Source organism: Ylistrum balloti, unplaced genomic scaffold, assembly GCF_031769215.1.
Source record: "Ylistrum balloti isolate Yb309-2 unplaced genomic scaffold, AGI_CSIRO_Ybal_v1 Utg371000, whole genome shotgun sequence".
NCBI classification, from domain to species: Eukaryota; Metazoa; Mollusca; class Bivalvia; order Pectinida; family Pectinidae; genus Ylistrum; species Ylistrum balloti.
The window spans coordinates 934,068-1,006,156 of NW_026782558.1; the positions used below are offsets into that span (position 1 = coordinate 934,068).

At 35.0% G+C, this 72,089-nt stretch overlaps 3 protein-coding genes and 1 pseudogene across 3 annotated transcripts; 1 reads left to right on the forward strand and 3 right to left on the reverse strand.

Annotated features, from left to right (window-relative positions):
• Positions 1–11,423: 11,423 nt before the first annotated feature.
• Positions 11,424–19,156, reverse strand: LOC132559941 (uncharacterized). The gene is made up of 8 exons (XM_060224577.1): positions 19,054–19,156; positions 18,433–18,603; positions 17,717–17,800; positions 17,449–17,511; positions 16,120–16,182; positions 14,055–14,157; positions 12,629–12,692; positions 11,424–12,263 (listed from the first exon to the last, which is right to left on the reverse strand). The coding sequence occupies exons 1-8, from the start codon at positions 19,154–19,156 to the stop codon at positions 11,424–11,426; spliced, it is 1,491 nt and encodes a 496-aa protein (XP_060080560.1).
• Positions 19,157–21,793: 2,637 nt separating this feature from the next.
• LOC132559943 (uncharacterized) lies at positions 21,794–38,923 on the reverse strand (annotated as a pseudogene).
• Positions 38,924–54,554: 15,631 nt separating this feature from the next.
• On the forward strand, positions 54,555–58,847 carry LOC132559996 (deoxyribonuclease-1-like). The gene is made up of 8 exons (XM_060224649.1): positions 54,555–54,791; positions 55,590–55,678; positions 56,027–56,104; positions 56,885–56,991; positions 57,148–57,257; positions 57,642–57,796; positions 58,185–58,281; positions 58,797–58,847. Exons 1-8 carry the CDS (start codon positions 54,555–54,557, stop codon positions 58,845–58,847), a joined length of 924 nt encoding a protein of 307 aa, XP_060080632.1.
• A 420-nt stretch (positions 58,848–59,267) lies between these two features.
• LOC132559978 (uncharacterized) lies at positions 59,268–62,266 on the reverse strand. The gene is made up of 3 exons (XM_060224623.1): positions 62,107–62,266; positions 61,154–61,292; positions 59,268–60,044 (listed from the first exon to the last, which is right to left on the reverse strand). The coding sequence occupies exons 1-3, from the start codon at positions 62,174–62,176 to the stop codon at positions 59,879–59,881; spliced, it is 375 nt and encodes a 124-aa protein (XP_060080606.1). The 5' UTR covers positions 62,177–62,266; the 3' UTR covers positions 59,268–59,878.
• Positions 62,267–72,089: the final 9,823 nt, after the last annotated feature.

Below are 72,089 nucleotides of genomic sequence, written 5' to 3' on the forward strand. Positions count from 1 at the left end.
TTGAATTGCGAACACCGTTTGTAAAAATAAGATTACCTTTAAACGATCACTCTGATCTCCTCTCATGCTGTTAATATGCTTGGTCGCTTCACAGTCTATTTTGAGATTACTATCTTTATTTGGCCTTAGAACTGAAGTTTCATACAGATATTGCTTGTTTATTTATCTATAGATGGCTATGGTATGAAGGCGTTTTGGATAGGTATAGCAGTTATGATTGTCATAGTTCTGTTACTACTGGTGTACATTCTTCACCTTCGTAAGATGATAAAAGTACTTGAGGAATGGAAGACATCTGCTGTCGGAACAAAAGGCGTAGATAACCCAGCGTTCACAAGATTTTGAAATCGTGTCGATTTGTTCTCAGTATAACAAGCGCTTCAAGTTGACATCTTATTATAAAACTTACTAGTGTCATCTGTTCTAGGTACAGTAAAATACTTCATTGATAGAAAATTCTGATGGATTTTAAGGTTATTTTGTAAATTGGAGCATCTATTTTCATAAATTTTCATCCTGCTTGTAATATCGAGCACTAGTTAAGTAAAAAAATTTGGCTTAGGAGTAAAATTAGAGTTTTGTGTCATGAAATATATAATTACTTGTTGTAATTGTATCCAAGTTTGAAACATACATATGTATATATACATATATTTATCCTGTGATAACGATAAGGTTGATTCGTTCACGATTATGGAAATGCGATATGCTGTATGTGACATCTTAATTCATTTTTAAGGGGGAGACATATTTTTCAAGGATATATGAAAAATGATCGAGTTTTGCTTGTCTATATACCTTAAATGTCCTCCCCAAGCCACAGAGGGAGGTGTCCAAGGAGTCACCACTATACACCAAAGCTCCGTGAGTAAAGAACAGAGCGTAAAGGAATGGAAGCCAACAGTGACATTATCTTAGGGTCTTTGTCGCAAAGAGATTTGTGTATGTCAAACGGCTCTGTATGTCATTTCCCTTCATCTTAAACAATATTGAAAGTGTACTGTTTACAAAGCTTTATGCAAATGGATTGGGATATCGTTGATTCGTTTTGAGAAAATTGTTACGAAATAAAAATCAGGTCCACAATATTAATACGGTTTCACATGCTATCATTTGTGCGCACTGAAATTTACTTCGACCTTATGGATGGACCAAGAGGAACCATGAAATTGACATCAAACAGAATATTAGCGATAAGTTTACTTATGGTGTTTAAGTAATAATATGTACTAGGTAATTCATACCCTGTCACGAAATCAGTATTTCTGTTCAGCAGTTATCGCAGTAAAGAGATAACATTACAAAATACTCGTGAAAAACTGCTTTAACCAGATCCGTACGTTCGGTTATCATTATTGATTTCTAAAGTTCTATTATTCATGGTTCTATTAATAGCTTGAAAAAATAACGGCTCGGAATATAATTACTCTTGCTAGATATGTATAATTGCATACTGTTAAAAAGAGAAAAAAACCCAGTTTTTGGAGTATAACGAGTGGGATTTGCATCATATCTTCATAATGATTTTTATTAATCATGATATCACGAATAAATTAGATCAATCAATACTGTGTACTTTTCATTTCAAGATTATTCACGCATCTTCTGTTTGAAGATCTTACCACCAAATCGACGATGATGTTGTCAACCAGAAACTCAATCATTTCTATGATTTTGTTCTCCGTATATTCCTGCTTTGATTTGGACGTATCTTTATTTAGTATGAAATACGCTTGTATTTATACCACTTTTCACCTTTCTTGGAATAGAAGACTCTCTTAACAAGAGAGCGAAGGTGTTCTTTCGGTTTAGAATGGGGTATGGTGATGTACAGGGTGGAAAAAATTAAATATTCTAATAGAATAATTTGTTTCAGAAGAGGTGTTAAAGATTGGTTTAAAGCTCTGGAGTTCTTTAAAATTCACAGTCAGAACCGAATACCGAAGCATACTAGCCAGTATTTCGTCTTTGGGAAGGTTGGAAAATTTGTTCCGATAAAAAATTCAATCGGGAATAAATATTCACATGTCTTGTCTTGATACATTAATACAAAACGGAAAAGTAATTGAACTGATTAAAAGAAAATCTTTATACGATTGGTTATAAACAGTTCGTGTGGTGATACTTCAGGTGACTAGATAAATACTTATACATGTAGAACACAAACGAATTGATAACAAATTAATTTAATGAGAGTAACATTGATATTATACATGCTACATGGTATGATGGAATCATGATGACATTTTTTTCCCACAATTATAAAGTTATAGATAAAAACATTGAATACGTCCACATATTTGTCTCTTCAATTGCACATGGGGAGGCCATGATTGACCTGAATATCTAGAGGGTAATAACAGGTAATATTGGAACTCTTTTCCTATAAAATCTGCAAATATGGCATTGTATCGTAGATATGCTTATCGCTTATTGACCGTTAATTTCACTTTTCTATCATCGTAATATTTGGACAAAACGATAGGTATAATATATGGTATAATGTATGGAAAAACAGTACTTATGGAGATTATATCATAAAATTTGTGTTAATAATTAAGGACAAAAGATCTGTGTTAAGGTCATATTAAAGCTGTGGTGATAATTATGATCTGTTTTGAGATCACATTAAGGCTGTGGTGAATAACAATTTACATGTATGTGTTGAGATCACAAAGGCTGTGGTGATAACATGATCTGTGTTGAAAATCACATTGAAGGCTGTGGTGATAAATCTGTGTTAAATTATTTAAAATCTGTGTTAAAAAAAATCTGTGTTCAACTCAATAACCATTTTATCTGTGAATACATAACCAGTCTGTGTTAAACCTGTATTACTGTATAAATATTAACACTGTGTTATGTAAAATGAAAAATGTTTGAGATCACATTAAGGCTGTGGTGATAATTATGATCTGTTTTGAGCTCACATAAGGCTGAAATGGTGATTATTAGGATCTGTGTTAAGGTCATATTAAAGCTGTGGTGATAATTATGATCTGTTTTGAGATCACATTAAGGCTGTGGTGATAATTATGATCTGTGTTGTAATCACATTAAGGCTGTGGTGATAATTATGATCTGTGTTGAGATCACATTAAAGCTGTGGTGATAATTATGATCTGTGTTGAGATCACATTAAGGCTGTGGTGATAATTATGATCTGTTTTGAGATCACATTAAGGCTGTGGTGATAATTATGATCTGTGTTGAGATCACATAAGGCTGTGGTGATAATTATGATCTGTGTTGAGATCACATTAAGGCTGTGGTGATAATTATGATCTGTTTTGAGATCACATTAAGGCTGTGGTGATAATTATGATCTGTGTTGTAATCACATTAAGGCTGTGGTGATAATTATGATCTGTGTTGAGATCACATTAAGGCTGTGGTGATAACTATGATCTGTGTTGAGATCACATTAAGGCTGTGGTGATAATTATGATCTGTGTTAAGATCACATAAGGCTGTGGTGATAATTATGATCTGTGTTGAGATCACATAAGGCTGTGGTGATAATTATGATCTGTGTTGTAATCACATTAAGGCTGTGGTGATAATTATGATCTGTGTTGAGATCACATTTAGGCTGTGGTGATAATTATGATCTGTGTTGTGATCACATTAAGGCGGGGGTGATAATTATGATATTTATGAAATACGATTATCTATTGAACGACGTTTCGATTACGCGTCACTATCGTCTTTACATATCACAACTGATTCCATATTCACTAGATTGTGTCAAATAACAGGATTTCTAGGATAGAAAGTCAACAGCTGTCGTAAAGCGAGGTTCGGTATATTTCAAACTAAATACATACATTATCAGCTGGTTTTATATTCATAACTTTGATCTTTTCAGCATTACTCTATCACCAACACATTTAAACTAGTTTCTTCGTCCAGTTCTAAATGATATTCTTTTCGTGACATTTCTTTGATATCCTGATGCGCCAGCCTTCAACCCTCTTGTTCCTGAGTTCGTCCTCTTCTTATTGGTTGCTAGTTCATCATAATATGTCTAACAGTGCCGTACTACCGCCAATAATAATGAGAGGAATTGATTGGTAAGTACCCTGTCCTTGTTTTCGAATCCTTGTGTTGCTTAATGTATTAACACGATCATAAATTAGTTGTCGGCCTTGTATGGAAGAAGTTAAGCAGGGATGTCCTTTTTTCAGCTCTACTATTCCCTGACTATTTAGGGATGTGTGCCCGAAAACCGGTGTCATTTGGTCAGTTTATGTCGAAGAGGTATCGTTCTAAATGAACAAGGCAAGTGATTTGCAAAATGGACATAATCAGTGAAAAAGCAATTATTCAGTATTGGCATACGAAAGGTCTAGTAGGAATGATGCCCCTTCATATTCTACAGTGAAAAGGTTGGTGGTGGACTTTAAACGTGACAGACAGAGACTTGGGGATAACGCCCGTCCTGGAAAGCCTATCACTGTTGCAACCCCAGAAATGATCAATAAAGTCAATGATATTGTTATGACTGACGAGTTACAGAGACATATAAAGCAAGTACAGTTGAACTATTACAGGAAAGATAACATTCCATTCTTACGGAAGATCTTGCAATGAGAAAGCTCTCAGCCTGTTTGGTACTAAGACTTCTGACAGTTGATCAGAAGCACACCAGACCATGGCTGCCATGGCTGTCATTAACGATTGTGGCTTTGAATTGATCTCCCTCCATCAGACTTTCATCTATTTCCAAAATTGAAAAAGGCCATGTCTGGTATCCAATTTCGGTCAGATGATGGCATCATACATACACTGGATGACCTTTTGAACGGTTAAGAAAAGGACGTCTTTAAAAGCGGCACTGATGCCCTTACACATCGCCAGAAAAGTTATATAAATGCTGAAGGGAATTATGTTGAAAAAAAAAATGCAATATGTCCGCGCAAAGTCAAACTCTTAAATAAGAAGCTCACAACTAATCAATTAATCCGTTTATACAAGTTTATTCAATATTGTCTTGCTCAGGCCTGAAACTCGAAACAGGATTGAATTCGCATGGAGGATTGCCATCTTAGTGACATCTAGTTATCTGACAACATGGGTTATTTCAGTCAGTTTGCAACTGAAAAATATATTAAGATATATTATTTTTGAATAACATTTTGCAATAAGAGCTATTTTAGAACAAATCAGTATTCGATATACTTTTAAAAACCTGACTGGATGTCTTTCTAGTATCGAAGATTTATTTTCCGTCCTCATGTATCATCAGTATCATCGTCCATTATACTATTGATTTTTGATAGACTTGGCAATGAAAAAAGTAAATGTCACTAAGACATATAACTCAATAAACTGTTGCAGAATTTCGTATAAATAATAAAAGGAAGCGATCTTTGAAATAGACGAAATATCGATACCATTATCTGCATTGCTATTGAGATAGATCTACACCAGTGAAATTGACACTGATGGAACATCATGTATGTAATAAGATATTGTTAATGCTGGTTCGGTTTCATTTTCACAGATCGTATGGAACAATAAAAGCAACTGAATCATTGGTTTAACATAATACCATTTGTGACATTTATTCTCAAACGATGTTGAAATCAATTTATGAGTTCAATGTCAGCACTGTCGTTATCTCTGTTACCATGTATGTCCACATCTGATTTCTAAGTCGAAATTGTATCGATGAGCTATTATCCTTGTTAATGTTACAACCAAATTGTTCATCCCACACGTCAAAGGTTTCAGCATTCCTAAAGTATCACAATGTCAGCACGTTTAACTCAATATTTGTTTGATGTAATTTCAGAATGACACATACAAATCAATACGGGCTACACAATGATGACAAAATTTACATATTAAGCTATCATACGAAACTAAAACTACAGTAGAAATGTTCAATGGAATAACTGAATAAAATTCAGCATTACTCAGATCAGACGAAACAGACAAAGACAGTCTTGGCTATAATGTATAGAACCAATACATTATCCCTGGTCACGTCTTATGGTAAAATGAGAAAAGGAATCACAAAAAAGCAACAATTTATTTCTTAAAATTTTATTTATAAATAATTAAGATATAATGTTTATTTCCTTTAAGAATAAGCATTTATTTTCAGACATGTTTTCGATCAGCTGAAAAAAAGAGCTTTAGCATATGTATCTATTTTAAAATGTCTGAATGATGTGTTAAATTATCACTAGCTACTGCATATATGTTCCTCTTCTGATGATTGTCAAAGCGCACCAATTAGAGGCATACCACACCGGAGGCGTGGAGTTAAATATCACTCTCCAGGTGAAGCCCTCTGATTGGTGACATTTTTTATTCTCGACTGCTTTCCATCTTTGGCGCGGAGTAATACATAACTGTCAGATCGAAACCCTTGGAGCCATTCTTTTATCTCAGGAACTTTCCTTCGTACGCGCGGAGTGATATACAATTGTCAAGTGAGAAGCCCACGAACCCTTGGCAATCGTGATGATTGGTGACTAACCACTGAATGATGAACGGGGTAATATAGAACTCAAAACATAAAGTGATACATGCTATAAAAACCTTCTATGATAATACTAAGAAATAACCACATTCTTATGATGTCTTTGCCTCAAATGCAAACATAGGTTATCCTTAACATATTTCAACAAACAAAAGAGCAGCAACTTTGTACATATCAGGTTTCTGATGATGGTTTTCAAAGCACACGGGTTAAGGGGCAAAGCCCCCCGGATGCATGGCATGCTTTCCAGGTGAAGCCATTTATTGGTTTTCTTAAAGTGATAATGATATTCTTGGAAGCAGTTAATGCTTTGTTGTTTTTGTATCTAATGTAATTCTAAAAAATCGATCAGAATATTTAGGTACTTGTCTCTTTAAGGTAGCTTTGTTATATGGAAGCTAACGCGAAAATGACTGTAAGTGCTTTTTTGCTGACGTCATACATTTCAATGAGAGCAAGTCAATCTGACAACAAAGCTTATAAATATATCAACTGAAAATTAAAAAAAAATCAAACGATTGATAAACTGTTGGCGAAACAAGAATGTACATAAGATACACAAGTAACTAGAACTTTTTTATATAAATTCAGAACTACCAAACCAACAAATGAATCAGAGTGCTCTTATATTTAAATCAGGATTGACAGAAAGTCTGCAAGTTGATTAATATGACTTGATAATTGATAATATCGATGATTGATATATAAGAGTTTAATCATAACATAATGATATCTGATTTTCATTACATACAACTAGTACACAAAGTCACGTGTAGGTTACTTACCTTTAAGTTATATTTCGTCCTGATCGAAGAAAGATCTTGACCAGACATCTTCGTCTGCTACTGTCAAATATATTTGAGAGTTGTTATCCGTGCACGTGCTCAAGGGACGAAAGTAATCTATTTCAATATAAAGGAAAAAATGTCTTTCTTTTTTAATACAAATATATTGTTTATCTAATAATAATATATATTGATATCTAATTTTGATAATCATTGACGCTGCTTGGTGCCCATAATAATTTAGATGGAGACAGACATGGTTCCTGTAGTGACATTCATTGCGTCGTCTGTACTGCACGCCATTTACATTCCAAATGGAAATCCCAGACATAAGGGCATGCCTTTATATATCATACACAATTGTATAACATGATTCTATGGTCAAACCACTTAATAATACATCCCAAAAGGGATTCAGTGATTAGTACACTGAGACTGTTGAACATGAACACATGAATAACACAGGGATCCGAATACTAGTCTCAACGATTATGGATTTTTTTTAAATATCAAAAAATTATACAGCGTATACAAAAAGGGTTTATTTGTTTGTCATGCAATACGTTGTGTCTGATTTCCTATTACCATTAATATCCCTCACTAATTAATTCGGTGTAGTGTTATGCTTTCTACTCGCATTGCTGCTCCGTATGTTAGCCTCTTTGTCAGAATTATCCCACGACAGGTATCAAGCTGACAGGCATCTATATTGGTAATTTTAAGTAATTGGTGTAGTATGTGTGGTGGAGACTTGTGAATATTTTCCCTGAAGGCCATAAAAGACAAAAGACAAATATGATGAGGGAGAAACATTATTATGTATAGTGTGGTAACTGATACAGTACTAATTCTGGTTAATATTTTTTTTCTTCACTAGGCCATAAAAGGCAAAGGCAAATATCATGATGAGGGAGAAACATTATTATGTATAGTGTGGTAACTGATACAGAACTAATTCTGGTTAATATTTTTTTCTTCACTAGGCCATAAAAGGCAAAGGCAGATATCATGATGAGGGAGAAACATAGTTATGCAGTGTTTGGTAATTGGCGTAGTATTAATGATGGTGGATATCTTCTCTTTAGGTTATAAAAAGTGAGGTAAACATCACGAAGAGAGACATATATCTATGTAGAGTATGGTAATTAGTGTAGTGTTCATCCTGGTGGTGACTCTTTAGTAATGTATTTTTGTGAGGTTTACCGAAAGCTTGTAGCAAAAAGGATGAATTATCGCGGAAGACACGCCAACGAAATACTAGGATACTGTAAACAGTGAAACAGTGCTGCGGTTTAATTTTATCTGCTGCAAAAAGGAAACTAAAACTGAATGAAAATTCTGAAACTAACAATTTAATGTAATTTCAAAGGAATTCAACTCAATGCGATGATTATTAGTCTAAAGACGAAAGAGCCCGAATGTTTCTTCATATTCAGTAATAGGAGCTGTTTGTTAATATGCTGATCACTCACAATATTTTCCTTAACAGCATAAACTTAATTTCCTTTCCGTAAAGGTAAACATTCTCTTCCAAGTCACAACAAGTGTAACCCATATGTTCCAACATATTGTTTTAAAAATGCGTTCCTAACATGTGATATCTGGTATAGTCATGTTTTATGTCATTTTCAACACAAAACATTTTCGTTTGTTCACGCTAACCTCATTATCTAAAGTTTCCTGCGCGAGGGCAATTTACGATTTTGACATACAAGGGGATCACCTTACCGAACATTATGTTCCAGTGGGCAAACAGAAATGTAACCTTCAGAGAAAGAAAGGCTTCAGTTTATAGACATCTGTTTGACCAAATCTCAATAAATGTTATCAGTACAAAATTACGTGTTTCGATGATTTTAATGACCTACCACTCATTTAAACGGAAATCGATCACATGAAAACACTAGCACTAGGTGTGCGTTCATCCGAGAGTTTGACTACAGTACGAGAGTTTGACTACAGTACGGAGATACTTTAAAACGAAAGTTTTTATTTTGTAAACTGGCCTCAACACTTCAATTTCTTCCTTTTGTAGCCATTTAGTATGTTCGAGGGATAATCACTTTCAGTCACGTGATTTTCTACTGTAACGGTGTACTGAGGTTCGGCCAACAAAGTTATAGTTGGATCGAGCTAAATAATAATGTATGGGTTGTAGGATTTCCGGATCCTGCACTCGGTAAAATCTTAAATTAACTTTCACACATTGATTCGCTTTTATGAAATACATGGCAAAATAATTTTGTATGTAAGTTTCATAAATTGCCTGTGATAAAGTGAATTTTATTAGTCTAGTATTGTTAAGAGGTAGATAACAACTTCAAACATAGTCAGACAGGTGATTGCCATTATTTTCTTCCTATATAAAAAAACAAAAGTTTGATTTCAGGTTCATCATGAGATGGTTTGCTTATCAAATGGTCCTATGTCCTCAATCGTTGGCTGTCCGTCCGTTAACGAATCTTGTTATAGCTATTTCCCCAGTTATCAGAAATACACAATAGCTGACAGGCGGTCATCTTGGATTTTGAAAATGAAAGTTTGTAATCGATCTTCCTTGAGAAGTACTGGATGGATCTCCCAAGATTCATTTTGATGTTCCCTCGGTCTGTGCGCGACTGATTTTTGGACAGAAAAAGGCCGAATTTAGCATTATTATTTGCTGATAATAAAATCAGGTGTTCCAGAAAGGTATAAATCTCGACAAGTGCCGTGTAAATCTTTGGTTAATTTAAATAATTAATGTCATGTTAAATTGAATAACAACTGAACTATTATGCATACCAGGCATACTGAGTTTAAAAGTAAATTCACACTTAATTCTAATAAATGAACACAACATATCACAAGGTTAATAACTGCTTTATTTAGGGTGTTTAAAACATAAGGAGAGCTAGATTTTTGTTTCCATGTCCCATAGAATGATTCTTGCTTCTTAAGGTAATGACGTATGTGAGCCATACGCAAGTTTAACAGCGAGTCTATTAGATACAACCTTATTAGCAATTATTCCCGCCTTTTATCAATTTTGTATATAATATATATAGAGGCATGTAAAAATCTTAATATCAAAGTCAATGAATATGTAACCCTGTATAGATATTACGTTTGCCCAGTCTGTGTAAGCAGCGCTTGGATGTTTTACGAAACATAAACACGCAATTCATACAATCAGTGTCCTTCAATATTAAATAATAATGACATTGCCACTGAAAAGTCACGTATTTACTACAGTTCTATGCCGCTAATTAAAACCTCCACTTAGCGTTCTACAGGAATATCTATCTATATTGCCCTTAAGTTGATACATCAGTTGGCTGATGAGACTTCTGTGTCTAGGATTTTCCTGTAACATTGCACTTCGAAAATACACATATACTTGACGCTGTTCTAAAATTATATCTGATGTATGAAAATTACGATTTTTTTTTTAAAATTATGGCGCTGCTGAACCTCTCCGTCTATATTTTGATTGTCTTTTGATCATTTTGGATTTTCCTAGGTCGCCTTTTTGGCTGAAGAGTCCTAGAAGGACGAAACAGCTGTATGACGTACTTTGATTTTTCTTTGACTCAACTGTATCTTACTCTAAATTATAAAAAACGTGCTATCCACTTGTGTGTCTTTTGTACAATCTCCGAAAATAAAATTTTGATAAAAAAGTGCAATGTGGATAATTCCATTAATCAGTTCTTTAGAAGGTTGCCAAGAGAGTTTCATAATCATGAGAGTGAGCATCAAGGGACCACCGATGTTTAATACAGAACACGTGTCTTTAATAGCCATAGAAGCTAAAGCTAATACTAGTAACTGAAATGTATCAATTGCAGGTATTCAAATGTATGCAGAAATATACGAAAAAGAGACATAATGCGATTGGCAAGCATCCATATATACGACAAGCCATTTTAAAACACACAATAAGTGCTGATTTAACAAGTCTCGACAATAACGTTTGATCGCAAAAGCAATGTATGATATAAAATTTGCAATGTAGCTAATAATAATCGCGATATGTGTAGAGTAACGGCAAGTAGATTTTATGATCTTTTCAAAAGTATTCTCTAATGACTGTCTAAACCAGCTCAAAGGTCTTCTGTGGTGACCTATTTTGTATCAGAAGATATTCGTGCCCAGACATATGTTCAGCAATGGTCATAATCATTATCGTCGTTCTCAGACTCGTAACGGTGATTTTGCTTCCTCAACTCATCATAAGCACCGTCGTCCATTGCATTGGTTTGAGCATGCCCCACTCTCATGTGATCATAAGGATCTAAATCTTCACCAGACTTGTCTGCAAATTTTCGTTCATATTTCCCGTCATGTTGTGATGTTGATTGCGCAAATGTTGAATACCCACCATTTGCCATGTCAGTGGTTTTTGTGTGGTTCGGCTCTTCCAGGAGAAAATAATTGTCCGTTTGAATTCCAGGTATCTCCTTATTTCCGGTTCCGGTAATTGCTGTGGTCTCTTTTGTCACACTTCTTTGGTTGTGTAATGATTTAGAGCTTCCTTCCAGGAGGAAATAGTTGTGTTCCTCCGGCGAAATAGGTTCTTTTTTTCCCTGCATCGCTTCAACATGCTCATTGACATCATTGTCCTTAGCTTCAAGTGAATTTTGTCCTGTTTTCTCAAGTTTGAAATAGTCATCACTATTAGTCACCAATTTGGCGAGATCATAATCATCATTATGGCACGGAACTTTCGGTTCATTCCTGATGTATGACTGCCCATTATCTGTTTGGAATGCAGTCTTCGTTTCCTGATGATGGCTGTCCTTTGTGAAATCAACACATTTTTCCTGATCTGGTGTTGATTTCGGACCCTGAAGCTGAGGTCGTCTCCCAAAATTAGCATAACTATATTCTTCTTCGGTAGGTGTCTTAAATTTTGGGTCGTCGACTATGTCATAGTCATGCACGTCATTTCTTTCAAGCTCTTCATATCCGGCATTGTCCTGTCCTGAGTCTTCCTTCACATCCTAAATATTGAATGATTAAAAATTGACAACTATTGGTGTAATTCGTTGCGATTTATCTAAATCATAATATATTTCATTGTCAGTGTTATAGAGATAAATATAATTCTACTTTATAAAGAAAGATGCTTATTTAGATTAAAGTATATTTAACGTCGGCAAACCTAACAAAATAGTTCATATTATCAACATTTATAAGGAAAAATATTTTTGACAGAAGATATACTTTCAGAATATCATTAGAATAATCACTCAGCTTTTAGTTGGTAGTGATATTTGCAAACTGCTGAGGCACAGTTGGTGAGAGTAGAATGAATTTTTAGATTACAAATCGTGTTACATGTCAGTTTCTATTTTGAAACACTCACCTGTGTGTCTCTATATGATTGATTTGTGATGCAGGACTCGGAGTATTCTAATGGTCTCTTATTTCTTGAAACAAAATAAAATTTTGTTTTAGCCTTAGTATACTTATATATACATTTTTTCTATTTTTAATTTGAATCTGTTATCTTAAGTTTGGTCCGCCTGTCAATTTTTACGGACTCGACTCAGGATTGTGGGTATATGGACTGTTTGAACCTGCAGCCTGTGCCGTGATCAATTGACAAACTTTGACTCCATCTTGTTATATAATTATATTACCTATCTAATCTTACTATTCTTTAACACTATAATTTAAATGATGGTAATGCTTGCCTAACATTTCTGTTAGATAATTATTCATCTGAATCTATATTCTAAACTCTTATACCTGGAAAGCTATCATTATTATTTAATATCTTAAATTTTGATTGATGTGTCTGTGTACTTGTTTAAGTTGTATGGAGAGGGCTTTCATAGGCTCTGCCTGTTGCCCAATTCCATTTGTCATCAACATCAAGACAATAAAATATTCTGAAATGAAATTTGATGGAGAAGGCTGATTAGATATTTAGAAAAAAAAAAAAAAAAAAAAAAACAAACAAATGCCATCCAAGTAAATATTTCTTGAAAAGTTTATGTTTATGATATATTAGACACATTGTTCTTGCTAGTAGAAATATTTCATTTCCTAACAGAAGTAAGTCACTTAAAGAATTTTGTTTAAAAACAAAGTAAAGAAACTTCTGTTTAGTATTGATCTCTTAACAGGCAAATACAAAAAAAAAGATACCTAAAAACCTGGGCTAATAAGGAAGATGACACGAAAGTAGAACCGAAGGAGGTAATTGGGTTACAATACCACAACATGGAATATAACATTACAAGAGGCCCAATGGCCCTGCATCACTCACCTGGTATTCAATGTTAGTAAATAAATGAACACCATTGGCAAATAAAGTAAGCAAATATCTATTTTAACTGCTTTCCACAACAAATATTCGCTTCTAACACTCGTTTCTTATCTGTGGCAGTTAAGACATTGATTAAAGATGGTATGTTTTTTTCTATTTTTCAACATGTTTCAGGCTATGACCTAGAAACACATTTCGCCAGGTAATCTGATTCTCCGACTTTTTGTTAAGAAGGTAAGCTAATAAATGTGATGTGAGCAAACAAGGGCACATTTATGAAATCTTTTTCGTTATAACGCTATATAAACAAGCTGAGGATACATAAAAACAGGAAATTACGAGTACTTAATTTTGAATGTTTAATATGTCTCATAATAATGATGTTCTAATTTACTTTGTGGATATAAGGTTAACTAATCCACATGGAATTTATGCATATGTTACTCATTGCTATTAATAGTAAAAAAACTGACAATTTTATCAAATTTATATATATAGTGTAATATGGCTCATTAACGATATGTACCGTTTTCTTCGGAGACATACAAGCACGGTAGTACCACTGATTATTAGCGCCAGAGCGATGAGACCACCGATGATCGCCATTGTTGGAACGCCATCTTGTTCACAAACAAAACAAAACTGCAATTATAACTCAAAGATACACTACTGACTCATTTATAATTATCTATTTTTAACATAGAGATTCAGAAACACTGCTTACTGTGGTGTGCTGATAAACTACTGACTGTGGTGTGTTGATACAACACTGACTGTGGTGTACTGATACACTGCTGACTGTGGTGTAGTGATACACTGCTGTGTGGTGCTGATACACTACTGACTGTGGTGTACTGATACAATGCTGACTGTGGTGTACTGATACACTACTGATTGTGGTGTACTGATACAACACTGACTGTGGTGTACTGATTCAACACTGACTGTGGTGTACTGATACACTGCTGACTGATGTACTGATACACTACTGACTGTGATGTACTATACAACACTGCCTGTGATGTGTTGATACACTACTGACTATGGTGTAATGATACACTACTGAGTGTGGTGTGTTGATACACTACTGAGTGTTATGTACTGATATACTGCTGACTGTGATGTACTGATACAACAATGACTGATATGTACTGTTACACTAGTGACTGTGGTGTACTGATACACTACTGATTGTGGTGTGCTGATACACTACTGACTGATGTGTACTGATACACTACTGACTGTGGTGTACTGATACACTACTGACTGTGATGTACTGATACACTGCTGACTGTGATGTACTGATACACTACTGACTGTGATGTACTCATACACTGCTGACTGTGATGTACTTATACACTACTGACTGTAATGTACTGATACACTACTGACTGTGATGTACTGATACACTGCTGACTGTGATGTACTGATACACTGCTGACTGTGGTGTACTGATACACTACTGACTGTGATGTACTGATACACTACTGACTGTGATGTACTGATACATTACTGACTGTGATGTACTGATACACTACTGACTGTGGTATACTGATACACTACTGACTGTGATGTACTGATACACTACTGACTGTGATGCACTGATACACTACTGACTGTGATGTACTGATACACTACTGACTGTGGTGTACTGATACACAACTGACTGTGGTGTACTGATACACTACTGACTGTGATGTATTGATATACTACTGACTGGTGTACTAATACAATAATGACTGTGATGTACTTATACACTACTGACTGTAATGTACTGATACACTACTGACTGTGATGTACTGATACACTGCTGACTGTGGTGTACTGATACACTACTGACTGTGATGTACTGATACACTACTGACTGTGATGTACTGATACATTACTGACTGTGATGTACTGATACACTACTGACTGTGGTATACTGATACACTACTGACTGTGATGTACTGATACACTACTGACTGTGATGCACTGATACACTACTGACTGTGATGTACTGATACACTACTGACTGTGGTGTACTGATACACAACTGACTGTGGTGTACTGATACACTACTGACTGTGATGTACTGATATACTACTGACTGGTGTACTAATACAACAATGACTGTGGTGTACTGATACAACACTGACTGTGGTGTATTGATACACTACTGACTGTGGTGTACTGATACACTACTGAGTGTGGTGTGCTAATACAACACTGACTGTGATGTACTGATACACTACTGACTGTGGTGTACTGATACACTACTGACTGTGGTGTACTGATATACTACTGAGTGTGATGTACTGATACACTACTGAATGTCATTTACTAATACATTACTGAGTGTGGATGAACTGTTCAAATCAATGAATTAATCAATCAATCAATCAATGGCTAGCTAATATTGCGTTTAATGCTATTTTACGGTAAATGTGCATTATTTCACCGTTTCTTTATTGCGAGACGTAATAAAATTATGATTATTTAAAATGAAAAGCATCTAAATGATACAGTAATAAATGAGCTTTATTGACCAAAATGTGTCTGACATGTTCTGACATAGTACAAAACATTACACATTATCATACCTGTTGCCTCTGGAACTGTGGTAGGCGTCGTATTTAATTCGTCGACAAGGGAACTGGATCCATCTATGTGTAAATGGAACATTTTTGTCACATTTGAACAAAGATTCATTTGGATAATATTACTTTTATACTCAATTTATATCCCTGGAGGAGACTGATACACTACTGACTGTGGTGTAATGATACACTACTGACTGTGGTGTGTTGATACACTACTGAGTGTTATGTACTGATATACTGCTGACTGTGATGTACTGATACAACAATGACTGATGTGTACTAATACATTACTGACTGTGGGTAATGATACACTACTGATTGTGATGTGTTGATACGCTGCAGACTGTGATGTACTGATACAACACTGACTGATGTGTACTGATACACTATTGATTGTGGTGTACTGATACAACGCTGACTGTGGTGTGTTGATACACTGCTGACTGTGATGTGTACTGATACACTACTGAGTGTGGTGTACTGATACAACACTGACTGATGTGTACTGATACACTACTGACTGTGGTGTACTGATACACTGCTGACTGTGATGTACTGATACACTACTGGCTGTGATGTACTATACAACACTGCCTGTGATGTGTTGATACACTACTGACTGTGGTGTAATGATACACTACTGACTGTGGTGTGTGGATACACTACTGAGTGTTATGTAGTGATATACTGCTGACTGTGATGTATTGATACACTGCTGACTGTCGTGTACTGATACACTACTGACTGTGGTGTAAAGATACACTACTGACTGTGATGTACTGATACACTACTGACTGTGATGCACTGATACACTACTGACTGTGGTGTACTGATACACAACTGACTGTGGTGTACTGATACACTACTGACTGTGATGTACTGATATACTACTGACTGGTGTACTAATACAACAATGACTGTGGTGTACTGATACAACACTGACTGTGGTGTATTGATACAACACTGACTGTGATGTACTGATAAACTACTGACTGTGGTGTACTGATACACTACTGACTGTGGTGTACTGATATACTACTGAGTGTGATGTACTGATACACTACTGAATGTCATTTACTAATACATTACTGAGTGTGGATGAACTGTTCAAATCAATGAATTAATCAATCAATGGCTAGCTAATATTGCGTTTAATGCTATTTTACGGTAAATGTGCATTATTTCACCGTTTCTTTATTGCGAGACGTAATAAAATTATGATTATTTAAAATGAAAAGCATCTAAATGATACAGTAATAAATGAGCTATATTGACCAAAATGTGTCTGACATGTTCTGACATAGTACAAAACATTACACATTATCATACCTGTTGCCTCTGGAACTGTGGTAGGAGTCGTATTTAATTCGTCGACAAGGGAACTGGTTCCATCTATGTGTAAATGGGACATTTTTGTCACATTTTAACAAAGATTCATTTGGATAATATTGCATTAATACTCAATTTATATTCCTGGAGGAAACTTAGGTATCTAAATCGGTTAAATATTAGTTTGTCCTCCGCATATCTGCTTATCATATTTGAATGAAGAGTGTTAAGATACAATTTCTCCAGCTGTACGGACGTAAGGACCTACAACTAGCAAGAGCATCACATCGATGGAACCTTCTGCCTCCTCCCCAATTTGCAATTTTGAGTTTAATCAACCATCGCCTTTTTCCTATTCAGATACATGTAAATCATCAATCAATTTAAACACAGCGTCCAATTATCTTTTAGAATCCAATTAAGAAATTTGACATAATTGTTTCTGTAATTCTAGGTTAAACAAACTCTAAAAACGCTTGTTGTAATTAGCAGTTTTAAAGGAAATGTCAATGACGATTTTTTTTTTCAGGTTGGGCGCAAAATTGTCAATTCCTCTGACAGGATTTGAGAATAGGCAAATGTATATAATTTTGATTTACAAGTATATCACAGGAAAATTGATAATTCTTTATTCCCAATCCTGAATTTTAAAAACAGAGAAGAAAACGTTATACTATTATATAAAACAATTGGTAGTTACTCATAAATTTAAAAGAGTGATATATTTTAATAAATGCATATTTATTTCTTGGAAGAAAATGACTTACTACACTTCCATTGCCAACATACGTCTGGTAATCAAAAATTCTAAATTTACAAAATATTCCCAGAAACTCAAGATTAACTTCAAAAATAAGTCTATCCTTTAAATGAACATGCATTTGTTTACGATTGAAGGAAATAGGCCGCGTTTTAACATTTACTTACATACGCAATTGCAGAAAAATCCCAAGCATGCGTCGGCATCTGTGTCATTGCATTTACTGCACATATTGTTTTCACATTTACATAAAAAGCACGTACAATTCTGTGTGGTATTGTGGTTTTGAAATTCTGGAAACACCATAGAAAATCCACCATCTCCTATTTTTTGTCCAAAACGAAGCTTTCCCCTTCTCGAACATGTTGTATTCAAGTCACAATAAAGACTATGAACTGCAATGAAAAAAACATTAAATTACGTTATTGGTCATGAACCATTATGCCCTACGTAGTTTATTTGTGAAAAAATTAATGATATTTTGATAAATACTTGTTTCAGACTCTCTAAGTGCCACTACATTGCAAGAACCTGTATAAGGAGTGTATTAATATTATTTTAAGTACCTTTCAAACTAATAATTTTAGAATTCTCAATGCGTTTACTTCGTGGTACCCTCTTACATTTTCCATTTCATTCGGGTATGAAGAAATGTATGACGAAGCTTTGTTTCAATTAAAACTATTGACAAGTGAAACATCAACAGGTGATTACGTTACTGTTACTCAACTATGACGTCATTAACTTATAGTAACTCGTGCTTGTTCGATTTCTTTCGATAGGAATATAGTTTTCAACATATGCATAGAAAGAATGGATATCACATAACATCACACATAACTCACTTTGCGTGTAATTTTCTAAACTTTGGAAGTCGTAACGTAATGAAATGAATTCGTTGTTTTCTGCCAAATGATAACAATTTCCTCTTGAACATGAGAGTTTCATATTTGATCTCTGGCACGTTCCTTCCGATCCACACGCAGTTTCTATGCTGTGGTTTCTCAAGTGTCTCCAGTTCACGCGATTCTCTGAAATCATTAAAATAGGTATAGAGAGAGCAGTGAATTGTCGTACATTTTATCAAAAGATTAAATTCAGAATCTCTCTGTACTGTGAAACCTAAGTGTAATGACCTTATTGATTTTATCATACACGTCAAGGCAGATCCAACATGACGTTAACCCCTTGAATGACACGAAAAGGCTGTGAATGAGAAATGACAAGTGATTTTCTTCTTGTTCAGGCCAGTGAGGATTTACCATGGATAGAATGAGATAGCAGAGCGATATTATATTTAGAGGGTCATTTTGTCGTGTTTTCTATTACCTGGAAATTATCGTCCTTTGTCAGGTGTTTGTTTCTAATTTATTGTCGGATATAGCATAAAACTGACTAATTGATCTCACATATATACCTGTATTAATTATGCATGTATCATAAGTTCATCTGAACATTTAAGTCTCCATTATTATGCTCACTATAAATGTATATATCTGTTGTGGTTAAAACAATTAAACATCATTACCAGATGCTGAATCTTTTAACTTACCAATTTTTTATTTAAACATATTTTATTGCACATAGCAATAAAGCCCTTTCCAAACATATTAATACACAACACATTGTATTTACAAGGTGGCAGTAGGTATAGTAACAAAGAATTATAAACAAGTTGTGTGTGTGTGTGTGTGTGTGTGTGTGTGTGTGTGAGAGAGAGAGAGAGAGAGAGAGAGAGAGAGAGAGAGAGAGAGAGAGAGAGAGAGAGAGGTGTATAACACGAGCTTTGTATGTTAAGAATACTTTGTATATATGTAGATCATGTATCTGCTCCTTCTCCATGCTAGCGAAACAGGTGATACACTGTCCACATGTCTAAACTCACAACTTGTCAATGTTTATCACTTCCCGTGCTTTGTTTACTTCCCCCTTGTCACTCGTTGCTTTCTTGAATATCCGTTTCCACTTGATCGCTTTCACAGAACAGGTACATGCTACACACATACAAATGTTTTTTCCAATATAATGATTTATTAGCATATGTTCATAGACCAATGGTAAACGTTTGTAAGACAGACATCGTTTGAAGTTCATCAGAAATACACAGTAAAACAAGATATCTTACACTATATCTTGTTTTATGCTACATTACAAACAGTTGAAAGTAAAGTACCATCCAATCATAAACACTTGGTTTTTAATTACCTACTTTTTAGAAAACGTTTGAAGTGGAGTACCTACAAAACGACACCCTACTCTGAACCACCAAACTCTTTAAGCACCTGGTAGTGCAATATTTCATAGTTCCCGAATAATGGCAATATATTTTACTGATTTCATAACTAATTTTCAATTTTAGAAGTTTAATTACAAAAAAGCTATTAAACAGTGTTGGATAAAAAAATAAAAAATGAAAGTATAGAATATAGAGTATATAAGAAACCATATTATAAAGTGTACATGGTGAATGAAGGTGAAAGATATATTGGGTACATCATGTTTGTTATGGCTTTTATAATGCATATCTTAGCCTGTCTTGTTTTGTCTTGTCAACCTTGCTGTGAGTCCTGACCCATCAAGGGTATAGGTAACACGTCATTTATGTAAAAAAAAAAAAAAAATAATAAAAAAAAAAACGTGTGTATGAATCACTAAAAGAATGGAACGACAATTAACAATTTAAATGAGATCAATTTTAAAATACATTTTAGAGATATTTTTCTTGTCGAATTGATGTTTTTTTTTAAAATTCGATTTGACCATCGTTTAATCAAGACAGACATATTAACTTATTTATAAAAAATAATCCACCATTGCTTCAAAATTGCTAAAAAATTGTACTGATTTAAGATTGTGCAACACATGAATACCATGTCCCGAAATTGTGCAGTTCATCGCCGTTGACGTCTTCATCATACACCCGGACATCAGAGCCAGGAAAATGCAGATAAATGGTCTCCAAGATACCATATTGTCACCTATTGTGAACCTGGAATTAAAAAATCTCAATCAGTGGCAAGGTCTTCCATAATGTATATTAATCAAAGATCCTCATTTAATCTCCATATATATCTATCATTGTAACTTAGATCCTCATTTAACCTCCATATATCTCAATTATTCTAACCAAGATCCTCATTCAACCTCCATATATCTCTATCATTCTAACTCAGATCCTCATTCAACCTCCATATATCTCTATCATTCTAACTCAGATCCCCATTTAATCTCCATATATCTCTATCATTCTAACTTAGATCCTCATTCAACCTCCATATATCTCTTATCATTCTAACTCAGATCCTCATTTAACCTCCATATATCTCTATCATTCTAACTTAGATCCCCATTTAATCTCCATATATCTCTATCATTCTAACTTAGATCTTCATTTAATCTCCATATATCTCTATCATTCTAACTTAGATCCTCATTCAACCTCCATATATCTCTATCATTCTAACTTAGATCCTCATTCAACCTCCATATATCTCTATCATTCTAACTCAGATCCTCATTCAACCTCCATATATCTCTATCATTCTAACTCAGATCCCCATTTAATCTCCATATATCTCTATCAATCTAACTCAGATCCCCATTTAATCTCCATATATCTCTATCATTCTAACTTAGATCTTCATTTAATCTCCATATATCTCTATCATTCTAACTTAGATCCTCATTCAACCTCCATATATCTCTATCATTCTAACTTAGATCTTCATTCCATAATCTCATTCAACTAACTTAGATCCTCATTCAACCTCCATATATCTAACCTCCATATATCTCATATATATCATCTCTATCAACCTCCATATATCTCTATCATTCTAACTCAGATCCTCATTCAACCTCCATATATCTCTATCATTCTAACTCAGATCCCCATTTAATCTCCATATATCTCTATCATTCTAACTCAGATCCCCATTTAACCTCCATATATCTCTATCATTCTAACTTAGATCTTCATTCAACCTCCATATATCTCTATCATTCTAACTTAGATCTTCATTTAACCTCCATATATCTCCATCATTCTAACTTAGATCTTCATTCAACCTCCATATATCTCTATCATTCTAACTCAGATCCTCATTTAACCTCCATATATCTCTATCATTCTAACTTAGATCTTTATTTAACCTCCATATATCTCCATCATTCTAACTTAGATCTTCATTCAACCTCCATATATCTCTATCATTCTAACTTAGATCCTCATTCAACCTCCATATATCTCTATCATTCTAACCTAGATCTTTATTTAACCTGTATTTCATATTCCACTTAAATACAAAATACTAAGATTAAGTCTTGTTACTATAAGTGTTATCCACTTATACTCATTCAATGTCCAAATTTACAAAAAAGGTACTTACTGTTTGTCATTTTAACGTTACACCCTTCGTGTTTAATTCACTCTCTTCCATGTGTACGTATATATAAACAAACAGAACAGCAGCCGTGTATAGAACGGCCAGACGGTTCTATCCCCAACCAGGAAGTATTAGGTCGTCAGATCAGGCTTAACTTCAAATATGTAAACCACTCCTTCCTTTTTCAATAGTTTTCTTATTTTTAACTACGATATTGAAAAAAAAGTCACGCAGTGACAATTTAGTCTCATGGATTTACATACGAGGACACAGATTCTCGGTTTTGTCAGGGCGGTGTTAGGTTTATTTTCGTTAAATGCATCTTCGTCCGGTAAAGAAACTATATATCCGGGAAGTTTAATAATGATATAAAAAAATAATAAAAGTATGGTTATCTTGATATCAGCAAATTAGAATCTTTATATTGTATGTTTGTTACATGTGTGTTTAATATAAGCACGAGTGTTACAGGCTTACAGGAAATGTTAACTATCTGTGAATCCTACAACCGTAATAGGAGATTCTTGTGTTCTGCTGTCTTATTTAAATGTAAAAACCATTAGCATAAGCTGTAATATCCGTCTCTATAATAAAATATCATTTATTGTTGGAGAATGTGTTCATTAAAGTATTCTTTTGAACTATAAACAGAATTATATGAAAAGAACAAAATTAGCTTGTAACAACGTAAAAAGTGGTACTAGGACCCGTTTGCACTCCGGTGTACACCAATGTGCTTTAAAACCTATTAACAGTTTCAAAGATTATAAAAATTAAAGTCTACCCTTCTGCACTGCATGGATGCGTACTTTGAATACTTTCGAAAACTGAATTTTCAATACTAGAGTGGATCCAACATTTTATTGTTAAGTTTGTCCAGAGTCTTGATAAGAGAATAAAAGTAAGAGGCTTATACAGATATCAAATAAAATTTACTTATGTTTTTATTCAGTTTTTCAAAGCACATACATGACAATATCATAATATATTTCACAACACACTAATTAATAGATCGAAATAAAAGTATGTGTATACAAGACATCTGTGTACAACCACTCGTATCACAATATTTCACACATACCATACATTGCTACTTCATGCTTTCAAATAACTTAGTATCATTCATGAGATTTCAATCGATCCAAGATGTCAGTTTAGAACCTTAAATAAACTTGTTTTAATAGTCATGTGTTGTGGATTTTGAGAGAAAGGAAATGGAGATAGACAGGTAATTACAAAGAGAGACAAAAAGAACCAAATAGCAGACACGTGCACAGGGGCAGGAAACGTCAGATTGAGCAAGACGCACCGACAGACGAACACAAAGACATATAAGCACAATGTTTACAATTGACACAGAGACAAGTGTTGACAGATTAGAGAGAGACAGGCCTTCCAAAACTCAGAAAAGTATAAAATTAAATAGACAATTGCTTTATTGAAAACATTCACTCTACATCAACTATCAGAGTTCAAGAGACCATTGATAGAAATGAAAGAAAATGACAAAAATCTATTCAATTTAAGGACATAAAAAAATATGTTGATTGAAAAGAAATTATCTAACCTATAAAGGATTTATTTCAAGATGTTCTTTGTTTAGAGTAAATTAATGTATCAAATACGTTATCTACCGGATATCATCGCGACACTGACAAAAACTATTGGAAGTCATTAGTCTATAAATCCATAACTGATGACGTAACGACTGCTTGGAAACAAAGAATATCTAACGACGCTGACTTCAAATTGTGTTTTAATACGATCGTTTGAACCCGCACTATTTATGGAAACTAACTCTATGTCATCAAAGTTATCTGGACAATGTCTGATATATAATCAAAATGGTGGAATCTGTACGGGTTTTTTTTTGTGTCACTTTTGAGCTTGTATCTATACATATAAAGTCTTGTTATTCTACATTGTACTGAAACAGTAGAAATCCGTGATGGTCAATGGTGTGTAATCGCCTAAAATTCAAATGTTGGTTTTGGGTTGTATTTAATTTTTTTTGTCAGAATTTACATTTATACATATTTTATTGGGAGGTTTCCTGACCTATCGATTAGACGAAATCGATTAAGAACAATTTCGGTTTAAATCAATATATGCTACAAACAGTTATTATATAAAACGTTGTGCTTATATTGGTTATGATAATAAATATTTACACACAAATACATTGGTCTTCTGTTCAAACATATTCACGTTAAAAACGTGATATATATGTACCACACATTGATATTATAATTCATTGCTGCATTTAACTTTCAAGATTAATATGCAATCTATATGTAACCATGTAAATATGTAGTGAATGTTTCGTTAACATGTTTCATGAATGGTCCTTTGTACTCTTAGCATGCTTGTTAAAACAGCACTACTAAAAATTGGTGATATGTTAGCATTACCATGCAACATTCGTCATATCTTATCTGAGCAGGGCTTTAACCTTGTTCTTCAACAGAGCCTAGAACACGTTTTCTCCTTTTGTACCTCCTAATGTCTAAAGATTGTCTTGTTTAAAACGTGAGTTTTGCGAAATTAGCCGAAAGGCAATTTACAAATATATGAAGTACAATCTTATCAAAACAACAGATTATTGTTTAAATGAAAACATGATCTGAAGGGGAAAAACAACGCTTACTTTCAAGACAATATATCTTATTCAAAAGAAAATAATCATTAATTCATATTTCATAGTTACGAATGAAATATATCAAAAATCGTACTGCTGTTTATCATGCGAATGTTTGAAAAATATTTTATGGTTTTATGAAAATTAAAATCAATGAATAAATGTGTTAGTTTACTCACTATCACCAAACAATAAATATTGAAAAAAGAACTTAAACTGTTTCCGGTTTGGAGATAAATATATGAACTTTAAATCGATTTTCTAACAATTGTGTTTTGGTTGGGAGATAAATATGAGATCTTAAAGTCGATTAATCTCACTTAGATCTAACATGAATTTGTCTGAGCAAAGCATTGGTGCGTAATGTCGATTTTTCAAAGTCATAGAAGAAGGTTTCGGAACTGAGAGCAACTATTAAGTCACTGACTTCAATGCTTATAATGACAGACAATGTTACTATATACGTGCTATGGAGCTGTATCATAACGCTTATCCTTCCGGAACACCTGGTCTGATTCTTTCCTATTTTCATATTTTGTCTTTATTTCATCAGATTTGACCTTGATTGCTGACTCGATTGACATGTTGATTTTATTAGTGTGTTTGGATCTGCATACAATGTGGATCTGCGTGCAATGTCTTATACTACAGTCTATATAGAAACTTTAGGAATTAAACGTATACTGATGTGATATACTTTATCATGTAGAGAATGTTGTATACAGGATCGTTTGGAGATGATAAGTGATCTTATGACTTTCGTGGTAGGAACTCCTACTCCTTGTTCCGGAAATTCAGTTTGTGATTCATGGCAAATCTGTGTTTCGGAAACGTTACAGACATTCAGTGACTGGCTAACTTAAATAATATAAGTGTGGAAAAATTATATCTGCATTTTATCATTTTGCTCTGGAAAATTTACCTCCACCCTAGAACACATAAAATAAACCTTTAAGTCAATGAATTTAAAGTCATAAAAAAGAAATTGAGGAAGTTGAAGGAATTGAAGTGATTTTGCTGTAGTGAAATCAAGAATGCCTTAAACTTAAATTATTTCATGCATTACTTAGACAGGAAAAGCGTCAGTATAATATTGGTAGAGACGATGTTGTCAAATAATTTGAATTCCATAATCAGCTTGGAAAGCCCAAGATGGAACTTTCTGTAGAACGGTCGGTTAAAGTAAAAAAAGAGAGAAAAATTCACAAATTTGTTAGTTTATATATATATTTCATATGGATATTTTCTCAACGATTTTAGATTAGATTTTTTTACCAAAATATTCATTTCAAATTCATTTGATTTGTTTCAAAACAGGATATGGTATTTGTATTTTTGTGCGTGGTCTTTTCCATGAATACTTTCTATTTTTTTCTTCATTTTAATGAAATTGATAAAAGAAAAAGAAATAGAGAAAACGTAGGATTGTACCAGTGACGTAGTTACTTTTTAATGTATTGCTAACCGTAACTATACGATCGATTTAAAATGACATCAAATGTATGAAAAAGTGTGTTCTTTTAGAGATACATGTAGCTCCATTTGGTGAAGCGTAAGGTTGGTAATACAAATACAAATTTATTCATAAAAACATTGATAAACAAAATTTCAAATTTACATAAAATTACAAATCTCACTATGAAATACAAACTGAACACACAGAATATGACTTAAATTACTTAAGACGGAAATAAAGGTGTATCCTTCATGGTGTACGATAGAATATTAAGTTTGTCTCCCACGGTTGAAATTTTTTTTATCTTCCTGGTATGATACCGGGTTAACCTTCCAGGTATCGTTTTTTCTGAGCCGATGACGAACAGAATATGACACTTAACCTCATATTAACCTATTTTTCTTTTTTAATATTTTTTTCTCCTTGAGTATGTATGAAAATCACAGTTTGACTAATTGAACCCCGTCAAAATTATTTGTACAAGCTACACACAAATTTTGTTTTTAATAACCTTTTTTGTGAAGAGATATCAAATAGCAAATAAGATGTGATGGTAAATATTGTAATAACCTACAGCCATGATTAAATACATTAGGGATTTTTCTACCGACCCGTGTTCAAACGGACAAGCAATTTCAAACAAACATGTATAAGGTAAATTAAATGGATGTGACTACCCTTACACAAATTAACAAAACGATATTACATTTTGTCAGTGTGCCTAAGGTTAATAGTTAGTTTGAACGACAAGAACAGTGGATCAGTATTTATAATGGTGATTGTCACCCGAGTCGGGTTAGACAACATTACTTATTGTTCTTAGTAAGAGTTATAGGTATATGTTGTTTTTGTAACTCTCTCCCTTTCTCTGTTTATGATTGTATATATATGTATATATAACAATAGGCCATCATCAACATTTATATTAAATACTAATTACTTGGAACGGGCTTAGTATAAGTTGGAAAACTTGTGCCCAATCCTTTATGTATATTTATATGCAATGAAATATGTTTAAATCAAGGTTAATTTCCTTCTGTTCAAATGAAACCTAAACTAAAATCGATAAAAAAAATTGCAAAGGATCTGATTTTAATATCATTTTGAACATATTCAAATTGAGCTTGATAGTACTTCACGACTAGTATTTAAGAAATATACCCTAATCGGAATAATATTCTACTTAGCTTCAAAGATATTTGGAATCTTTTCTGTGTAATAAATAATTCCGACAAAATTGATGACTGACATGATATTACCATTCAGGCTAAACAGCGACTTGGAAATATAATGCTGGCATGAAGCCAGGTGTTGAAAATTTAACATATCAGAGTTGTCTCCCTTTTGTGACTCTCGCTAAATTTCAAAGCAAACTCTTGTTTCCTTTAAATGATTTACAATCACAACAATATATGGTTAAAATGATGACTACAAAAGGCACAAAGTGCCGGAAACATTAAATATAGATCATAATGACTTTCTCAGTTATTATAATAATCGACGAGAAATATTTACATAATTGATGATGTCTGTATCAGTATCGGTATTCTAGATGATGGAGATTAGGAAACAACCCTGCTGATGCTTCCTAACGAATTTTTGTTTGTATACCTTAACGTATCGAACCTGGGAGAGTCTATTTCTTGTATTCTGAGTTCGTTCCACCACGTTTATTCAATTCAGAATGCTATCATTATCAGCTTAATTCTTCATATCAGGTCGTTCCAAATAGACCGGTCGGGTCCAATCGAGCGAGTAGTTCTGGACAGAGACGTATATATCACGTGATATATGCGTCTCTGTTCTGGATCAGGATACTTAAAAAAAAAAACCCAAAACAAAACAAAACAAAACATTTCCACAAGTTAGGCGTAACAAATAAAAAAGAATTCACTTAAATATTTCACCGCAATTTGAAAAGAATAAAAAATATATATCAAATGTTAGATATAATTTTCCAGAATCCCAGAGCTTATGCAGACGGTATCATCTTATTAATTACTCTTATTTATTGACTGAAATTTTAAAAGTCTTCTTCTCAACACCCAGTTATGTTAGAAGAATCAAATGCTCAGTATCTATGGAAGCATCTTAAGTTGCTTCAGTTACATATTGCAATCACCTTCATCCGGCGTCGTGCGTTCGTAAAAAACAATTTAACATTTTCGACTTCTTCTCAAAATCCACTGATCCGATTTCAATAAAATTTCGCATAAACCTTCCCTGGCTTAAGATAAACCAAAATTATGAAATATTACAGTCCCCAACCCACAGTGGCCTGATGATCGTGGCCAAAAGCGGTCAAATTGACTCGGATTTCAAAAATCTTCCTCTCAACACCCAGATATGGTAAAATCAAATGTTGTGTATGAATGAAAGAGTGTTTTAATTACCAAAATGAGTCTCGCATTTCTTCCCGGGGAGGAAGTTAATTTTATTGTATTTCTTAAAGAAAAAATGTATTGTTGAGAATAACAGTGTTCATTTCCTACTGGGAATAACTTGATAGTATGAATTATTAGTATAGAATGACAGTTTTGATGGTATGCATGTATTGACACTGGCTTACTATATTCAGTGTCACAATTCTGTTTCATGACACTTGATAACTATCCTTTAACCTTTATATTCCATATTGCTAATTTCAGGTGACCATCAACATTTCCTACGTTATGATAATTCTGTGATCATCTGTAAATATTCACTGTTTTGAATTGATATCTAAATGTGCCTTTAAAGAAGATGTTTTGAAAAACATGACTATAGTGGACTCCGTTACATGGTATATGCTGATGTGTATCAGGAACGTTAAATGTAGATTTCATATTTTTTTCATAATAAATCTAAATTTCGGTTTATGGAATATAGTTACAAAACTCAATTGATTCAACAATATTGGTATATATATCAAAATGACAATAGGAAGTAAAAGAATACGACACACTTGAAAAGATATGTATTTCATCATTATATCATATAATTTTATACAAAGGACAATTATAAAGATAGATACACAACTATAGAGACGGAGTAGATACACGTATCACAACTATAGAGACGGAGTAGATACACGTATCACAACTATAGGGACGGAGTAGATACACGTATCACAACTATAGGGATGGAACAGATACACGTATCACAACTATAGGGACGGAGTAGATACACGTATCACAACTATAGGGATGGAACAGATACACGTATCACAACTATAGGGACGGAGTAGATACACGTATCACAACTATAGAGACGGAGTAGATACACGTATCACAACTATAGGGACGGAGTAGATACACGTATCACAACTATAGAGACGGAGTAGATACACGTATCACAACTATAGGGACGGAGTTGATACACGTATCACAACTATAGGGATGGAATAGAAACACGTATCACTATGTCAGACAAGACATAGATACATGCATCACTATATCAGACAAGACATAGATACACGTATCACTATATCAGACAAGACATAGATGCATGTATCACTATACCAGACAAGACATAGATACACGTATCACTATATCCGATAAGACATAGATACACGTATCACTATATCATCCAAGACATAGATACACGTATCACTATATCAGACAAAACATAGATACACGTATCACTATATCCGACAAGACATAGATACACGTATCACTATACCAGACAAGACATAGATACACGTATCACTACACCAGACAAAACATAGATACATGTATCACTATATCAGACAAAACATAGATACATGTATCACTATATCAGACAAGACATAGATACACGTATCACTATACCAGACAAGACATAGATACACGTATCACTATATCAGCGAAGACATAGATACACGTATCACTATATCAGACAAGACATAGATACACGTATCACTATATCAGCCAAGACATAGATGCACGTATCACTATATCAGACAAGACATAGATACACGTATCACTATACCAGACAAGACATAGATACACGTATCACTATATCCGACAAGACATAGATACACGTATCACTATACCAGACAAGACAAAGATACACGTATCACTACACCAGACAAAACATAGATACATGTATCACTATATCAGACAAAACATAGATACATGTTTCACTATACCAGACAAGACATAGATACACGTATCACTATATCAGCAAAGACACAGATACACGTATCACTATATCAGACAAAACATAGATACAAGTATCACTAAATCAGACAAGACATAGATACATGTATCACTATATCCGACAGGACATAGATACACTTATCACTATATCTGACAAGACATAGATACACGTATCACTATATCAGACAAGACATAGATACACGTATCACTATATCAGACAAGACATAGATACAAGTATCACTAAATCAGACAAGACATAGACACATGTATCACTATATCCGACAAGACATAGATACACGTATCACTATATTAGACAAGACATAGATACACGTATAATATTTATAGGGATAAATGTCAGAAGATATTCTGTTTATCTACTTTTTGTGAATGGGACTGAACTTCTTCATGTAAATGAATATTAAATGAGTGATTTCTTTCTGAAAGCTGCCTTTACCGGAAAAAATCAATAATTTGTACAAATGGCATATCGTTTTTGTCAAAACAGAAGTGAAAAGGTTCAATCGGTATTGAACGTCATTGTTAATTTTGTAAAGTCTTAACAGGTTTGGGCGTAAGAATTATAGTGTGATTCCACTGGATGTATGTTCAGACGCGCAAGTGTGGATGTACAGTTTTGACGCGTGACGTGAATATTCCTTTGTCTCAATTGTTCAGACACGCACGTGTGGATGTACAGTTTTGGCACGTGACGTGAATATTCCTTTGTCTCAATTGTTCAGACACGCACGTGTGGATGTACAGTTTTGGCACGTGACGTGAATATGCCTTTGTCTCCATTATTTAGACACGCACGTGTGCATGTGCCTTGCTTTAGACGTACATTTCACAGTTATCGAGGTACTACGCTTTGTTACCGTTGTTGGCAAGCCTGTTAAATTGCTATGATCATACAAAGAGTACACGAAAGTAAACGAACAAAAATATAAGGAATGATTTTTAGGGTAATATTAACCTTGAATTTCTAGTATCTTTATCAGGAATCATGTATCTGGTCATATTGATCAGGAATTCTGATGATCTGGACACATTGGTCAGGAATCGTGGTTTTTCAGTCAAATTTTCTGCATTTGTTTATCGGGAATAGTTGGATTACGCGGTAGTTATACCCTGATCGATATGTGACAGCCATTAAATGGAATACTGCATGGAAGCCGTCATATATAAGAGCTCAATATGTTAATGAAACAAAGGGGAATGTTATATAAATCCAAAAATCTACACCGGAAGTAGTAAGAACAAAAATCGGACGAAATCGGACATTGTTAAATCTTACCACATTTTGTCTAATTAGGCAACGAAATTGTTCCCTGTGTCACATACCAAATTTGTAAACATCAAATCTTAAAACCGACGAATTGAATGTTTTTACGCAAGGATAATTACTACCAACTTAATGATTTATCACTGATGTACAGAATGCCACTTGCCCATGTTTCAATAAATTTCAAGTTTTTGATAATTTTGTAAAGAAGTAACTTTCATTAAAATTAAGCATTTGCTCTATTCTAGTTCAGAAACTTACAGATGTGAAGGTACTGAAACAGGGGATATATGTATGTAGATTGTTTACCAAATATCAATAATAGTCGTTTTATGAATGTTGATGTCGATAGGATATTACTGGATCGGAGCAATCAATTAAATTTTTATTTGACTGCACTTTTTTAATGATATCTAGAACTTGCGAATGAAATTGAACAGTTATAGAGCAGGTATTCGAAAAAAGTGGATTATTCGACCTGCAACTGAAATGATTACTTATCAATATTAACAGCAATGATTGCGTGACTACATGCCTAATAATACTAAATTTTAATGAAGGAACTGGCGGTCGATCTGATAATTATCTGGTGTCACAACAAATGCTGTTTGATATTAAGTGGATGTAGGCTATGATTTATGTACTGGAACAGCACGGAGGGTAGAGTTTCAGTGTTATTTATTTTCATTTCGTTTGATATATGGGTACCGATTGTCGTTTTTCAAAAGTACATGCATGTTTTTTTAATTGTTTTTATAGAATTTATCAGTCCTATGAAGATTGAAAATTTGATAAAGTTTTAATTAAGTATTTCCTATGTTTGTATTTTGAGGTAGAGTATTTTTATCAAAATAAGTTTTTAGAAAAGACTGGGCTAGGAGTTGATATATGATTAATGGTTTTGTATAAACATTGTGATACCTATGTCTCGTTTAAGTAAACTATATGCTTTACCATTTTATAGTTCCGCTGATAAACCTCACAGACAATATTTTACATATTCCGGGTTTCCGTTTCCCTTCCTGTCCTGCGTTCTCTTTCCTTCTGTACTTTGTTTCCCACTCTGAACACTTGCCTTGATACAACAACTCTCGTGAAAATAAAACAGCCGTGTCTCTTGCAGATTAAACATTTACGGCTGTCCGCAATAACTGGAACATAAAAGAAGCTATTTGACTGCATTTGGGTTTGATTCAGTTGGATGTATAACATTCAAAGGACACACGATTTGAAATTAAACATTGAATTAATGGTTAAGAACTCATAGCTGTAACTAAATTTGTATAAATGATAATGAAATATTCCATTATCCTCAAACAAGATTCTTTCGAAACCCCTTTCTGCTTTCTCCTTTTGTAACACGGAATGTAGTATCCGGATATTAAAACGAAGGTTCGTATTTTGATTTGATAAATGTCTAAACGCTGTCAATAACCTTATTTTATCATAATGGAAGGTTTTATTAATATATTCAGTCTGATTCGCTATGTTCGACTAATGGTAGGTTATCTTTATCGCTTGATGTGTAGTTCTTATCCAGCTGCTGAAACTAACGAGAACTTCTTGCTGTCAAACGTCCGTGTCAATATGTATGATATTTAGGGCATAAACAGATCCACGTTGGTTTCCTACTAAACATATCACGTCCCTTACATGTAATATACGAGATTATCAATGACTTCTACTGATGACATGGCTAACAAACATGGTAAACAAACAGTCTTAAACGTTATTCAAACTCTTGCCACTTTCAATATGACCGACAACTCGAAACTCATTTCTGGTGTACGATTGTGGTAATGAAAAGAGCTTCAATTAATGAGATATGTTCTGTCCTCGGATGGTCCCAAATACTATTCAGGCCCCTGCTTCTTTAAAATTGGCTGCCAACATTTTACATATTGCTGAGGTCGGATGTGGTTAAAAAAAGGTCCAAAATTATAATTAAGATATAGCTTGGTCACACTCAAGAAAATCTTGAAAGATGTACACGTGTCCCTCTAAAAACAGTCGGAAGTTCAACTGTACTTGACGCTGTCCTAAAAATAACTTATAAATGAAAATTACGAAATTTATATAATTATATAGCTGTTTCACTTCCCCGTTTTGACTTTTATTCGATCCCTTTGGATTTTCCCTAGTCGCCCAATAGGCTTCAAAATTAGGCCCTTAGCATCACTGATGAGTCCTAGACAGGAGAAACAGCTGTATGATGCAGTGTAATTCATTGTTTGGCTCTACAGTATCACACTCTAAATCATTTAAAGGTGCTATTGTGTGTCTTTTGTACAATCTTGAAAAGGAATCATGTGATGCCAGTCCAGACAATGTTATATATCAATAGGAAAAAAGTTTCAAAAGCATACGAATGAAATTAAAAACAAAATGTCCGTCCGTCCGTCAGTCAGTCATTTCGTGTTCGCAGCATAACATTACAAACAGTTAAACAAGGATAATAAAAATTACCATAAATTGAACATACTTAGACGATGTGCAGTGTACAGAATTCAAGGTCGTTATCTCTTTGTTACAGAAGGATTGCCATTTGTTAAAAAAATTAAAAAGTTGTTTTTGGGGAGCATTTGTACGCTCCAATGGTACACTTGTGTAAACAGGTTTACGTGACCACCACTAGAGAGCGATGATTACTCCCTGGTTATAGATAGGATGTTGCAGACGTTAAGAGCAACAGAAAGCAACTAGTAATTAGAGTAATCAAGTAACATTGTCGATCGATTAGAAAGGATTTCGGATGGGACGACCAAAAAATATTTAAGTTCAAGTGTACAAGTGTATATTTGCAACTGTACCGATTTAATCACTAACTTCTAGTCAGAGTCCGGAGGACGGGACTTTAAACGGTGGCCCGGATAGTGTCGGGCCATACAATATTTCTTTAAAGGCATTTGGCGGACTTCAAAATTACCCTAACCTAAACTAAATCTATGTAGGCCCTTAATCCTTCCTTTCAACTTCTGGACATGTCTCAGAGAATGGTATTATTAGGTCTCGGAGCCGTCTTCTAAATCGAGCAGGGGCGATACCTGGCAACAGGAGAAGGTGAGCAGACAGAAAACCTGTCAACCAATCAACCAAACGACAAGAGCGCCAGTCTCCCGAAGCTAGTCGTGCTGTTCATATGACAGCTATAGTTGACACTATTTGGTAGGTTTAGGCACAGAAAGACAAAAGTGGCGGATCAATTCTTATCTTGATCTGTATCATTACCCGATTTGAGTGTTAGCTGTTGTGTGACGACGCTAGTTCTCGAGTACCGAGATCGAGTACAGCTGATAGTCTAGTTCGTGTGTATATGACACAGGTAGTGGGTTTCGGTGGTCGTAGCTAGCGTGGCATTAGTAGCTGTAGTACTAGTGTTTTGCACTGATAGCTCAACATTTCAGTGGTGATCACTACACGGTAGTCAGCGAATGTATATTGATAGCAAGCAGCCGTTAGTGTTCAGTGTTATACAAAGTGATAAATATGTCCTGAGTAAGTTTGGTCTCGTCATATCCTAACTAAGTAGTGAACTTTAAATCCTATTCTCTGTGATATTTTATGTTCATTTCACCCTCTGGCTGTTATGTAGAAATCGAATATAAGGATAACAAGTTTTCGTCCTTATATCAAATTCCCCTTCCCTGAAAGAAAAGGGCGAAAACTAAACGAAGGAAGAAATATGTACATTCATATTCATAAATTTACATGGCGGGTGTCGCAGAAGGCGACGCTTACTCTTCCGGAACATCTGGTCTCATCTTCCTAATCTTTCTTTTGTTCATATTTTGTTAAGTTTTATTGAATTTTAGTTTAAACTCCTGTTTTTTTATATGAAGACGATTTGTGTATCTGTTTCGTTTTTATTGATCCGTAAATCGTTACATTTTTTAAAACGTATTAGGCAGGACAAAAATAATCCTTAAGGAAAAATTTAGCACGGGCTATTTATACCTGTATTGGGATTATTATAAATATATATAAGCAACTTAGGTATTAATAGAAGTCTGATAACAGAAAAAAGATACACGGTAAACTGGAGAATCACATAACCCAGTAGGGTATCAAATGGTGTTTATTTATTTACTATTGTTAAAGTACATGTAGCAAAACAAGGCATATTCTATACAGATATACAGATAAATAAATACACCTGGGTACATTAAAAACAAAATAAATGGGATATAATTATTTGTTTTTGGAGACTTCGTCAACAATTAATTAGGCGTCACAGAGGATTGAGAGTGGAAAACAATATACTCTTCTGCCTCAAATTTGAATTGATGGAAATGAATTAATTTTTCTAGTTATTTCAACAATTGTCTCGTTAAAACTTGAAATTTTACGAAATCAAGAATAGCACCATTTAAATGAAACCAAATACACCACTCTCATAGTGCCTAACGGTGAACGTGTATACACTAGATCTGTAGAGAAAAACCACTTATATGTCGCATTTCTTTCTTTATTAACTAGTTGAACAATGGTTATTTCCGTTGCCCTATGCAACCAATCTATGGTTTTGGCAGTAATGGATAAGCTTTTCAGTCATTTCCTTTTCCCTGGAAACCTCTAGTCCAGCTTCAGTTTCATATTCACTGACAGCAACTTGAGAGCGCATACCCGTACTTGCGTGAATTGGTGGGGAAACGTTAACATTACGTGGATTGAATTTAGATGTTGAATATGTGTAAGTATAGAATCAGATAACCATTCAATCATCGTATCACTCGAAAATCCTTTTATAAATACTCAATTGGACAGATTAATGACAGCAGCTTGAGAACCAAGAAAATAAGATTTTAAGTCTTTATATACATGGAGAGTTCATGGTCAGTGCCCTAAAATATAAGCTGTACTTGGGTGAGGGTGAAGGCGAGCTCCTTTTGTCTTTCTGATCCGAGCCACTGCGCATGTATTCTATTTATCCTGCAATATTGGTTGAAAATAAGACACTCAAAGCTTCAGCAGTTTTGTAGTTCAAATTTGTTTTCATGTCGTTTACGTTACGTTGAATTTTGCCTGATGACGGACGACAAAATTATTGCTCCGCGAAGAAATGTAGTTCCAAACCTCAAAGGATATGACAATTAACAAACTTATCCATTACAACATATAAAAGCACTTGTTTATATTGTTAAACGTAATTTTAAATTAAATTCAGAGAGTAATGCTGTCGAATTACTGAACGTATTAAAATACAGCTGTTTTCCTTAGCTGCCGAATGCAGCAAAAATATATGTGGCAGATACATTTTGACAATGGCATCGCCGGTTGCAGGATATATCTCAGTCACATGGTACCAAAATGTTTTTGTTTAATAAATTGGAGGCTATAATTCATTCTACCTCTGCACTGACACACCGGAATTATATGACCCAAGTTCCTGGTATTTCATCCCCATGGGCATAGGAGTGACACATATTCATCGGGTGAATAATAGTTCTGTATGTCACACTGATGTTTGGTATCTATTGATAAAGCTTACAACTGTATTAAGCATTTCAAAAGACGGAATAATGGAAAACACTGTTTTTTAATATAATTAATTCATTGCTGTATACTTATGTCTGCTGATTGACTTGATTTGAAGGTTTGCCGTAACCTGCACGCCACGTGTTCACTCATACACATGTACCCGACATTGTACTAATATTATCTTATAAATGAAAATTACGAAATCTGTTTAAGTATGGGGCTGTTGCAAGTTGTGGGGTTTGGTTTTTCTTTTGGTCACTTCGGATTTTCCTCAGTCGCCTCCTAGGCTTAAAAAATACGCCCTTAGCGTCATTTACAAGGGCGAAACATCTGTAGGATGTAGTTAAATTTATTGTTTGGCCCTGCCGTATCTAACTCTTATTTGTATTAAAAGGTGCTATTCAATTGTGTGTCTTGTACAATTTGTGAAAACCGAAAATAGATTTTACACACACAGCTGTCTGTAAGCAACGTGAAACATTTTCCCCCACTATGTCTTCATTAACGAAATTAAAATTTCTGTAAAGAGAGTTATTTCAGTATGCGAAACATTTTGTCCTTGGCCTAAGGTAACCATAAATTTACATGGTAGCAACGGCATGCCTATACACAATGCGGATGAAAAGTACAGGTGTGATGCAATATTCATCACTTTTAGTTCATACGCTCCAGTGTTAACACGGCGGAACAGGTCAACCACCCTGATAACTTGAACAAGGCATTAATTGCTTCTCGTTTTGGTTTCTAACAAAGAAAGCAGAAAGATGGGAACCCTTTTCCACGAATTTTGTTTAATAGTTTGGATAATTTTAGGCTTGAATCTTGGGTCACATGGAACGATGATTGGAAGCTACTTCGTAAGAGTATTTCTTTCTTCGACAAGTCAATACGATGACATGTTGTTAGAGATGAAGTTCAATGTGAAGAACAAGATGTGGTGCGGGACCTATTGTATCCAGTATCGATGTGAATGTTCCGCGTATATATATATATCTCAAACAAAGACTTGTTACATGTATACAGGAAAAATGCCACAAAGCAATGGAGTCATCATTGGATACACAAAAAATACAGGTGATATTTAGTTTATCTAACTTATACTGTAATAATTATATTAATATCAAGCTGTATAATAAACGTGATGATTTCAATTTCAGTATTGGGAATTTTCCATTTCTGGATAGCAATATCCTTGCATCTCCACTTTATGGTATTTACATGTCACAGCTGATTCGATATTCAAGGTCCTGTTCCCATTATCACAATTCTCCTACTAGAAAGTCGTCAACGGACTCGTAACTCAAGGGTTCAAAAGATGCAGATCGATAAAAGTCATAGGGAAGTTTTATGGTCGCCATAGTGATCTCATTGAGGAGTATTACATTTCGACATGACGCTGGACGTGTTTTATGCTCGTTAGTTTGTCTGATGGTTCTCATTGTTCTCATTTGAGATTTTGATTGACAAAGGTTTACATGGTGGGTGTCGTCGATGAAGCAGAAAACGCTTACTCTGCCGGAACTCGTGGTCTTTTTCTCCTTGTAATTTTTCAGGAGTTTCCGTGTATATACCCTCCTCCCCCCACACAATAAGGTGATGAATAGACTATTTTGGAAAGTAGGTTTAGGTTTGTTGTTTCGAAGAGCCGCCATCTAGGGATAATTATCATAAATACATCCCCGTCATGTCGTCGTCTACTTATTGAACAATCTAGAACGAAGTGTTAAAATTAACATGTTTGTCTTCTTTTATATCATTTATTTAATCGATAGATCTGTGAATGTATCAGCAACTTTCATTTGTTTCATCCATTATATATTTTTTGGAACACATCGTACTTTTGTATCTAATTTCAAGCCTTTAAATGATGTGAATTCCAACTAATGCGGTTGACGAAATGCCTATCTGGCGCTTGGAACAATTTATCTTTTGTATAGTGTCTGCTAGTATGTGTGTTCATATAAAAAAATTATGTATAATGATGGATAATTCACGACTGTTTTTGAGCTTAGTTCGGAACCACTGTTCCATTCACTATTGGTCGATCTGTGTTCTTAGTCATTACAAAAAATAAGATAGCCGTGTTTACTGCCTTTTTAAGATATAAGCAGAACAGACAAGTGTAGTTATTTCTAAGTCGGCGAGACTAACTCTACTCGAAAGCATATCATTATACGGATGTACTGACGTGTAAGCGAATGATTAGACGTAAAATTAGTGTCAGTTGTGTTTCAATATGGCTTTTGACATAAAAAAGGACAAAAATAGTATCGCTGCAAATTGGACATAACATCTCTTACTTGTCACTTCGGGAGATAAACCCATCACTTTGGAAGACTAATACAAATGATTCATATTACCTTCTTGTGAGTTTTGTTTAAGACTCTGAGGTCTTTGTTGTGTATCCTGGGACATTTCTGTTTAAGGTCGTATATATAATTTGATTAGATTTCAGCTGCCGATAGTTTCAAGAAGAAATCGAGGGCTTGTCTTTCCTTGGACAGACAGAATTAAATGGTAGATGTTGGTGACACAGAAGAAGCTTGCTCTCCCTGAAAATCTTATTCATTGTCAATAGCTTCCGGGAAAGTCGGTGCTTCTAAATATAGTTTTTACTATGTTGCCGCTTTAGGGTGATGGTTTTGTTAATATGTCGGTTTTCCCTTCTTTTTCCAATCACCAGTCATCTTACCTGTTCATACATTAGGCAAAAGAGAAAAAGATTAATTACATACATTTACCAATATATATCATTTGCCTATTATATGTACATAACGTTGAGATATATATTGTTATATCAGATAATTAATACATAATGATATGGAATCAAATGACGAAATCAGATTTTCATTTTCTTAAATTTGTTGATGTAATAGTCTTTTAACCAAATCAACTTAAGCATCAACATTATTCTTTCGTTATAAACAGAGTTCACTATTAAATGAAGAGTGCGATTATTTTACAGTCCAATAGTGTAATTATCATAAGGTACAGATTTAAACGAGTTCTTATCAAAAAAATGTACTTTGTATATCTCTGGTGCCATGCCTGCATTCTTTACAAATTTATCATCTTCTCTATAGAATATCGATAAGAATCACGCAGAAAATACTATATTTTTTATAATTTTGGGTTTGTTGATGACGTAACCATGACTGCCACGAAGGAAACAAGGACCATACAAGAACGTAGATCAATATAAATGAATCCCCTTTCTTTGATGGTTAGACTTGCGTAGAAATTATGCAAATTTTACCTCTATGCCAGGTATATTACTTTTAAAGAGGCACTTAACTTTATTGCAATAAAGAAACAGATGCTCTTCCATTAACCACGATGAAACATTTGTCAAAAAAATTAATTTCACAATTTTCAATTTACAATTTGGTGGTTAGAGAAAGAACATTAAATATTTTATGTTCACCCTATTAACCGCTAAGTTGTAGACTTGGCATTGCGTCCAATAGAACGGTTTAATATGATAAAAACGAAGAATTGATAACAAGATGAGAAAATTTCGATTCTAATAGAATTAGTTTAAAATGACACCATAACACTTTAATTAACAGGGAAAGCCTGGATGATTGTGTGGTCCATATAAACGGAGATTTTAATTAATAGAATACATTTCTAATGATTTCCCGATTTCGTGTAATTTTCTCATGACCTTGATTATGTAGTCAAATTAATTCCCTGTCAATGCGAAAAACAAAGCTGAAAAATCCGTGAAATAAAACCCGTAAAATCATCAAAAAAAAAAAAAAAAAAAAGAAATGAAAACGTAATAAAATACTTTATCGTTTGCAGGATGTGCTGTTAAGACTCCAGTCATAGACAATGCAGACCTGATCGAGTTTACGTCATGCGAAGTTAGTTTTCAGTGTCGGTACGGCTACAAGATGGAGGGTCCGCCCACAATACAATGTCAAGAAAACGAGGAGTGGAGTGCATCTAATACTATATGTGAAGAGATCAGTAAGTATTTATATATATGTACTTATATATCTTTACATTTTCCCCCGTGTCGTCGTTTAGCATATATGAGCAACGTATAGCTTAAAAAACAGGACAATCCCTTATTTAATTTGATATGGGTATATATTTTGTGGGTCCCTATTAGGTGAAAAACACATGTCAAAATTGTATTACCAAATTAAAAAACAAACAAAACAAACTCCTGAAGACGACGGTTGAGTAAAATGCAAAGCAATACCCATGATTCTCAGGAAAATGTTCGAATCGCATGCTATCTTTACCTGATAATCGTTTTTAGTCGTTAATTGTCAAATGTGAATGGCTTATTTTTAGTAACATTTCACAAGCATGATTTAGAAAAAAATCATGCTATGATGTAACAGACATTGAATGATACCAATCAAATGTGATTTATAAAACTGATGATGTAATAGGCCGTTACTTAAACTGTACATCTTACTGTGAGTTTTTATACGCCAGTCATATATTGGCGTCATCTTCTCCCTCCGTCCCTCCGTCCCGCCGTCCGTCCGTACGTCCATTTCTTGTGAGCGCAACTCCTCCTTAAATAACCATCAGATTTTCACGAAACGTGCTCAATGTCACTACTACAATGGGTAGATGTGCATGATGGGGCAATTCCTTGGTTCGCTGATTTTTGTAAGATTTATGCCATTTTCAACTTTGTATCTGTAGCTTGCTCATAGTGGAGCCTTGTGACCGCAACTCCTCTTAAAATAAACATAAGATTTTCACGAAACTTGCTCAATGTCACTAATACAATGGTTTGATGTGCATGAAGGCACGATTTTACGGTTCATTGATTTTTGTAAGATTTATGATGCAGACATGTTAAAAGCGATAATTAAAAGGACCAATCTTGATCTTTATATTTTGTGGCGACGTATATTGTGTTCACGGCACTCTTGTTTTAATAAAGAGGCAAAACTTTACTTTTTAAAACGCTGTTGTCTATGGCACAGATAATGTGTTCTGTGTTAAGCTATACTGACAGAGATTATATTTTATGTGTACACTGACAGAGATTATGTTTTATGTGTACACTGACAGAGATTATGTTTTATGTGTATAACTACACTGACAGAGGTTATGTTTTATGTGTATAACTACACTGACAGAGATTATGTTTTATGTGTATAACTACACTGACAGAGATTATGTTTTATGTGTACACTGACAGAGATTATATTTTATGTGTACACTGACAGAGATTATGTTTTATGTGTATAACTACACTGACAGAGATTATGTTTTATGTGTATAACTACACTGACAGAGATTATGTTTTATGTGTATAACTACACTGACAGAGATTATGTTTTATGTGTATAACTACACTGACAGAGATTATGTTTTATATGTATAACTACACTGAGAGAATTATGTTTTATGTGTATAACTACACTGACAGAGATTATGTTTTATGTGTATAACTACACTGACAGAGATTATGTTTTATGTGTACACTGACAGAGATTATGTTTTATGTGTACACTGACAGAGATTATGTTTTATGTGTACACTGACAGAGATTATGTTTTATGTGTATAACTACACTGACAGAGATTATGTTTTATGTGTATAACTACACTGACAGAGATTATGTTTTATGTGTATAACTACACTGACAGAGGTTATGTTTTATGTGTATAACTACACTGACAGAGATTATGTTTTATGTGTATAACTACACTGACAGAGATTATGTTTTATGTGTATAACTACACTGACAGAGATTATGTTTTATATGTATAACTACACTGACAGAGATTATGTTTTATGTGTATAACTACACTGACAGAGATTATGTTTTATGTGTATAACTACACTGACAGAGATTATGTTTTATGTGTATAACTACACTGACAGAGATTATGTTTTATGTGTATAACTACACTGACAGAGGTTATGTTTTATGTGTACACTGACAGAGATTATGTTTTATAATTACTCCAACAAAGATTCATTTTGTGTTACGTACACGGTTACCCCGATCTGCTATTTGAATTTACATTCACCCCGACAAATATAGGTGCATATTTACTTAAATGATAAGAAATAGATTTTTCATGAGAAGCACAATTCCATATAACACAAGTAGAAAAGTTAACACGAACGGATATGAATGAGATGATCTTTCGTGAAGTATATGTTGCAGAACTTTATTTTTTTGTCTCCAATAGCATGCGGAAACCCAAGTGACAAGGTCTTCGCCGATGGCGTAATGAACTACCTGGAGTTACATAATGGTAACACTGTAGGATCTCAGGCTATTTACCGTCACAACCTGGCGTACTGCTATGAGAGTGTCTGTCAAGAGGACGGTAGCTGGTCATCCGTAGTGTACAAAAGTGGCCTGCGCGCCGCAAAATGTTTCTTTGAGTAATTTTATGTTTGAATGTTCCCAGGTTTAACACCAAACCAAGTGATTCTTAGAAGATGTTGTGAGTGTGTTACGTTACGGAATTAACGTACAGCAAATGAAACCCAACAGCTAGGTTTACAATTCAACAATTTAATAACAAATAAATTCTACAGTAAAGTTACAAATATTGCGATGGTGCACAGAGCTAGCTACAAATTAATCAAAAGTCAGAACTTATTTTGCGATGGAAGTCCTCCAAATCCAGCAAAATTAAAAAAAGAATGTCCCGAAAACAGGGTATCCGAAGAATAATCCAAGAATGGTTTCCTCGTTGGGTATATATAAGTGCAAGTCCATAAGGCACTCTCACTGAATTACCGTAAAAGTCCACACTTCACAGACTGAAGTCTCAAAGTAAACTCACTCAAGGCGTTAATACTTCAAAAAGGCTGCTCAGACTCAGTTCCATCATGTTTATATACACCAAAGTTTTCTAGAAAGGTCATCTTCATCAGGCAAATGAGTAATGTGAAGCGTACTAGCACTGACGTATGTATTGAACGAGATGGTAAGGAATCCAGCAACAGAATGTCATAGATGTGTGAGAGTTTGTGGCCCCCCTCGTCCCTGGTTTGTACTGAACAACTATGGCGTATCCAGATGGTCTCCTTGACAAACCGCCTTAAAAGGTTGTTTTCCCTGTTGACTTATATTGGAATTTTTCCATTCAATGAGATACTGCCGATTTATTGATCTGGGACTGAGAATGCTTTCGCTCAGATCTGGTGAATGTTTTGCTCTCTTAGGATTCTGCGCCATACTGGTGTTCATTAAGTTGGACCCTGAATTTCCTGTCCGCTTCTCCGATATACCATGCGTCACAGTTTTTGCATCCGATTTTGTATACACATTCTGCGACGTTCCCTTAAGATGTTTTAGCTTTGATATAAGGTTACATGGCTGTAGCATACCATGGCCATGGTCAGTACCAAATTAAGCAATACAGAACATCAACAAGGAGTTTGGTGAAAGCAAAGAAAAGACAAAAAGAAAAAAACATCAAGGAAAAGAACAAAATGAAAGGACGGATAATCATCCCTTACATGAAAGAAAACATTGAGAGGATTTACTGTGATCATGGTATTACAACAGCCATGAAGCTTCAGTGTACATAAGATTATCTTACAGGCGAAAAGGTAATCCGATTACTTATCATCTCATACACTACGTACGTCAGTTCTATTACGCTCCACACTGGTAATTTAATGCCCGATGAATTGTTACATTCAAACATTTGATTCTATAGCAGGTTTGGAAATGATATGGTTTACAACGAAATGTTTTGATAATCGTGAGATAAGTATTTGTAATGGGACATGTAGATCTTATTTGTTTTAAACTGTGTTGTAAATGTCATTGAAACTAAATACGATTTGAGCAAAATAACTCGCGGAATTCAACAGATTTTTGGAGAAATAAGGAAATTATATATTGTAAAATTCAAAACACTCTTTCTCACAATATTGTTAGAACGTCTATATGTTGGTGGATTTTTGGAACTGTTGGCAGAACATCTAGTGACGATACAGGACACACGTATTACATGCTTCCTTCGATGTATTCTAGTGTCAGACTTTAATGTGGAGTAATTTGTATTTTATCAGAAGAACAAAATGACTCATTTGATATCTTATAACATTACTCGTGTAAACAAGACATCACACGAAAAATTTGAAATCCTTGATTATTAAAGTATTTAGTGAAATGTTTTTGCACTCTGCATATCATTACAGTCATCACATGCTTCATTTGGGTAGGGATGTGCCACCAAATGGAAGCCGACGATACAGCAAAACATACTCAAATGAAGAGGTTCCCTTAACAAGAGGTTACAACATTTAATATCGATACCATTGAACTGCAGTCGAAGGAAATCAGCCATAGTTAAATGTTTAAAAATTTGTAAACATCAAATCGTTTTTAAAAAAAATACTGTCACGATTTCCTCCCTTTAAAAGTCGAAATGGCTGAGTGGATGTAATGTAATTAGATTATGTGAGGCTATGAAAGCGACATCACGGTAAAACATGACTTTCTGTTATTTTTTTATTAATGTGCTTCCAATTAAGTTTCAACCTATCTCGATATTTACAGTGGATACCTATAGCCATTCTGACCACACAATTCCGAAACTCCCCACCCAAATATAATGCCGATAATATCACATGGCAGTTTATTCGTAAACACGCCCACATGATGGCGGGGACAGCAGTGACATAAGTATATACGTAAACAATACTTTGAACATCACGTGTGGTGTTTCCATTTCGCCATCTTTGACGTTGTGACTTTGTAATCCGTTACAACAGCGGCTTATTCACTCCTGAAGACATTTTGTTTTCAGGTGACGTTTGACGTTTGTTTAGTGTTCATATATGACGCAAAAAATACATATCCAGCGAGAGAGATTTCCGTTTAATGTTTTAGTGAAAACCATCTGACCTTGTTTATAAGGTGATGCATTTGAAAAAATGCAAAGATAAAAATCCTGTTTTCGTTATGTCAATTTTTAGTACTTAACTTAGGTAAATGGTTACCATGGGTGGAAATTCTTTATATCATTATGATAGCCATATTGGTAATTTTATTAAAAATATTAACACTTCTGTAATACTGCTTGCCCACTATGTCCACTTTGTCTACTGCATACAATATACAAAAGAGGTAACGATATCTTTATACAATTATTTTTAAAAAGCAACCACAATATCACATGGAAATAATTATGAAAATACCCGAGAACAGGACACATCAAACCCTCTCCCTCTCATAGTACGCCCTCATAATACGAATGTAAACGTGTGCTACCGAGTAGAAGTGTGAATATTGCATATAATAATTGTTTAGACATTGTGACCCACTTCTCATATTAATCGACGTATTCCTTAATATTTGAAATATGGGAACATTTGTTACCACTGACATTCCTTCAACGACGATCCCGTCCAAACATTTGCTTTGACCTGATCTTATGTTAGTGGAGCAGATAACCCAAACAATCGTTCATTTGATGATACAAGCATGAAATTTTGCAGAAGTATTTATTGTGTGTTAGATGTTAGGAAAAAAAGTGCTGGCCACCTGAAATTCCAATATGGCGACCATTTTCCAAGATGGCCGCCATATGACGCCTAATTTTGAAAAATGTCAGCATACTGTTGTATAATTGCAGTTGTTTATTGGGCTATAGTGGGTTTTAATGTCATGATATTATTGACTTTAAGCAGATGAACATTACAGGCCTCTCAGGAGTTCAATATGGCGGCCCTTTTCCAAGATGGCTGCCAAATAACTGACTTTATATGCAACATTTTCCACTTGATTAATATGGCCATTCATAGTCTTTTGTTCATAGAAATACTGAATTGTTAGCTATATTGGGTATATTTACCCATTATTAACTATGTCTAAACTCAGGATCTGTGAGCACAATTGATGTGTAAATGTCTATTCTCCATCCATCATTGTTTAACATACCCGCCATGAGCAAGGTAGATGCTTGTCATGTTATAAATCAGTAATCCTGGATATGGTCATTGTTATCCAGATAATCATGGTGCTTGTAAGATGATAGCAGGACCAGAACTACCTCCATGCTTTGAGTTTTAAGGTTTTGTGGGGGTTTAAAGAAGATGCATAAGAAGAAATGTACAACATGCCAAGAACCACCTAATTCTTTGGTTGGTATGATAGGATGAGTTCGCTCATTGTTCTAGTGATCCAGTAGAAGCCTGACAAAGGCAGGTGCAAAGTGCAGTTCAATGTAGCACAGTCTTTTTACATTAGCACCTTCCCCCACAGTCAGTCTTGCATCCACAGAGAGAGAGAGAGAGAGAGAGAGAGAGAGAGAGAGAGAGAGAGAGAGAGAGAGAGAGAGAGAGAGAGAGAGAGAGAGAGAGAGAGAGAGAGAGAGAGAGAGAGAGAGAGAGAGAGAGAGAGCCCGTTTCCTCTATGACTTCTCAAGGAATGTCTTCTGAGCTGCAGGTGGCTGTTCATGGTTACGAGTGTCGCTCTTTACATCCTTACTCCCTGATGCTGTTTCGTAGTTGGCCACCAACTTGCTTATTTCTGTCCCAGCCACCATCCATCTTCGAAGAGTTGCTGGATCCTCTGTCAGCCCAATAGCTCCGACATCTCCTTTGCTGATAGCATTATTCTGTTCGTGGGTTTGGTCAATAGCGACTGATGAGAAATACTTGTCAGATTTGTAAAGTACAAAGTTTCCATTTTGGAATTGTCTTGCAAACCTCTGGGTGTTGCCTCTCTCTTGATAATATTCTGCATCACCCTCCTTCTGTGGTTTAATTTCGTAGTTTTCATTCTCCTAGATGACCTGAGCTTATCCTCTTTGCTACGCGGCATTAGCAATCCTTTTTTGAAAAAAATGGACGTTTATGACAGTTTTCGGTGTGCTGGCGGCCATCTTGAAAAAAATGGCCGCCATATTGGAAATTTTGATGGCCAACATTTTTTTCTGAAAAAGTGACTACAGAGAATATTCATGCAAAATTTCATGCTTGTATCACCAACAGAACGATTATGCCAAAAATCATCTTTAGCTGCTCCACTATACCTTACATATGACCAATGGTCCTGTTACTTGTGCTTTGGTCTACCAATTATCCGTTTTTCTTACTTGTAATGGGATTTAGTCGAGTCACGGATGGTGTTTCAGCATTTGATTTTGCACTGTTTAAAATGGCTTTATTCAACTTCTGAGATACCTGAAGAGATGTGAAAACACCAGAGTACATGCACAAGTCAACAATTCCCATGAAGCTTCTTAAAAGACAGTATGGGACAAGACAAGAGCTGTGGTTGTATGTTTCTTCAGTGTATGAGGATAACACTAGGTTACGCATTATTTACTTTGTATGCATATGACATGAAACATATATAATGTATCTAAGGCTCACCCAAGGAAGACCGACGAATCAATGCGACAAAGATTAAATACATCACATAACTATCTATAGAATAACAGTGATCCTAACAGAGCTAGTTTACAGGTACACAACATACCATAATATATAATAATAAGTGTTTGTTTACCGGGAAATATGTTTACCTACATACAGGAAATTTATTTACTTGTGTGGATTGTGGCATATCTGTTTTATTGGTCACACGCAACAATGGTTGGAATGTATTTTAAGAGAGTGTACTTCTCATCTGTCACTCCGCATGATAAGTATATACTGGAAACAAAAAACAATGTAAGTAACAAGATGTGGTGCGGGTCATACTGTATGCATTACAGATGTGTTTGCGCTTCGTACTTATATGTTTCATCGACGAAGACGTGTACCATGTATACCCAAAAACTGATAGGAAACTATGGCGGAGTTGTCGGATACACAAAAAATACCGGTGAGATTTGTTCTTGTTTCTTTTTGGCTCCTCTCTCTCTCTCTCTCTCTCCCCTCTCTCTCTGTGTCTCTGTCTCTCTTTGTGTTTTTATTTGATATTTTCTTCATGTATCAATACATTTATTTATATGTCTAGACCTCATGTCTTTTACCATGTAACATTTGATACTTCGTACGAGCGATTTACCATGTAACATTTGATGCTTCGTACGAGCGATTTACCATGTAACATTTGATGCTTCGTACGAGCGATTTACCATGTAACATTTGATGCTTCGTACGAGCGATTTACCACGTAACATTTGATGCTTCGTACGAGCGATTTACCACGTAACATTTGATGCTTCGTACGAGCGATTTACCACGTAACATTTGATGCTTCGTACGAGCGATTTACCATGTAACATTTGATGCTTCGTACGAGCGATTTACCATGTAACATTTGATACTTCGTACGAGCGATTAAGACATGTAACATTTGATACTTCGTACGAGCGATTAACCGTGTAACATTTGATACTTCGTACGAGCGATTAACCGTGTAACATTTGATACTTCGTACGAGCGATTTACCGTGTAACATTTGATACTTCGTACGAGCGATTTACCACGTAACATTTGATACTTCGTACGAGCGATTTACCCTGTAACATTTGATACTTCGTCTGAGCGATTTACCGTGTAACATTTGATACTTCGTACGAGCGATTTACCGTGTAACATTTGATACTTCGTACGAGCGATTTACCGTGTAACATTTGATACTTCGTACGAGCGATTTACCATGTAACATTTGATACTTCGTCTGAGCGATTAAGACATGTAACATTTGATACTTCGTACGAGCGATTAAGACATGTAACATTTGATACTTCGTACGAGCGATTAAGACATGTAACATTTGATACTTCGTACGAGCGATTAACCGTGTAACATTTGATACTTCGTACGAGCGATTAACCGTGTAACATTTGATACTTCGTACGAGCGATTTACCGTGTAACATTTGATACTTCGTACGAGCGATTTACCACGTAACATTTGATACTTCGTACGAGCGATTTACCATGTAACATTTGATACTTCGTCTGAGCGATTTACCGTGTAACATTTGATACTTCGTACGAGCGATTTACCGTGTAACATTTGATACTTCGTACGAGCGATTTACCGTGTAACATTTGATACTTCGTACGAGCGATTTACCATGTAACATTTGATACTTCGTACGAGCGATTTACCATGTAACATTTGATACTTCGTCTGAGCGATTAAGACATGTAACATTTGATACTTCGTACGAGCGATTAAGACATGTCAGTAAACGCAATAAGGAAATGTGACGTACTGAAGTTATTCACAAATAGGTTGTTTATTTCTATCTCTATTTATTCAGTCATTGACACAAAGGAATAAAATAGCAGCTGATTTAACACATGCATTTCGTGATTTTCGTAGGAGTAACATAGGATCACACAGTAATCATGTAGCCTAAAGTCATTTGGACACAATATATTAGCATACATGTAAAACTATTTCTTTTGTTAATCAGGTTGTGCTTTAACGATTCCAAAAATAGACAATGCAGATCTCCTCTCGTATTCAACCTGTACCATCACGCTTGAATGTCAGTACGGTTACAGGCTGATTGGTCCATCTTCAGTACAATGCCAGGAAAACGAAGAGTGGGCTATAATTCCGAAAACCTGTGAACAGATAAGTAAGTACATCAGGCGATACGTCCATCATCATTGAAGTGTGAAAGATGAAGAATATAATGTTTACATAGAAGTACTAAGATTCATCCGGCAATGCGTAACGATTTGTCATCTTGTCTTATGTTTACATACCTTCATCCATTTATAAATACCTATAATGTATTTTCAGCTGTGAGAAATTACTTCAGTTGTACATATAAATGATTGATATCCGTGGATATATACCCTGTTACTAATAAGGATTAACTATCATGATAAAATATAGGCATTTATCCTTTCACGCTTCAGTGTTTCTTAGTTGTAACCATGTAGAGCCTTCAATGGGAATACCAGTTTTTCAGCTCGCCCTAAGAACAGACATACATTAGCAGATTACAGTTTTTAAATTCTATGTTGTATTGAGGAGAACAGCAGATAAAAGGCAGCGTTTTCTGAACTTAAAGTATCTTATTTTAATATCTATTTGATACAGATGTCGTTTGATAAAAACGAACTTCAACAAATACAAATAGCACAATTTCCTTGACATTTAATTAATGTTAAAAACACAACTTTCATGCAACACTCCTTATACAATTGTATTTTACAGCATGCCCGGAACCAGAAGCTAACATGGATGAAATATTTAAAGGAAAAATTGTAAGGTTGGTGATGGTAAATGGATATACCGTTGGGTCACTTGCTGTCTACAGAGAGAATGTTCTTTACTGCAAAGATCGCATCTGCCAGGTCGACGGGACATGGTCTAATCTTAGACACAAGAGTGGCCCATGGCTTGACATACAGTGTTCCATTTAATCCGAATAGAAATTCTGAAAAAGTCGGCGGGTAAAAAGCGTTAAAAGTCATGACTGTTATAAGTATGGTTTCAAGTTCCACATCGTAAATTTTTTTATTTGGAGGTAGAAATAGTCCTTCCCCAATCCATGGTGTTAATATGATATTCAAGGGCATGTTTCCAATACTATGCTTTTTGTGAAATATGTCGACAACTGATAGATAAAAGCAGTACGGAGGTTTACAGTATATACAGTAGTTGATGAAGTTTAGGAGGTAACTTTTATAGTCATCTGAGTAAATTTATGAGTAAATCTGAGAAATGTTATATCATATAATTTGATTTAATGCGATATAGTAATCATCGTATTTTGACTCATGCCTTTACTTATTGGTATTGACCTTCCGGAACACCTGGTCTCATTCTCCTGGCTCTGCACATTTTAATCGATCGCCGTGTAGGTCTTTCTTTTGCTCATATGTTGTCTTAGATTCATAGAATTTTAGTTCAGATTAAGATTATATGGACATGTTTTTTTCTATTATCTAAAGTTTGTTATATTCTGTTGAGTATATTCTGCAAGAAATTATAATTTGATTAGCAAATTGTACTTTGAACCAAATCTTTCAGTTGTTATAATGTATCAGATCACTTTATGTATATTGTAGCCTGTAAATGATCATACGGTATATTTCCTCATTTTCAAAAATGTCACCTGCTTTTTTATCCTTTCGATATTAATAAAATACGATTGCATGCATGCTTTACCGTCTCCTTGTGGTCATTACATTAAGAATATATATGTAAAGTAATTTCAATTACGCGTCCATCTTTAATTTGAGTTAATCATGAGATATGACGACAACAGTCGATTTGAAAAATTATTGATTTGGGGTGATATGCCACATCAGGTAGCTGATACACATTACAACATAACAGGCATCCATATCCATTGCATGGTAACGGACAACAAACAATTGTGCGCTTGTCTAGCCAGAATTACAAAACATGAATTTATTTTCGGTTTGATTAATTCTGCCATTTTATAAAAAAAAGCGAATATTGTCAATCGACTTTAAACCAACACTGTTTATGAAAATCTGTTTCCATGTTCTTTCTAAGACTATGACAGACATAACAAGATGGCTGTGTTGCCTTTGCAAACAAATGAATAAATCGTTTTCGATTGAAACAACATTGCTGTAATATGCTAGCCGTAGCATAATTTGGATACTTATGTCAGATATCAAAAATGATTTACAGTCAGTAAATCCTATAATATGAATATGTCAGCGTGTGATCTACATACTTCTTTTTTAATCTTTTTTGAATTTCAAAACATATATTTTACTTTCTGTAATCACGTTATCGTAATGAAATTTCTTTACGATAAAGATAGTATTCCTATTATCTCGCTCTTCAACTACACAGTACACAATCTTCAACCCAATCGACATCGATTTTACAGAAATACCCAACAATCATATAAATTATTTACGTCACTAAAATAGACTTATCCCATCTACATATAGGATTGCAATGTCATTAGCACAAAGCATTAGACAAAACCAATTAAACACAAAGTTATTAACGGTCCTTTACATGTTGCAGTTGACTAATTTTTAAAGGTTTGTTGTTAATGGCATTGAATCCCTCAAAGATGTCGACAGATGACAACCTAACACATAAAAAATGTTTCGAGAATTTGGAAGGATAGACTCATTTGTATAGGCAACGGTCTGTGCTCATTGTAATTATAACGACCCGGTGAAAGAACTCAGCATTCAAATAGAAATAGAAAGGTGATACAATGGTCCTATTCAGCATGAATATTTCATCATTCCGAATGAAGAAAGGTTATGGTTAGCGCCAAGATCACTATGACTAAAAGATCATTATGACTAAAATGTATCAGCATTCCTTGTGGAAATTGAAAAATAAATCTACAGTTAAAGGTCAAAGAAATGTATGGAGGATACAATTTTACATAAATGGAAACAAATTATTGAATTAATGTTTAACGCAAAATCAATGTTGATATGACGTTATTGAATTGAGTTCAAATTGTACATCCCAGTTTATACATCAATCTTTATTTTTATTTCTGCTGCATACTTATTACAAATCTTTGTAAAGATCAAATTTGCATCAAATTGAATATTGTTTTCAGGAAGTGGGAGGGGGCATGTCTTTCTGTGGGCTTGTTAGAATATTATAATGAATGCCTAAAAAGATTGATGAATAAACCGTTCAGTTGTTTATTTCAACTATTTCACTAATGAGAGACCTATATATATGGGTCCAGTCTTAAAGAAAAGAAACCCAAAAGTGTATTGATTTCATAACAATTTGCATGGCAATTATACCATACCAAGAGACATCACAGGTTTTAAATCTATGACACAGCATAACGTACTGATTTGATATGTCAGTAATATATATTTATGAAAATGAGGCGTTCATCATGTCACGAGACTGAATTATGTTATCACGTGAGAAGGTAATTAACCTGTAGTTAATATTATCTGACCTTTGTCAGTATCAACGAGTTTGATGGTATACGCACAGTACGTACGACGTACTAACCAGCCACACAGGTAATATACAAGTTAGGGGATTTCCATAATAAATCATTCAGAATTGTTATACACTTGAAGGCGTCCCATGGTTTGAGAGTATTTGAGCGAAATCTGAGATATAATTATGACATCACTAATATGCAAGGTCCCTGTACCTCTCATCGGGTTAATGTGGGCTTTGCTGCTGGGCTTCCCAGGGAACGGGGACGGATTAACTGACTGGACTAGGGATATTCACTACTGGAGATGGAGATTGACTGGTCCGTGGCATGGACAACATATCCGGGTCGCTGCATTTAACATCAAGTCGTTCGGCAGATCCAAGATGAAGAAGCCGGAAGTTGCCAACATTATAAAACAGGTATTTACAATTTATAAAATCGTTGATAGTTTATTGTGTCGGAAACGTAACAAATATTAAAGTATTCAGTAAATGACAAATCACTTGCAGTATGTATATTAATGATATAACGACACGAACCAGTTGTCATCTGTAATCGCTCAGCTATGGCTTACGTCAGCTATGTGGAATGAAAACAAAGTGTTGTTTATCAATTTAAAAATACCTACAGAAACTGATAAAGATGCAGAAGGGCATCTCGTCAGGTAAAATCTTACAATGGAGTTATATTTTCTTTTTCATATATGACAATGAGACCAAGTCACTTGAAACTTCGAGTTAATCACCTACAAGATATTTTGTATGGCAAGAAGAATTGAAGGAAGGAATTGTATAAAATATAGTAAATTCCTTATTGTTCACTGTAGTTTCCTATAGATATTCCTCTTCGTTTTGGCTGATATGTACATTCTGTATTGATTTTATGAAACGGTCTTAGCAGTTTTCATTTTATGACATTTTAAAATTATGACGTAGTGTTATGACAATCGAGTTCTAATTGGCGCAACCAATTAAAAATCATCCCAGGATATGTTACAATAGTGACATATATGCAAAAAATATTACATGTATGAATTTGCTGCAGATGCCGATGATGAGATAAATTTTGAGATCTTGAATTTATTCGTATTTAAAAGTAAACGTCCATTGTTAGATTATACAATATTGCCGATACCATTGTACTTACCCTCTTTAACACTCGAAAATCCACTGGAGAACGTTTTCTAGGGGCTATTTAACCTTTTTCATTTGTACCAGATTGTTCTAGAGTATGACATCATCCTTATCCAGGAAATTCGGGACCGTCGAGGCAAGGCTCTCCGCAAATTGCACAATCTGATCAATATGTAAGTAAAAAGCTCGGTTTGGTTTTGGTTCACCTCCTATAGATCAGCAACTAGGATAATTAAGCGCCGTATTAAATTTTAAGAATATTCATGGCGAGAATATCTAAACAAAGAATAACCACTTGAGGAAAAAGGTTCGTATCCCACGTTATATGATAATTCATAATGATTATCACATAGGAATTAAGTTACTATTTCACTGGTTATATTATATTATAGCTGGTATTTCAAATAAAAAATGATAGATTAATGTTGGGGAAAAAACACAACAAAGAATAAAAACAAAAAACCAAATGTTGAAAAAGAAGAGTATTTGTCATTAATGAGATCACATGTTTCCCCGACCAGGACAGCTCCGTATGGACTGGTGAAAAGTAGGCGTGTCGGGACATCATCATATAAAGAACAATACGCCTTCTTTTACAGGTAAGACTAGACCACCCGGGTAATTAATCAGTAAAATAACACGCCATGCCCCTAATACCAATACAAATGTCTTTTTATTAATGCACGTCTTTTATACAGTCCTTACAATGCTATATATAGAATTTCTTAAAGATGCTCTAAACTTCCTTGCAATGCATCCTGCAATTGAAGGAGGAAGTTTCGCTATATTCTCAACCCTTCATGAAAATATCAGTGAAGATAATTCGTTCATAGTTACTTAGTATGTATCATCATTGACCATTTTTGTCAGGAATTGCTAGTGCATTATGGTGTGTTCTGGCAAAGCTTTTTTTGTTTAGAATAAATGACGCCCAGTAAAATATCTTACACTTATCATTTTTTTCTCTACGAACACAAGACATAGTGACTGAGACGTATATATATATATAACGCTGTCACTTCCATGATAAGTACAGTAAATAAAACAGCATTATGTAACAACTTGCTGTTTCTCGCTAATGTAAGGAACAAGTGTGAAAATCCACTTTAAAAGTTTTAAAGTTAGGAACCTTGAAAATCCTTAAACGGAGGAGGTTCTAAACCAGGATCAAGTTGGTGAATTTGGAACATTGATTGGCAGCAATCATGAAAAACAAAGGAAAGAAAAAATGAACAAAATAAAATAAGCAGAATATCAAAAGCATTAAAAACAACAACGTTAATTTGTTTAGCTGATTATCTTCATAGTTTTACAATATAACCTTACATGGCAGATATATTTTACGTGTTGCCTATTATTTTTTTTATATATTTTCCAAGACCAGATAAACTGACCGTGCTTAAATCCTACATATACCGCGATAGTAACAATGAGTTTGAGAGGGATCCGTTCAGTGTGCTTGTAAAGCCGAACAACACAGACCCAGGTAAGTACGGTACACAAGTAAACTGATCTGAAATGAAATATTGCTTTTTCTGATCGATTTGTTGTACGGGTATATTGCGACTTGTTTGGAGACAAAACCGTAATATATTTTTTTTCAGAAACAAAATGTATTTTGATATCCTGATGTATTGTTTAGGGGCAGTGTTCGCTGTTATTGGCATCCACACAAAACCCATGAACGCCGTGACAGAGATAAAACATCTTTATAACGTGTATGAGGATTTACTGAAAAGATGGAACGTATCTGTATGTATAATATGAGAAGACACGGTCAACACTAACGTTAGCTCATTATTTGTAAAATAGTTGTATCCCCGCCAAGGATGCCAAGGATTTCGCCTCCTCAGTTTCAACAAACCTTCATAGATGCATAATATCCTGAACCTTGTCACTATGAATTAAAATGTGGCAAAAGTGACATACTAACCTAATAAAGTTACAAAATTAATTAAATCAAAGGAATGCTTGCATTTGAGAAGTAGCAGCTTTACCAGTAATGTTTGAAGTACAACAGATCTTAAGCAACACCCTACATTGACACTTTTCTCAACATAAACTCATTACCCGTTTTTGGTTTTCATGAAGTTTTCTGTGTTATGTCCTTTGAATTGGTATTTCATATCTTTAAAGAATGTTATGGTTATTGGAGACATGAATGCTGATTGTTCCTACGCGAGTATTGCGCAACTGCGGGAATTACCTATCTACATGACCGGCCGCTTCCGATGGTTAATAAACAACGACGCTGATACGACAACATCTAAGACAAATTGTGCTTACGACAGGTATTGTATCACATAACATTATAGGCTTCTGTAATAGGTGAAGGTGTTGTAAGTCTGTTACATTGTTTATGATACCTATTATTACAATACATACAGGTATATATTACTCAGTATACATCATTGCAATGCAGAAAGGTATATATTACTCAATACCTATCATTACAATACATACAGATTTATATTACTCAATACCTATCATTACAATACATACAGGTTTATATTACTCTGTATGAAGCATCTGTGTCTTTGGACCTCCTTTGAAATAAACTCAGTTTGCCTTTCATATTTACGCAAACATATCACAGTTATTGCGGAAAACTCTTTGCATCAAACGTAATACCATCAGTTGTTGATATGCAGTGTAATTAAATGTCTTTTTCGATTATAGACTTCTGTACACTGGCCGACGGTTGACCTACGCGGTTCTGCCCTGGACTGCTGGACCCTATCTGTTTGACCAACGATATGGACTGACCAATAATCAGGTAACTCGCTTTGTATGTATGTATGTATGTATGTATATGATGATACTTGCAAAACTAGAAAATAAGTATATCCTGAAAATCAGCATACAGTTACTTACACAAATAAACAAGTATTAGCTTTCAATTAAGGAAAATAGGGGAGTATTGTTTATTTCTCATGTTATCAATATCGTTACAACTGTGGTGAAACAAAACAGTATAACTGACATATGGTATTAACTCATACTTTTGAAACAATATCGGGTGAACGAAATACTATAAACAACAATGTCTTGTTGTACAATCTCTATTTATATACTTAAAATATGTAAGGTTCATAACGCCAAGCGCACATGATTTATATCCTATACTTCAGGTCCTGTATTACTAGCCAATACGTCTGAAATATGATTAAAACAGACTTATACGACATGTTCGATGATGTTGGCAAAACGACAATGATTAAACGTATAAATTGTAGTTACATGAAAATCAATAGTGATAGCGAACTTAACAAAGATATGTTGTTTTGACAGACGAAAGCTGTAAGTGACCATTATCCTGTCCATGTAGATCTGATGTTTTGATGTTACCAAATGTATCGGAAACCATGGGTTACGGCTGGAGTCTCCTGATAACGTCACATTTAGCTAGTTTTTTGGCAAGCTCTACTAAACCTGATTTCTGAAATGCCATCCTGGTTTCGATTTCGATCACTTCGTATTAAACCGTGTTCTGTTTTGTTTATCGTCTGTTTCATTTTCTTGCAATGTTAATCTCTGCCCCTTCTCCTAACATACCGATTAATATTTCTCAAACTTTGATTCGGGAGACCTACACTAAGAGGATAAGGGTCAACTAGAACCAAATAATATGTTCCTAGTTTTCTTTTTGTAAGAAACCTCGACATTTTCGTATTTTAAAGACTTTTATGATTAACGGAGTTTTTTTTTTTTTTTTTTAGAAAGGAACAACTCTTTTACCTGAAAAGAAGATAAATAAATTAAGAGTTTGTAAATATGTTTATTTTCCTAATTTTCCATAAAAACAAAATATACATATATATTCTAAAATGTTGAGATGTAAACTAAACAAAACGTACATACGGATTTGGTACAATTGTTCAAACATTGAGACGAGAAGTGCTAGTTATGTGTTTGGATGTCACACTGTCACACGATACATTGTCTCTAATTCGTCGAATTTTTCCAAATCCTATAAGAATGACAGAAATCGGAAGATGCTCGGTAAAAAAAGTCTCTGAAAGCATTTCTTAATGATCAGTTACAAGCTATTTTGGTTTTATCGTTCCTTCAGAAAAAAATATATTGAAGACAATTATTCATGTGGTTATTCTGAAACCACTTTAAATGCACACTTTGAAAACACATAATATCAGTACGTTTTGTGTGCTTTTGCTAAAGAAAATTGCGATAAAAACGAAATTACGAACAAAACGAATATTGACGGTCTTGGAGTTTATTTCATGATGAACGCAACACAGGTTATTTTGAATATTATTCAATGAATATAACGTTACTTAGACAGCAGTATCTCCTATAACTCACTGTCATGATACCTGTATAGGCAAACGGTATCTCAAAGCACGGGTTCGTAACTATTGCAGTTCAAAATCTGACAGTTGGAATGTCACACCAGGTCCAACAGTGAAGAAAAGTTCCATGATGTGGGCAAGTCTCTTGAGACTGTCTACGTTACCGCAGGAACTCACGTCACCATCATCAAAACCGTCAGAAATGCACATCTGTCTCTCTATAATGATCCTGAAATGATAAACATGATTTTGATAAAAAGATTGCTTTCTGATGCAATTATTTAACTGTTGATGGAGAAATGTATTAACATTTATATTTCGACATTGGAATGTGATTGGTAAAAACGTTCTGTGGATTAGCGAACATTAATTCTACCCACGAGGAAAAGTAAAATAAATCATCTTCAGTTTTAAAGTACCTTTCTATATATAGAAATAATGATCATAATCATGTTAATCATGATAATGTTTAAAAGCAAAAATGCGCATTTTATATTTCCTATTCATTTTGTTTTCATGAAACCTTTTAAAAAAGAGTCATTATGCAAGACAGCTTTGTCCGCCTTTGATCTGATGTCATGTTATGATTATCTTATTAAAAAAATATATGAAGAGAAGGCCAAAATGGTAACAGTTGTAAAATATACACGAGTAATAGTTTTAGTAGTTGATTTCAGGATAGAATTTTCCCCCATGAATCACGAAGTAATAACAAAATTGGGTTTCTTGACCTATTTCAGGAATTAACTTACATTTTACCATTTAATTACCTTAATATCAGAAAAAAATATTTTTTCGAAGTTTTCAAGTGGAACTAACGTTGGAAAGAACAACATTTTTACCTCATGTACTGCCTTGACAAAATGTATTTCTAAAACGCGTTCATTTCAGGGATAGGATTTATATTGCTTTCCATAAAAAAAAGCACTCGGCCGAAGAGTGTGGAAGATCTGAATTTATTATGTTGACAATGGACAAAAAATCCTAAAAGTACTTGTAAAACGAAACTATGGAAAAATCCTTGAAAACCGCAGGATTGGTCAATGAAATATGTATATCTTCGTTTTTAATGTACGCCACGGTATAAAAACAAAATGGCGGTCTCTTTGCATTTTTAGATCTTTAAGTAGGCACTTGATTTGATGTGGTAGGCATGAAAGAAACATGAAATAATTGTACGTATCATTGTAAATGCATTCACTTTCATTGTATTATAACTATTTCATTCAAAAGCAGGTAATCTGGAAATCTTGTTTAAAAAATCATATGCAAGTGTCTGGTCAATTCAAGTAAAAAGAGATTCAACACATTGTTTTTGTCATATATACAATAGCATACCTTTTGTACTCATTTGGACCATCCTCCATATCCTTCAGCGGATTTATAGTCTCTAATTGGCAGGCATGAATGAAAGGCTCTATCTGGTAGGAGCATTCACTCTCCCAGAAGAAGTTAACTGTAGCGAAACCTGCAAGCACTATGTGAAAAGGTTTGATAAATATATGGGAACAGATAATAGTACTAATGTTTCCCTCAGTGTAACGAATATTTGCAGATATCTTGTAGTCTAAAATCAACTATTTGACTAGTTTATGCACGTGGTAATTATCTTATCTTCTTACAACTACATTTCGCATCATTGTCAAGCCTAAAATTATTCTGAAACATTGTACAACCATCAAATGGCATTCTTGGATTATGAGTTTTATAAAGCCAAACTAATTTTGCATGAATTTGTACTAAACATTGATCCTGATTCACTTTATACCCATAGACGTTGTCTTAAAATAATTCAATATTAAGAATTAGATTTGAGCTAGTTGTAAGTACACCTCCCAGAGTCCCAGAGGGATGCAACAGCTGTTCAATGCAGCTTACATTGTCATTTGGATATGCTGAATATCATTCTAAATTTGTATTGAAAGGTGTTATTCGCTCATGTGGCTTTTGTACATTCTTGATATATAAGCAAGGGTTATCTTTTTCTTGTGTTGATTATAGGACAAGTATATCAAGCAGACATTAAGTAGTCACAATTGGCATTGCTAGCTACCATTGGGTCAACATTACATCACATTTAAGAAGCAGTGACCTACTTTTCATAAGTTAGTGTTGTATGGTTTTAGTTTTTTTGTTTTGTTTTTGTTTATTTTTTTGTATTTAACATATAATACCATTATATAAAAACTGTAAAAACCTTTAAATACTACAGCCTGATGAACAAAAACAGACAGACAGCTCGCGACACATTGGATCATATTGAAAGCGAATTATGAGTCTCAGATACTTACTTTCATCAAGGAACGCTGTGAAGGTGCCGTTGGCCCAACACAATCCACTAAACACGTGCATATTGTCCATAATTTCGTCTTTGTTGAAGCAGTTTTGTATTTCTGCATGAGAGTGGTTCACCAACCTAGATAGATTCCTGTAAAATTAACATTGCAATACGCATTTCAAAAGCATGAAAAAGAAAAGACGGAACTAACAAACAAAGCAACCTCGGAAGGTTATTACGGAAAGAAACGGCGCTAAACGGACAAGTGTTAGTACATTCTTTCCTGCCCTTAAAGGACAAATGTCCTCGAGTCTTGCCAGTTACATAACAAATAACAGTGGTATCGAAAACGATCCTTAGTATTATTACTTCTTTGATCTGACAAACGTGTAAGCGCTTTGCATGTTCACTGCTGGGTTATAAACAAGTTGCTTCAATGTGTAAGATTGGTTGCAAGCCCTTCGAATGATTTCCGTATGAACAGATTCGTCTGGGGAAGATGCAGAAAGCAGTAAATTGTGACTCAGCGAAATTATCAGCCATGCACAACCAAAACAGAAATGTATGATATGTGGAGCCGAATTCCATGAGGTGGCGTTGTTCATTGAACCATGTATCACTTGAAGACCATAAAATCACTTGATTTTCAGATTTTGATGAAATTTGAAATTGGTGACAATGATGAATTACCTTTTCAGATACGTGATATTATCAAATTAATCGTATATACGCGCTAAAATAATTTCTTTCATATAAAAGCAAATAGATATCAATTCAATGAAGGTAATCCGTCGTTAAGATATTTAGATTAAAACATTATCACACTATCCACGTTGTCTAGGGCGAGTAAACAATATTTGAAGCAGATTATATATTTCCTTTTGTACACAGCATGTGATGCTGGTCTAGGTTATATCAGAGCCATATATAACACATATACGTCTCTGGTTATCTTAGTAATATCGTGTAAAAGTGGCATTTCTGAAAACGCATAAAAAAAGACAAAGAAAAGACATCAATTCACAATAGGAAGTTTGATGAATCATTGAAATGTGTGTAAATAAGCATTTTAAAGAATGGCTGTACAGAAATAGCCATTAAAATTAGGTATAAGATAATAGCTCCCGGGCGACTAAGGTGAAGAGAAGAAAATCTTTACTGTTAACACTTGCCTATATACGCAGGTGAAGATGGAAAAAATCTTTACTGTTAACACTTGCCTATACGCAGGTGAAGATGGAAAAAATCTTTACTGTTAACACTTGCCTATACGCAGGTGAAGAATAGAAAATCTTTACTGTTAACACTTGCCTATACGCAGGTAAAGAATAGAAACTCTTTACTGTTAACACTTGCCTATACGCAGGTGAAAGGGAGAAACTCTTTACTGTTAACACTTGCCTATACGCAGGTGAAAGGGAGAAACTCTTTACTGTTAACACTTGCCTATACGCAGGTGAAAGGGAGAAAATCTTTACTGTTAACACTTGCCTATACGCAGGTGAAAGGGAGAAACTCTTTACTGTTAACACTTGCCTATACGCAGGTGAAGAATAGAAACTCTTTACTGTTAACACTTGCCTATACGCAGGTGAAGAATAGAAACTCTTTACTGTTAACACTTGCCTATACGCAGGTGAAGAATAGAAACTCTTTACTGTTAACACTTGCCTATACGCAGGTGAAGAATAGAAACTCTTTACTGTTAACACTTGCCTATACGCAGGTGAAGAATAGAAACTCTTTACTGTTAACACTTGCCTATACGCAGGTGAAAGGGAGAAACTCTTTACTGTTAACACTTGCCTATACGCAGGTGAAAGGGAAAAACTCTTTACTGTTAACACTTGCCTCTACGCAGGTGAAAGGGAAAAACTTTTTACTGTTAACACTTGCCTATACGCAGGTGAAAGGGAGAAAATCTTTACTGTTAACACTTGCCTATACGCAGGTGAAAGGGAGAAACTCTTTACTGTTAACACTTGCCTATACGCAGGTGAAGCCTATACGCAGGTAGAAACTCTTTACTGTTAACACTTGCCTATACGCAGGTGAAAGGGAGAAACTCTTTACTGTTAACACTTGCCTATACGCAGGTGAAGAATAGAAACTCTTTACTGTTAACACTTGCCTATACGCAGGTAAGAGGAAGAAACTCTTTACTGTAAACACTTGCCTATACGCAGGTGAAGAATAGAAACTCTTTACTGTTAACACTTGCCTATACGCAGGTGAAAGGGAGAAACTCTTTACTGTTAACACTTGCCTATACGCAGGTGAAGAATAGAAACTCTTTACTGTTAACACTTGCCTATACGCAGGTGAAAGAATAGAAACTCTTTACTGTTAACACTTGCCTATACGCAGGTGAAAGGGAGAAACTCTTTACTGTTAACACTTGCCTATACGCAGGTGAAGAATAGAAACTCTTTACTGTTAACACTTGCCTATACGCAGGTGAAAGGGAGAAACTCTTTACTGTTAACACTTGCCTATACGCAGGTGAAGAATAGAAACTCTTTACTGTTAACACTTGCCTATACGCAGGTGAAGAATAGAAACTCTTTACTGTTAACACTTGCCTATACGCAGGTGAAATCTAGAAACTCTTTACTGTTAACACTTGCCTATACGCAGGTGAAGAATAGAAACTCTTTACTGTTAACACTTGCCTATACGCAGGTGAAAGAGAAACTCTTTACTGTTAAACTTGCCTATACGCAGGTGAAAGGGAGAAACTCTTTACTGTTAACACTTGCCTATACGCAGGTGAAGAATAGAAACTCTTTACTGTTAACACTTGCCTATACGCAGGTGAAGAATAGAAACTCTTTACTGTTAACACTTGCCTATACGCAGGTGAAGAATAGAAACTCTTTACTGTTAACACTTGCCTATACGCAGGTGAAGAATAGAAACTCTTTACTGTTAACACTTGCCTATACGCAGGTGAAGAATAGAAACTCTTTACTGTTAACACTTGCCTATACGCAGGTGAAGAATAGAAACTCTTTACTGTTAACACTTGCCTATACGCAGGTGAAGAATAGAAACTCTTTACTGTTAACACTTGCCTATACGCAGGTGAAGAATAGAAACTCTTTACTGTTAACACTTGCCTATACGCAGGTGAAAGGGAGAAACTCTTTACTGTTAACACTTGCCTATACGCAGGTGAAAGGGAGAAACTCTTTACTGTTAACACTTGCCTATACGCAAGTGAAGAATAGAAACTCTTTACTGTTAACACTTGCCTATACGCAGGTGAAAGGGAGAAACTCTTTACTGTTAACACTTGCCTATACGCAGGTGAAGAATAGAAACTCTTTACTGTTAACACTTGCCTATACGCAGGTGAAAGGGAGAAACTCTTTACTGTTAACACTTGCCTATACGCAGGTGAAGAATAGAAACTCTTTACTGTTAACACTTGCCTATACGCAGGTGAAGAATAGAAACTCTTTACTGTTAACACTTGCCTATACGCAGGTGAAAGGGAGAAACTCTTTACTGTTAACACTTGCCTATACGCAGGTGAAGAATAGAAACTCTTTACTGTTAACACTTGCCTATACGCAGGTGAAGAGAAGAAAATCTTTACTGTTAACACTTGCCTATACGCAGGTGAAGAATAGAAACTCTTTACTGTTAACACTTGCCTATACGCAGGTGAAGGGAGAAACTCTTTACTGTTAACACTTGCCTATACGCAGGTGAAGAATAGAAACTCTTTACTGTTAACACTTGCCTATACGCAGGTGAAGAATAGAAACTCTTTACTGTTAACACTTGCCTATACGCAGGTGAGGAATAGAAACTCTTTACTGTTAACACTTGCCTATACGCAGGTGAAGAATAGAAACTCTTTACTGTTAACACTTGCCTATACGCAGGTGAAGAATAGAAACTCTTTACTGTTAACACTTGCCTATACGCAGGTGAAGAATAGAAACTCTTTACTGTTAACACTTGCCTATACGCAGGTAAGAGGAAGAAACTCTTTACTGTTAACACTTGCCTATACGCAGGTGAGGAAGAGAAACTCTTTACTGTTAACACTTGCCTACACGCAGGTAAAGAATAGAAACTCTTTACTGTTAACACTTGCCTATACGCAGGTGAAGAATAGAAACTCTTTACTGTTAACACTTGCCTATACGCAGGTGAAGAATAGAAACTCTTTACTGTTAACACTTGCCTATACGCAGGTGAAAGGAAGAAAATCTTTACTGTTAACACTTGCCTACACGCAAGTGAAGAATAGAAACTCTTTACTGTTAACACTTGCCTATACGCAGGTGAGGAATAGAAACTCTTTACTGTTAACACTTGCCTATACGCAGGTGAAAGGGAGAAACTCTTTACTGTTAACACTTGCCTATACGCAGGTGAAGAATAGAAACTCTTTACTGTTAACACTTGCCTATACGCAGGTGAAGAATAGAAACTCTTTACTGTTAACACTTGCCTATACGCAGGTGAAGAATAGAAACTCTTTACTGTTAACACTTGCCTATACGCAGGTGAAGAATAGAAACTCTTTACTGTTAACACTTGCCTATACGCAGGTGAAAACTGTTAACACTTGCCTATACGAGAAACTCTTTACTGTTAACACTTGCCTATACGCAGGTGAAGAATAGAAACTCTTTACTGTTAACACTTGCCTATACGCAGGTGAAAGGGAGAAACTCTTTACTGTTAACACTTGCCTATACGCAGGTGAAGAATAGAAACTCTTTACTGTTAACACTTGCCTATACGCAGGTGAAGAGATAGAAACTCTTTACTGTTAACACTTGCCTATACGCAGGTGAAAGGAAGAAAATCTTTACTGTTAACACTTGCCTACACGCAGGTGAAGAATAGAAACTCTTTACTGTTAACACTTGCCTATACGCAGGTGAGGAATAGAAACTCTTTACTGTTAACACTTGCCTATACGCAGGTGAAGAATAGAAACTCTTTACTGTTAACACTTGCCTATACGCAGGTGAAGAATAGAAACTCTTTACTGTTAACACTTGCCTATACGCAGGTGAAGAATAGAAACTCTTTACTGTTAACACTTGCCTATACGCAGGTGCCTAAAGAAAAGAAACTCTTTAGAAACTCTTTACTGTTAACACTTGCCTATACGCAGGTGAAATAGAAACTCTTTACTGTTAACACTTGCCTATACGCAGGTGAAGAATAGAAACTCTTTACTGTTAACACTTGCCTATACGCAGGTGAAGAATAGAAACTCTTTACTGTTAACACTTGCCTATACGCAGGTGAAAGGAATAGAAACTCTTTACTGTTAACACTTGCCTATACGCAGGTGAAGAATAGAAACTCTTTACTGTTAACACTTGCCTATACGCAGGTGAAGAATAGAAACTCTTTACTGTTAACACTTGCCTATACGCAGGTGAAGAATAGAAACTCTTTACTGTTAACACTTGCCTATACGCAGGTGAAGAATAGAAACTCTTTACTGTTAACACTTGCCTATACGCAGGTGAAAGGGAGAAACTCTTTACTGGTAACACTTGCCTATACGCAGGTGAAGAGAAGAAAATCTTTACTGGTAACACTTGCCTATACGCAGGTGAAGAATAGAAACTCTTTACTGTTAACACTTGCCTATACGCAGGTGAAAGGGAGAAACTCTTTACTGTTAACACTTGCCTATACGCAGGTGAAAGGGAGAAACTCTTTACTGTTAACACTTGCCTATACGCAGGTGAAAGGGAGAAACTCTTTACTGTTAACACTTGCCTATACGCAGGTGAAGAATAGAAACTCTTTACTGTTAACACTTGCCTATACGCAGGTGAAGAATAGAAACTCTTTACTGTTAACACTTGCCTATACGCAAGTGAAGAATAGAAACTCTTTACTGTTAACACTTGCCTATACGCAGGTGAGGAATAGAAACTCTTTACTGTTAACACTTGCCTATACGCAAGTGAAGAATAGAAACTCTTTACTGTTAACACTTGCCTATACGCAGGTGAAGAATAGAAACTCTTTACTGTTAACACTTGCCTATACGCAGGTGAAGAATAGAAACTCTTTACTGTTAACACTTGCCTATACGCAGGTGAAAGGGAGAAACTCTTTACTGTTAACAAGAAACTCTTTACTGTTAACACTTGCCTATACGCAGGTGAAAGAAGAGAAACTCTTTACTGTTAAAATACGCAGGTGAATAGAAACTCTTTACTGTTAACACTTGCCTATACGCAGGTGAAGAATAGAAACTCTTTACTGTTAACACTTGCCTATACGCAGGTGAAAGAAAGAAACTCTTTACTGTTAACACTTGCCTATACGCAGGTGAAGAATAGAAACTCTTTACTGTTAACACTTGCCTATACGCAGGTGAAGAATAGAAACTCTTTACTGTTAACACTTGCCTATACGCAGGTGAAGAATAGAAACTCTTTACTGTTAACACTTGCCTATACGCGAAACTCTTTACTGTTAACACTTGCCTATACGCAGGTGAAGAATAGAAACTCTTTACTGTTAACACTTGCCTATACGCAGGTGAAGAATAGAAACTCTTTACTGTTAACACTTGCCTATACGCAGGTAGGACTCTTGACTGTTAACACTTGGAAGAAACTCTTTACTGTTAACACTTGCCTATACGCAGGTGAAGAATAGAAACTCTTTACTGTTAACACTTGCCTATACGCAGGTGAAAGGGAGAAACTCTTTACTGTTAACACTTGCCTATACGCAGGTGAAGAATAGAAACTCTTTACTGTTAACACTTGCCTATACGCAGGTGAAAGGGAGAAACTCTTTACTGTTAACACTTGCCTATACGCAGGTGAAGAATAGAAACTCTTTACTGTTAACACTTGCCTATACGCAGGTGAAGAATAGAAACTCTTTACTGTTAACACTTGCCTATACGCAGGTGAAGAATAGAAACTCTTTACTGTTAACACTTGCCTATACGCAGGTGAAGAATAGAAAATCTTTACTGTTAACACTTGCCTATACGCAGGTGAAAGGGAGAAACTCTTTACTGTTAACACTTTCCTATATGCAGGTAAAGAATAGAAACTCTTTACTGTTAACACTTGCCTACACGCAGGTGAAAGGGAGAAACTCTTTACTGTTAACACTTGCCTATACGCAGGTGAAGAATAGAAACTCTTTACTGTTAACACTTGCCTATACGCAGGTGAAGAATAGAAACTCTTTACTGTTAACACTTGCCTATACGCAGGTGAAGAATAGAAACTCTTTACTGTTAACACTTGCCTATACGCAGGTGAAGAATAGAAACTCTTTCTGTTACTTGTTAACACTTGCCTATACGCAGGTGAAGAATAGAAACTCTTTACTGTTAACACTTGCCTATACGCAGGTGAGAAAGAGAAACTCTTTACTGTTAACACTTGCCTATACGCAGGTGAAGAATAGAAACTCTTTACTGTTAACACTTGCCTATACGCAGGTGAAAGGAACTGTTAACACTTGCCTATACGAGAAACTCTTTACTGTTAACACTTGCCTATACGCAGGTGAAGAATAGAAACTCTTTACTGTTAACACTTGCCTATACGCAGGTGAAGAATAGAAACTCTTTACTGTTAACACTTGCCTATACGCAGGTGAAAGAACTCTTTAGAAACTCTTTACTGTTAACACTTGCCTATACTGTTAACACGCACGTGAAGAATAGAAACTCTTTACTGTTAACACTTGCCTATACGCAGGTGAAGAATAGAAACTCTTTACTGTTAACACTTGCCTATACGCAGGTGAAGAATAGAAACTCTTTACTGTTAACACTTGCCTATACGCAGGTGAAGAATAGAAACTCTTTACTGTTAACACTTGCCTATACGCAGGTGCCTATACGCAGGTGAAGAATAGAAACTCTTTACTGTTAACACTTGCCTATACGCAGGTGAAGAATAGAAACTCTTTACTGTTAACACTTGCCTATACGCAGGTGAAAGGAAGAAAATCTTTACTGGTAACACTTGCCTATACGCAAGTGAAGAATAGAAACTCTTTACTGTTAACACTTGCCTATACGCAGGTGAAAGGGAGAAACTCTTTACTGTTAACACTTGCCTATACGCAGGTGAAGAATAGAAACTCTTTACTGTTAACACTTGCCTATACGCAGGTGAAGAATAGAAACTCTTTACTGTTAACACTTGCCTATACGCAGGTGAAAGGGAGAAGCTCTTTACTGTTAACACTTGCCTATACGCAGGTGAAAGGGAGAAAACTGTTAACACTTGCCTATACGCAGGTGAAAGGGAGAAACTCTTTACTGTTAACACTTGCCTATACGTAGGTGAGGAATAGAAACTCTTTACTGTTAACACTTGCCTATACGCAGGTGAAGAATAGAAAGTCTTTACTGTTAGCACTTGCCTATACGCATGTGAAAGGTAGAAACTCTTTACTGTTAACACTTGCCTATACGCATGTGAAAGGTAGAAACTCTTTACTGTTAACACTTGCCTATACGCAGGTGAAGAATAGAAACTCTTTACTGTTAACACTTGCCTATACGCATGTGAATAATAGAAACTCTTTACTGTTAACACTTGCCTATACGCAGGTGAAGAATAGAAACTCTTTACTGTTAACACTTGCCTATACGCAGGTGAAGAATAGAAACTCTTTACTGTAAACACTTGCCTATACGCAGGTGAAGAATAGAAAATCTTTACTGTTAACACTTGCCTATACGCAGGTGAAAGGGAGAAAATCTTTACTGTTAACACTTGCCTATACGCAGGTGAAGAATAGAAACTCTTTACTGTTAACACTTGCCTATACGCAGGTGAAGAATAGAAACTCTTTACTGTTAACACTTGCCTATACGCAGGTGAGGAAGAGAAACTCTTTACTGTTAACACTTGCCTATACGCAGGTGAAGAATAGAAACTCTTTACTGTAAACACTTGCCTATACGCAGGTGAAAGGGAGAAACTCTTTACTGTTAACACTTGCCTATACGCAGGTGAAAGGGAGAAAATCTTTACTGTTAACACTTGCCTATACGCAGGTGAAGAATAGAAACTCTTTACTGTTAACACTTGCCTATACGCAGGTGAAAGGAAGAAACTCTTTACTGTTAACACTTGCCTATACGCAGGTGAAGAATAGAAACTCTTTACTGTTAACACTTGCCTATACGCAGGTGAAGAATAGAAACTCTTTACTGTTAACACTTGCCTATACGCAGGTGAAGAATAGAAACTCTTTACTGTTAACACTTGCCTATACGCAGGTGAAGAATAGAAACTCTTTACTGTTAACACTTGCCTATACGCAGGTGAAAGGGAGAAACTCTTTACTGTTAACACTTGCCTATACGCAGGTGAAAGGGAGAAACTCTTTACTGTTAACACTTGCCTATACGCAGGTGAAGAATAGAAACTCTTTACTGTTAACACTTGCCTATACGCAGGTGAAAGGGAGAAACTCTTTACTGTTAACACTTTCCTATATGCAGGTAAAGAATAGAAACTCTTTACTGTTAACACTTGCCTATACGCAGGTGAAAGGGAGAAACTCTTTACTGTTAACACTTGCCTATACGCAGGTGAAGAATAGAAACTCTTTACTGTTAACACTTGCCTATACGCAGGTGAAAGGGAGAAACTCTTTACTGTTAACACTTGCCTATGCGCAGGTGAATGGAAGAAAATCTTTACTGTTAACACTTGCATATACACACGTGAGGAATAGAAACTCTTTGCTAGTAGCACTTGCCTATACGCAGGTGAAGAATAGAAACTCTTTACTGTTAACACTTGCCTATACGCAGGTGAAAGGGAGAAACTCTTTACTGTTAACACTTGCCTATACGCAGGTGAAGAATAGAAACTCTTTACTGTTAACACTTGCCTATACGCAGGTGAAGAATAGAAACTCTTTACTGTTAACACTTGCCTATACGCAGGTGAAGAATAGAAACTCTTTACTGTTAACACTTGCCTATACGCAGGTGAAGAATAGAAA

Coding starts and splice junctions, on each gene's coding strand:
- LOC132559941 (XM_060224577.1), bottom strand. CDS start 19,156: ATGAAACTCTCATGTTCAAGAGGAAATTGTTATCATTTGGCAGAAAAC. Junction 17,801..18,432: donor ATGTGAAAACAATATGTGCA/GTAAATGCAATG, acceptor GTATCTGAATAG/GAAAAAGGCGATGGTTGATT. Junction 17,512..17,716: donor ATGTGATGCTCTTGCTAGTT/GTAGGTCCTTAC, acceptor ATTTACACATAG/ATGGAACCAGTTCCCTTGTC.
- LOC132559996 (XM_060224649.1), top strand. CDS start 54,555: ATGACATCACTAATATGCAAGGTCCCTGTACCTCTCATCGGGTTAATG. Junction 56,105..56,884: donor CAATACGCCTTCTTTTACAG/GTAAGACTAGAC, acceptor ATATTTTCCAAG/ACCAGATAAACTGACCGTGC. Junction 57,258..57,641: donor TGAAAAGATGGAACGTATCT/GTATGTATAATA, acceptor ATATCTTTAAAG/AATGTTATGGTTATTGGAGA.
- LOC132559978 (XM_060224623.1), bottom strand. CDS start 62,176: ATGGACAATATGCACGTGTTTAGTGGATTGTGTTGGGCCAACGGCACC. Junction 61,293..62,106: donor CACAGCGTTCCTTGATGAAA/GTAAGTATCTGA, acceptor CTTTTCACATAG/TGCTTGCAGGTTTCGCTACA. Junction 60,045..61,153: donor GGTCCAAATGAGTACAAAAG/GTATGCTATTGT, acceptor TTATCATTTCAG/GATCATTATAGAGAGACAGA.